The sequence below is a fragment of the Triticum aestivum genome, chromosome 3B (assembly GCF_018294505.1).
Source record: "Triticum aestivum cultivar Chinese Spring chromosome 3B, IWGSC CS RefSeq v2.1, whole genome shotgun sequence".
Classification (NCBI taxonomy): Eukaryota; Viridiplantae; Streptophyta; class Magnoliopsida; order Poales; family Poaceae; genus Triticum; species Triticum aestivum.
This window is the reverse complement of record NC_057801.1, coordinates 764958805-765030893: the sequence shown is the minus strand read 5'-3', so window position 1 is coordinate 765030893 and position 72089 is coordinate 764958805. Positions and strand designations below refer to the sequence as shown.

At 45.5% G+C, this 72089-nt stretch overlaps 2 protein-coding genes across 4 annotated transcripts; both read right to left on the bottom strand.

Moving 5' to 3' along the window:
* Window positions 1–35747: 35747 nt before the first annotated feature.
* LOC123072283 (putative glutaredoxin-C2) lies at window positions 35748–36846 on the bottom strand. Its single transcript, XM_044495849.1, has one exon. The coding sequence runs from the start codon at window positions 36819–36821 to the stop codon at window positions 36507–36509; it is 315 nt and encodes a 104-aa protein (XP_044351784.1). The 5' UTR covers window positions 36822–36846; the 3' UTR covers window positions 35748–36506.
* A 22-nt stretch (window positions 36847–36868) lies between these two features.
* On the bottom strand, window positions 36869–41079 carry LOC123072282 (uncharacterized). 3 transcript variants are annotated; one of them, XR_006434978.1, is made up of 2 exons: window positions 39721–41079; window positions 36869–37961 (listed from the first exon to the last, which is right to left on the bottom strand). XR_006434978.1 is itself a non-coding variant. In XM_044495848.1 (1 exon), the coding sequence occupies exon 1, from the start codon at window positions 41006–41008 to the stop codon at window positions 39779–39781; it is 1230 nt and encodes a 409-aa protein (XP_044351783.1). In that variant the 5' UTR covers window positions 41009–41079; the 3' UTR covers window positions 39570–39778. The 3 variants fall into 3 exon arrangements, 1 of the variants encoding a protein (XP_044351783.1); XR_006434979.1 differs by having other exon boundaries at window positions 36869–37843; XM_044495848.1 differs by lacking the exon at window positions 36869–37961 and having other exon boundaries at window positions 39570–41079.
* Window positions 41080–72089: the final 31010 nt, after the last annotated feature.

The window sequence follows — 72089 nt, the reverse complement described above, 5'->3', positions numbered from 1 at the left end:
CCCCAAACTTTAAGAAACGACAACTTTGGTTTCTTGCCAAACCACAGTTCATAAGGCGTCGTCTCAACGGATTTTGATGGTGCCCTGTTTAACGTGAATGCAACTGTCTCTAATGCATAATACCAAAATGATAGTGGTAATCGGTAAGAGACATCATAGATCACACCGTATCTAATAAACTGCGGTTACGACATTCAGACACACCATTACGCTGTGGTGTTCCAGGTGGCGTGAGCTGTGAAACTATTCCACATTGTTTTAAATGAAGGCCAAACTCGTAACTCAAATACTCACCTCCATGATCAGATCATAGAAACTTTATTTTCTTGTTACAATGATTCTCTAGTTCACTTTGAAATTCTTTGAACTTTTCCAATGTTTCAGACTTGTGTTTCATTAAGTAGATATACCCATATCTGCTCAAATCAACTATGAAGGTTAGAAAATAATGATACCTGCCATGAGCCTCAACACTCATCGGACCTCATACATCGGTATGTATTATTTCCAATAAGTCATTAGCTTGTTCCATTGTTCCGTAGAACGGAGTTTTAGTCATCTTGCCCATAAGGCACGGTTCGCAAGTATCAAATGATTCATAATCAAGTGATTCCAAAAAGCCCATCATCATGGATTTTCTTCATGCGCTTTACACCAATATGACCTAAACGGCAGTGCCAAAAATATGTTGCACTATCATTATCAACTTTGCATCTTTTGGCATCAATATTAATTATGAATATGTGTATCACTGATACGTCTCCAATGTATCTATAATTTATGAAGCATTCATGCTATTTTATTATCTGTTTTGAATGATTGTGGGCTTTATTATACACTTTTATATTACTTTTGGGACTAACTTATTAACCGGAGGCCCAGCCCATATTGCTACTTTATTGCCTGTTTCAGTATTTCGAAGAAAAGGAATATCAGACGAAGTCCAAACAGAATGAAATCTTCGGGAGCGTTATTTTTGGGAAGAATATCACCCAGGAGACTTGGAGTTCACGTCAGAAGACCCTCGAGGAGGCCACGAGATAGGATGGTGTCCCCCCCCCTATTGGGCGCGCCCCCTGTCTCCTGGGACCCTCGAGCACCTCCCGACCGACTTCTTTCGCCTATATAGTCCCATGTACCCTAAAAACATCCACGGAGAAGATAGATCGGGAGTTCCGCCGCTGCAAGCCTCTGTAGCCACCAAAAACCTCTCGGGAGCCCTTCCCGGCACCCTGCCAGAGGGGGGATCCTTCATCGGTGGCTGTCTTCATCATCCCGGTGCTATCCATGACGAGGAGGGAGTAGTTCACCCTAGGGGCTGAGGGTATGTACCAGTAGCTATGTGTTTGATATCTCTCTCTCGTGTTCTCTCTCGTGTTCCCTCTATGGCACGATCTTGATGTATCCCGAGCTTTGCTATTGTAGTTGGATCTTATGGTGTTTCTCCCCCTCTACTCTCTTGTGATGAATTGAGTTTTCCCCTTTGAAGTTATCTTATCGGATTGAGTATTTTATGAGAATACTTGATGTATATCTTGTCGTGCTTATCTGTGGTGACAATGGGATATCATGTGCCTCTTGATGTATGTTTTGGTGACCAACTTGCGGGTTCCACCCATGAACCTATGCATAGGGGTTGGAACACGTTCTTGACTCTCCGGTAGAAACTTTGGGGCACTCTTTGAAGTACTTTGTGTTGGTTGAATAGATGAATCTGAGATTGTGTGATGCATGTCGTATAATCATGCCCACGGATACTTGAAGTGACAATGGAGTATCTAGGTGACATTAGGGTTTTGGTTGATTTGTGTCTTAAGGTGTTATTCTAGTACGAACTCTTGAATAGATTGATCCGAAAGAATAACTTTGAGGTGGTTTTGTACCCTACCATAATCTCTTTGTTCATTCTCTGCTATTAGTGTCTTTGGAGTGACTCTTTGTTGCATGTTGAGGGATTGTTATATGATCCATCTATGTTATTATTGTTGACAGAACTTGCACTAGTGAAAGTATGAACCCTAGGCCTTGTTTCCTATCATTGCAATACCGTTTACGCTCACTTTTATCGCTTGCTACCTTGCTGTTTTTATAATTTCAGATTATAAAAACCTTTATCTACTATCTATTTTGCACTTGTATCACCATCTCTTCGCCGAACTAGTGCACCTATACAATTTACCATTGTATTGGGTGTGTTGGGGACACAAGAGACTCTTTGTTATTTGGTTGCAGGGTTGTTTGAGAGAGACCATCTTCATCCTATGCCTCCTATGGATTGATAAACCTTAGGTCATCCACTTGAGGGAAATTTGCTACTGTCCTACAAACTTGTGCACTTGCAGGCCCAACAATGTCTACAAGAAGCAGGTTGTGTAGTAGACATCAATCACTACGATCAAGATTCAATAAACCATCAACATTGGGCGTATGACCATAGAAGGTTTTATTCATGTAAACAGAATAACAATTATTCTCTGTCTTAGATGAATAATTGTATCACAATAAACATGATCAATTTATGCTCAACGCAAACAGAATAACAATTATTCTCTGTCTTATTCATATTTATGCTCAACGCAAACACCAAATAACATTTATTTAGGTTCAACACTAATCTCGAAAGTATAGGGAGTGTTCGATGATGATCATATCAATCTTGGAACCACTTCCAACACACATCATCACTTCACCCTCAACTAGTCTCTGTTTATTCTATAACTCCTGTTTCGAGTTACTAATCTTAGCAACCGAACAAGTACCAAATACCCAGGGGCTACTATGAACACTAGTAAGGTACACATCAATAAGCTATATATCATATATACCTTTGTTCACTTTGCCATCCCTCTTATTCGCCAAATATTTGGGGTACTTCCGCTTCCAGTGACCATTTCCTTTACAGTAGAAACACTTAGTTGCAGGCTTAGCTCCAGCTTTGGGCTTCTTCACGGGAGTGACAAATTGCTTGTCATTCTTATTGAAGTTCCCCTTCTTCCCTTTGCCCTTTTCTTGAAACTAGTGGTCTTATCAATCATCAACACTTGATGCTCTTTCTTGATTTCTACCTTCATCAATTTCAGCATCACAAAGAGCTCGGGAATTGTTTTCCTCATCCCTTGCATACTATAGTTCATCATGAAGTTCCTGTACCTTGGTGATGCTAACTAGAGAACTCTGTCAGTCACTATCTTATCTGGAAGATTAACTCCCACTTGATTCAAGCAATTGTAGTACCCAGACATTCTGAGCACATGCTCACTAGCTGAGCAATTCTCTTCCATATTTTAGGTGAAGTATTTGTCAGAGGTCTCATACCTCTTGACACGGGCATGAGTCTGAAATACCAATTTCAGCTCTTGGAACATCTCATATGCTCCGTGCCGTTCAAAACATTTTTGAGGTCCCAGTTCTAAGCCGTAAAGCATGGTGCACTAAACTATCAAGTAGTCATCATATTGAGCTAGCCAAACGTTCATAGCGTCTGCATCTACTCCTGCAATAGGCCTGTCACCTAGCGGTGCATCAAGGACATAATTCTTCTGTGCAGCAATGAGGATAAACCTCATATCACGGACCCAATCCACATCATTGCTACTATCATCTTTCAACTTAGTTTTCTCTAGGAACACATATAAAAACATAGGGAAGCAACAACGCGAGCTATTGATCTATAACATAATTTGCAAAATACTATGAGGACTAAGTTCATGATAAATTAAAGTTCAATTAATCATATTACTTAGGAACTCCCACTTAGATAGACATCCCTCTAGTCATCTAAATGATCACGTGATCCAAATCAACTAAACCATGTCCGATCATCATGTGAGATGGAGTAGTTTTCAATGGTGAACATCACTATGTTGATCATATCTACTATATGATTCACGCTCGACCTTTCGGTCTCCAGTGTTCCGAGGCCATATCTGCATATGCTAGGCTCGTCAAGTTTAACCCGAGTATTCTGCATGTGCAAAACTGGCTTGCACCCGTTGTATGTGAACGTAGAGCTTATCACACTCGATCATCACGTGGTGTCTCGGCACGACGAACTGTAGCAACTGTGCATACTCAGGGAGAACACTTATACCTTGAAATTTAGTAAGGGATAATCTTATAATGCTACCGTCGTACTAAGCAAAATAAGATGCATAAAAGATAAACATCACATGCAATCATAATATGTGACATGATATGGCCATCATCATCTTGTGCTCATGATCTCCATCACCGAAGCATCGTCATGATCTCCATTGTCACCGGCGCGACACCTTGATCTCCATCGTAGCATCGTTGTCGTCTCGCCAACTATTGTTACTACGACTATCGCTACTGCTTAGTGATAAAGTGTCAGGACCCCGACTCACTGCCACATCGATCTAGCATGTAACACCTCATATCACTTTGTGGCCTCACGCACGGTATCCCCATGGGTGTCGCCTTACCTTTGCCCGGGACCGTTTGCGCCTTTTGGCACACGTATATGATAGTGTCGCTAGCATCCATATGATAAAGGAGCCCGGGCTGACATGGCTAGTCGTAAACCCAAAGTGGCACAAACTTATAGGGACAGGCATCCATGACCCATCATCGAACGTGTCGGTCATCAGCGAGTGAATCCAGGTTGTAGCACTAGGCTAGCAGGACTCCGGTGAACCGGGCTGTAGCGGGCTAACAGGACTCTGGTATTCACCGCGTGACATTTCCTCGAAGGGACAGACACAGGAACAAAGAAGGACACATGCTGGCCAGCCTAAGTGTTCCGGAGCGGTAGCAAGCTACCATGGCTCAGTGGAAGCACTAGGAGACATTTCCCGGTAAGAGAGGCTACTAAGGATAAACAACTAGATAGTCAGATCCCACACATACCAAGCATTTCAATAACATACACACAATATGCTCGATATGTGCAAATACAAGATGGCATCACAACATGACTCTACAACTCAAGTATTTATTCAATAGGCTCCAAGGAGCGAGATATTACAAACATGGGTCTCATGACCCAACATTCAAAGCATACAAGTCAAAGCACAAGCGGAAGCTTAACATGTCTGAGTACAGACATCTACAAATGAAAAAGGCTGAGAAGCCTGACTATCTACCAGATCCTGCCGAGGGCACAAGATCGTAGCTGAGGTAACAAGCTAAACGTCGAAGTCCACGCGGAACTACTAGTGAGACGGAAGTCTCTGCAAAAACGTAAAATAGGCAAACATGAGTACAAATGTACCCAGCAAGACTTACATCAGAACTAACTACATATGCATCATTATCAACAAAGGGGATGGTGGGTTTTAACTGCAGCAAGCCAGCTTTGACTCGGTGGCTATCCTAAACTACGACTGCAAGTAACTCTTTTGAGGTGGCGCACACGAGTCCACATATTCACCATATCAATACACCACTATAGATCCGCTCCCGTGTCCTGAACGCTATCCGTAGCACTCACGCTTATCTTGCGTATTTTAGAGTATCCACTTCCAGTTATCCATGAACTGTACAGGCAACCCAGAAGTCCTTTACCGCGGACACGGCTATTTGAATAGATCATATTAACCCTGCAGGGGTGTACTTCTTCACACACGCTCTCACCACTTACCGCCGTTTACACGACATGTACTCGGCAACCTTCAAGCGGAAGCCCAGCGAGGGTGTCGGCCACGACCTGACTAACCACACAAGTCTCTCATCCAGGTTTATCGCCTATTCGGGTTCCATCCGCAAGGAGATCCGGCCGAGGTGTCGCTCATGGCCCCAAACGATGTGTGCAGGGTTCCCAAGCCCACCATCCGGGTGCCACTTGGTACACCGGGCCACTGTGCCTAGTCTGTCCCAAGCCCACCTGTACCGGGTGCCACTTGGTAGACTACTAACACTACCTACAAACACCAGAAACTAGTTGCAACTCCTGGACAGAGATCAAGTTGATTAATAAGCCGAGAGGGGCCGAGTTACCGGAACCCAATGTGTGGTAGAAACTGTTCATGGATCACAAACACAGAACTCAGTTCATGAGGATGGTTTCAATGAGACAACCCACCATGTACTCCTACATGGCCTCTCACCGCTACCTTTACCAAATCGTGTTCACACACTTAGCTCACACACAGTAGGACATGTTTACACACCTCCAATTCATCCCCAATGAATCAGACCTTACTCAACTCTAAGCAGTAGCAGGCATGACAAACAAGCATGAATGAGTAGGCACATTAGGGCTCAAACAACTCCTACTCATGCTAGTGGGTTTCATCTATTAACTGTGGCAATGATAGGTCATGCAGAGGATAAAGGGGTTCAGCTACTGCAACATGTAACAGTTGAATCGTTGTTGTCCTAATGCAGTAAAAGAGAGCAGGAGCGAGAGAGTGGGATTGTATCGGAATGAACAAGGGGGTTTTGCTTGCCTGGCACTTCTGAAGATAGTAATAGTTCTTCATCGGTGTCATCGAACTCATCATCTGAACAACGTCTACTGAGGGGGGACAAACACCGGCAACAGAGAAAGAACACAATCAATGCAATGCAACAATATGATGCATGAGTGCGACATGGCAATATGTTGTGGTTTGAGCTAATGCAACTAGCAACCAGATTAAATGAAGTTGGTTTGAATCAAAGATTCAAATTCAAACTCCATATGTGGATATTTAAATGCCATTTATATGATTTGTGCTAAACAGCAGCTATGAGTTGCTGTAACATGCATGAAAATTGTACAGATGGATAGATTGGATTTTTCTGATCATTTTTCATATATAACTTATTTCATTTGGAGTTACGGTTGAATTTATATGAATTTTAGAAGTTTTGGCTATTTTATGGAATTTCCTGAATTATTTTTAATCCAGAAAATAGTTAACTGCATCAGCACTACGTCACTGTAACGTCAGCATTGGCCAAAGTCAAATCTGACTGGTGGGCTCCACCTGTCATTGACTCAGGGGGTTAACAGGGGTTATTTAACTGGGTGATTAGCACCTAATCTAATCCTGCCACGCCAGCGTTACCGGACTATGCGCCGGCGACCACATCTCGCGGCAGAGGCTCGCCGGAGTGGCGCTAGGGGCAGCGGCTGGGTGCACTGAGGGCACCAAGAGGGAGCCCATGCTCCTGCGCATCTAGCGGAGGCGGTAGCAGGTCGCGAGGCGGGGTGTAGCGGCAGCAGCGGCGAGTTGGGCGGCGGCCGGAGTTCGGCCCCGAGCGGCGCGGGGTGCTGCAGGGTACGGTGAGGCCAGCTAAGGGGATCTGCGGCCTCCTGGTACATCTAGGAGCTTGCTAGGCTCGTCGGCTTGAGCGGAGCGGCACGGCAGCGCCATGCCCGGCGTCCATGGCGGACGGCGGTGCTTTGTACGGTGGCTAGCATGGCTACGGCGGGGGGGGGAGACTATGGGGGAAGAGAGGAAAGCTAGTATAGCTCACAGTGGTCCCATAGGCGGTCTCAGTCAGCTTGGGGAGGCACGGACGGCGACGGATTTGACGGCGGCGATCTGTGGCACCAACAAGGAAGACGACGTCGAGGGCAGCTCTGTAGGGCATCCCGGCTTGTGTGGGTCGTCGGAGAGGTCGATGGCGATTCGGCGGAGCTTCTGGACACTGGCAGAGGACGAGGAGGGCTCGGTGGCTGCACGAATGGTGGACGGCGGCGACAGGCTCCTCTCGGTGAGCACAAAAACGAGAGGGGGAGGGGCTAGAGCAAGGGAGAAGTGAGAGGGTGCTCGGGCGTCTCCAGGCACGGGGTCAGGAAGGAGGACGAGCCTCCAGCGTGAAGCAGGAGGTGGCCCTCGCCTCCTGTGCGTGCGCCATGCACAATGCACACTGGCGAGAGGAAGGGGATGACTGGCATGTTGCCTGGTGGGCTGGGCCGCCAGCAACAGTGCCAGGCCACAGGTGAGACTTCAGGTAAGCTAGGTAGGTGGCCCAGGTGAGTCCTTCCTCTCTCTTTCTAATTCTGTTACAGTTTTCTATTTATTCTGTAATCTTTAGGGCTTTATTAAAAATACTTAAACATACCCAAAAATCATGAAACTACACAATACCACTGGTTGGAATATAACCAATAGCAAACATTTTAGTTTGTGATTATTTGAGCATTTAAAATATTTAATAGCATTTAAATGCCCAAATACAAATAGAGTATGATTTAATCCAGAGCCCAAATATGTCATGGAAAAATGTGCATCACCTCTGGTTACTGTTTGCAGCATTTTCCAAGAATGATGAACATTTTTGAAAGCCATTTGGAATTACTGGAAATATTTTGGTTGAACCTAGTGAATTCCTTAATGCTAGGGTTTAGGCAATCCCCATTTCAAGTTTCTGAGAATTTTAAACATGATGCACACATGAAGGGCTAGCCTAGAGCATACCAGAACTAGGGATGTGACAGCTCACCCCTACTAAACAAGAATCTCGTCCCGAGATTCAAGTCGTGAGGTAAGAAGTCAGAGGGGTCACAAGCTAACACGATCTTCATGATCCAATAGCCCTTCTTGAAGATGTTGATTTATTGCTCCAATTGATTTTGACGCCTTTGCTTTCGAGATTCATCCAGCATGAAGGCGACAGGGAGAAACTCTACAGAAATTGATCTCCTCGAAGATCAAGCACTCAGGATCAACTCATGGAGTGAGACATTAGATCAACTCTTGAGCTAGGACTCAAACACATACATCGAGAGAGGGGGATAGTAACAGATGACGAGGGTTCAATTTGGTAAGCACAATGCTTAAGTAAGATGGTGCAAGGTTTCAGAGTAGCGAGGAATAATTGCCATGATTCCATAACAGGGCACCTTAGAGAAGGTGACTCGTAGAATTATTCCCTCAAGTGGCAAAAAGGAATTACTTTTGATACATAGATCATTGGAACTCTTTTCACCAGCCTAAGGCAATTTACGACCGATCGTTTGACGGAGTTCGAAGAAATGGCATACTCAGATCAGAAGGGAAACTATGGTTATAGAACAACTCGGCAAACGGGAGGCACATCCCAATTGATACCGAGGATATAACCTAGTGACTGAGTGTGCTCTCAGGAACTTGAGCACTTCCATATTCATCAAGGTTTTACCAATATCCGTGGAAAGGATCCTCGCAACACAACATACCACCATGATGAATAGTGATGGACGATGCGGATGCAAATGAAAATAACACCTTCTCAGATTTCACCTTAGTGAGGCCAAGGAAACAGAATCTGGATGATTGACCGAGAGACATTTAGCACTCTGCTTCTAATGTTCTCCTTGATGTGCTAGTGTATCCCATTCATATGGTCTGATATCTAGCACATCAACTAAAGGTCGAACTTCGGAAACATAAAAATCCATAAGGAACAACTAGGGAGTAAATCCAACGAAATCCTTATGGGTAGGTGGCCAACTTCTTCAATCAAGATACTACAATAATAGGTCTTCCGGCTGGGTGTGTTGGCCAAGACATCCACTTTATCGGTTATCGAGGGACCAATATTATAGTTCTTGGGAAATGTTCCAACCATCATATCTGCCTGAGATTCAGATCTGGTTGGTGTCAGGATATTCCAGACTCATCGAGTCTAGAAATAAAAATGAAAGTTTGCAACACAAATTGACGAGATGATGTTGCAAGATTCTCGGGAAATGAACTACGATATTAAGATCCAAAACATGAGCTGGTTCTGCTACAAACATGTGAACACGTTGTCCCAGACAAGCATGACCACATAGCAGTCTTACAATAAAACACTACCGCATTCAGGTGGGGAACCATCATTGCGGAGAGCGAAGTCCTGCGCATGTACCTTTGGGTCCTTAAGGATTAGCACTTAAAAACTTCTTTTCCTTGAACAAATCAATCAGTGGCTTGGTGTGCTAGGGACACATATAGAATGAAGGTTGCAAGTCTCCAAACCATAGAGTACTTCACACGTATGTATGACCGATTTGGGATGATTCCAGAGGAAGCAACATTGACTTTCTCGAATCCACGGCGGCAACTTGCACCATTTGCACATGAATTAGAGGAAATCACTTCTTACAACCGAACATATGCTTCCTGAGCGGTTCATGAAGATAATGCTTACACAAGTTTCCAATGCTAACTTAGACGTTCAACATGAATCATGGAGGAGAAAAAATTCCGCTGATGGGCTCAATAGCAACTCATCAGAATTTCCATATCACTGGACTTCCACCATCATGTGAACACGGTGATAGCATTGGTCAGACCAAAAAATGTAATGGTGTATGCTCGAGGAATCAACAACGAGTAAGACAACATTACGAACATCATTGGTTCTGATTTGATTTGAGAATAGCCCACACTCAAATCAAAGTTTTGACAAGATAATAGGCCCAACAACTGATCACAGGGACCAATCGATGAAGACATCATCTTTCTTCAACATACATACAAGATATCCCTTAATATGAACTAAGTCGGAGAAGCCTTTATCTTCCAGCTCTCCAAGTTGTTGTTTAGCTTAACCAACTAGCTCGGGGGTATCCAACACGGATTCTTGGAGAAGGGGTGGTTTACAAGAAACCAACCTGATCACGAGCTCAACATAGCAGTCAGGTGACAACCTGGTAATACTTCCGAGAAGATATACAGAAAATCACGATCCACCGATATGTCACTAGGCTCGAGAATAATCTTGCTTTTCAGGGCAAGATGATATGGTCAAATAAGCAAGGGATTGGAACAATCCTAACTCATTGCTCGAAGAGTGTACCGGAAATAAGGACTAGGTAGCACAATCTATCTTAGAATGAGGATTCAAGAACCAACATGCTAAGAATGAAATTACTGTCCTTTAACTACCAAGCAACGGGGTTGCTAGCAGTATTGATTTCACACATCACGATTCAGTTGTCGGTATTCCGGTTACAATAACACGGGAACCGAGGAATTAACAATGATGGCAAGAAGCATTACTGCGTCAAGAATTCATAAGAGGTGGTGCAATTCTCATGACACTCTTGACATAAAGATGGTAACACTCCAAGGTGGAACAGAACAAAAGCTGGATTGGCGTTTTGATCTGCGGGATACAACTGCTTTGACCAAATCCTAGAAATGGATAAGGTACTGGAATTTGTTTCTCCTAGTCATTCCGAAATGGAACGGCTTGTCGGACCACAGAAATCATAGGCATCGATAACATGAATGCATAACCATCCTGACTATCAATTGATAGACGAGAGCAAGGAAACAACTAAAGAGGGACAACTCAAGGAACATATAACTTTCTGAGTTGTGGATGCATAGGTTAGTATGTCGAACCAAGTTCTACAGGTTTCTTCCGGATAACCCATGCAAAAAGGTAGAACTGACAGAGTAACAACATAGGATCGAGAACTCGTCAAGAGCACTCTGGTTGTGATCTTTTGGTTCAAAGAACTTCTGCCATAAACGGTTCATAGTATTTGGAAGAAGGAAATACCACGAACCTCGAGGACTATTGCAAAGGTTACTAATGTCATAAAGGAACTAGAAAACACTATCAACATGAGGTAAGTAGGGTGAATCTCGGGTTCATAAACCCAGGAATAGAATTCCTACTAACCAAATGGCATCACGGGATGCTTTCGAGAATAACGGCCAGAATCATCACACTGGGACACAAAACATGGTTCGATTACTAGGTGGCACTCTAAGACATCTAGGGTCATAATAATAATTCCAACATATATGTCAAGGCAATAGAATACCTCAACTCACAATTAGTGTGATTAACCTAGCCTACAGGAACATCGAAACCAGAGGGAAAGGATTTTGCAAATGCATCAGATTGTTTGGAAACCTGGGATGACTCAGACAGCATAACGGCTATAAATGCTCAAAAAAGATTTGAGACATCCTGTAAAATGGTGGCATAACCACTCGATCACCTCAATAACAAGATTATGAGGCCAGCTATGAATACACGGAAGTAGTAGGAACTGAAATGAGGCTTAAATCCAACAATCTATAAGTCCATAGATTAGTAACACGTGATCCTGATAGAAAGAAGAGATAGCCTAGTTTCTTAACCCCGTAGGAAGGATAAGATGACTCGGATCAGAAGGGCATGAGGTAAAGGAGTAAAAAGATCCTTACATTCCAACCCACAATCGATTCCCCTACATAACTAAAGCATTTCTAGACACAACTTCGACCAGTTTGGCTTGGTAATCCTACAGGCAGTCAGGCTCTGATACCAAAGCTGTCAGGACCCCGACTCAATGCCACATCGATCTAGAATGTAACACCTCATATCACTTTGCGGCCTCACGCACGGTATCCCCACGGGTGTCGCCTTACCTTTTCCAGGGACCGTTTGCACCTTTTGGCACACGTATATGATAGTGTCGCTAGCATCCATATGATAAGGAGCCCGGGCTGACATGGCTAGTCGTAAACCCAAATTGGCACAAACTTACAGGGACAAACATCCATGACCCATCATCGAACGTGTCGGTCATCAACGAGTGAATCCAGGTTTTAGCACTGGGCTAGCAGGACTCCGGTGAACCGGGCTGTAGCGGGCTAACAGGACTCCGGTATTCATCGCGTGACATTTCCCCAAAGGGACAGACACAGGAACGAAGGACACATGCTGGCCAGCCTAAGTGTTCCGGAGCGGTAGCAAGCTACCATGGCTTAGTGGAAGCACTAGGAGACATTTCCCAGTAAGAGAGGCTACTAAGGATAAACAACTAGATAGTCAGATCCCACACATACCAAGCATTTCAATAACATACACACAATATGCTCGATATGTGCAAATACAAGATGGCATCACAACATGACTTTACAACTCAAGTATTTATTCAATAGGCTCCAAGGAGCGAGATATTACAAACATGGGTCTCATGACCCAACATTCAAAGCATACAAGTCAAAGCACAAGCGGAAGCTTAACATGTCTAAGTACAGACATCTACAAATGAAAAAGGCTGAGAAGCCTGACTATCTACCAGATCCTGCCGAGGGCACAAGATCGTGGCTGAGGTAACAAGCTAAACGTCGAAGTCCACGCGGAACTACTAGTGAGACGGAAGTCTCTGCAAAAACATAAAATAGGCAAACATGAGTACAAATGTACCCAGCAAGACTTACATCAGAACTAAGTACATATGCATCATTATCAACAAAGGGGATGGTGGGGTTTAACTGCAGCAAGCCAGCTTTGACTCGGTGGCTATCCTAAACTACGACTGCAAGTAACTCTTTTGAGGCGGCGCACACGAGTCCACATATTCACCATATCAATACACCACTATGGATCCGCTCCCGTCTCCCTACGAGAACGCCATCCGTAGCACTCACGCTTATCTTGCGTATTTTAGAGTATCCACTTCCAGTTATCTATGAACTGTACAGGCAACCCAGAAGTCCTTTACCGCGGACACGGCTATTCGAATAGATCATATTAACCCTGCAGGGGTGTACTTCTTCACACACGCTCTAACCACTTACCGCCGTTTACATGACATGTACTCGGCAACCTTCAAGCAGAAGCCCAGCGAGGGTGTCGGCCACGACCTGACTAACCACACAAGTCTCTCATCCAGGTTTATCGCCTATTCGGGTTCCATCTGCAAGGAGATCCGGTCGGGGTGTCGTTCACGGCCCCAAACGATGTGTGCAGGGTTCCCAAGCCCACCATCGGGGTGCCACTTGGTACACCGAGCCACTGTGCCTAGTCTGTCCCAAGCCCACCTATACCGGGTGCCACTTGGTAGACTACTAACACTACCTACAAACACCAGAAACTACTTGCAACTCCTGGACAGAGATCAAGTTGATTAATAAGCCAAGAGGGGCCGAGTTACCGGAACCCAATGTGTGGTAGCAACTGTTCATGGATCACAAACGCAGAACTCAGTTCCTGAGGACGGTTTCAATGAGACAACCCACCATGTACTCCTACATGGCCTCTCACCGCTACCTTTACCAAATCGTGTTCACACACTTAGCTCACACACAGTAGGACATGTTTACACACCTCCAATTCATCCCCGATGAATCAGACCTAACTCAACTCTAAGCAATAGCAGGCATGACAAACAAGCATGAATGAGTAGGCACATCAGGGCTCAAACAACTCCTACTCATGCTAGTGGGTTTCATCTATTTACTGTGGCAATGACAGGTCATGCAGAGGATAAAGGGGTTCAGCTACCGCAGCATGTAACAGTTGAATCGTTGTTGTCCTAATGCAGTAAAAGAGAGCAGGAGCGAGAGAGTGGGATTGTATCGGAATGAACAAGGGGGTTTTGCTTGCCTGGCACTTCTGAAGATAGTAATACTTCTTCATCCGTGTCATCGAACTCATCATCTGAATAACGTCTACTAAGGGGGGACAAACACCGGCAACAGAGAAAGAACACAATCGATGCAATGCAACAATATGATGCATGAGTGTGACATGGCAATATGCTGTGGTTTGAGCTAATGCAACTAGCAAACAGATTAAATGAAGTTGGTTTGAATCAAAGATTCAAATTCAAACTCCATATGTGGATATTTAAATGCCATTTATATGATTTGTGCTAAACAGCAGCTATGAGTCGCTCTAACATGCATGAAAATTGTACAGATGGATAGATTGGATTTTTCTGATCATTTTTCATATATAACTTATTTCATTTGGAGTTACGGTTGAATTTATATGAATTTTAGAAGTTTTGGCTATTTTATGGAATTTCCTGAATTATTTTTAATCCAGAAAATAGTTAACTGCGTCAGCACTACGTCACTGTAACGTCAGCATTGGCCAAAGTCAAATCTGACTGGTGGGCTCCACCTGTCATTGACTCACGGGGTTAACAAGGGTTATTTAACTGGGTGATTAGCACCTAATCTAATCCTGCCACGTCAGCGTTACCGGACTATGCGCCGGCGACCACATCTCGCGGCGGAGGCTCGCCGGAGTGGCGCTAGGGGCAGCGGCTGGGTGCGCTGAGGGCACCAGGAGGGAGCCCGTGCTCCCGCGCATCCAGCGGAGGCGGTAGCAGGTCGCCAGGCGGGCTGTAGCGGCAGTAGCGACCAGTTGGGCGGCGGCCTGAGTTCGGCCCCGAGCGGCGCGGGGTGCTACAGGGTACGGTGAGGCCAGCTAAGGGGATCTGTGGCCTCCTGGTACATCTAGGAGCTTGCTAGGCTCGTCGGCTTGAGCGGAGCGGCACGGCAGCGCCATGCCCGGCGTCCATGGCGGACGGCGGTGCTTTGTACGGTGGCTAGCATGGCTACGGCGGGGGGGGGGGGAGACTATGGGGGAAGAGAGGAAAGCTAGTATAGCTCACAGCGGTCCCATAGGCGGTCTCAGTCAGCTTGGGGAGGCACGGACGGCGACGGATTTGACGGCGGCGATCTGTGGCACCGACAAGGAAGACGACGTCGAGGGCAGCTCTGTAGGGCATCCCGGCTTGTGTGGGTCGTCGGAGAGGTCGATGGCGATTCGGCGGAGCTTCTGGACACTGGCAGAGGACGAGGAGGGCTCGGTGGCTGCACGAATGGTGGACGGCGGCGACAGGCTCCTCTCGGTGAGCACAAAAACGAGAGGGGGAGGGGCTAGAGCAAGGGAGAAGTGAGAGGGTGCTCGGGCGTCTCCAGGCACGGGGTCAGGAAGGAGGACGAGCCTCCAGCATGAAGCAGGAGGTAGCCCTCGCCTCCTGTGCGTGCGCCATGCACAATGCACACTGGCGAGAGGAAGGGGATGACTGGCATGTTGCCTGGTGGGCTGGGCCGCCAGCAACAGTGCCAGGCCACAGGTGAGACTTCAGGTAAGCCAGGTAGGTGGCCCAGGTGAGTCCTTCTGTTACAGTTTTCTATTTATTCTGTAATCTTTAGGGCTTTATTAAAAATACTTAAACATACCCAAAAATCATGAAACTACACAATGCCACTGGTTGGAATATAACCAACAGCAAACATTTCAGTTCATGATTATTTGAGCATTTAAAATATTTAATAGCATTTAAATGCCCAAATGCAAATAGAGTATGATTTAATCCAGAGCCCAAATATGTCATGGAAAAATGTGCATCACCTCTGGTTACTGTTTGCAGCATTTTCCAAGAATGATGAACATTTTTGAAAGCCATTTGGAATTACTAGAAATATTTTGGTTGAACGTAGTGAATTCCTTAATGCTAGGGTTTAGGCAATCCCCATTTCAAGTTTCTGAGAATTTTAAACATGATGCACACATGAAGGGCTAGCCTAGAGCATACCAGAACTATGGATGTGACATAAAGTAAAACAATTACATGGCGATTGCATTGCATACAATAAAGTGACAACCAGCCAGTTGCCGATAACTCTGTTACAAAACATGATCATCTCATACAACAAATTATATCACATCATGTCTTGACCATATCACATCACAGCAAGCCCTGCAAAAATAAGTTAGACGTCCTCTACTTTGTTGTTGCAAATTTTACATGGCTGCTACGGGATTCTAGCAAGAACCGTTCTTACCTACGCATCAAAACCACAACGATTTTTCATCAAGTGTGCTGTTTTAACCTTCAACAAGGACCAGTCGTAGTCAAACTCGATTCAACTAAAGTTGGAGAAATAACACCTACCAGCCACCTTTGTGCAAAAGCACGTCGGTAGAACCAGTCTCATGAACGCGGTCATGTAATGTCGGTCTGGGCCGCTTCATCCAACAATACCGCCGAATCAAAGTATGACGTTGGTCGTAAGTAGTATGACTATTATCACCCACAACTCTTTGTGTTCTACTCGTGCATATAACATCTACGCATAGACGTGGCTCTGATACCACTATTGGGGAACGCGGTAATTTCAAAAAAAATCCTATGATCACGCAAGATCTATATAGGTGATGCATAGCAATGAGAGGGGGGAGTGTGTCCACGAACCCTCGTAGACCAAAAGCGGAAGCGTTAGTTAACGCGGTTGATGTAGTCGAACGTCTTCGCGATCCAACCAATCCAAGTACCGAACGTACCTCCGCGTTCAGCACATGTTCAGCTCGATGACGTCCCTCATACTCTTGATCCAGTTGAGGCCGAGCGAGAGTTTTGTCAGCACGATGGCGTGGCAACGGTGATTATGAAGTTACCGGCACAGGGCTTCGCCTAAGCACTATGATGATATGACCGAGGTGTGTAACTGTGGAGAGCGGCACCGCACACAACTCAAATATCAACTTGTGTGTCCTAGGGTGCCCCCTTGTCCCCGTATATAAAGGAGGGAGAGGGATAGGCAGCCGGCCCTAAGGGGGCATGCCAAGGTGTGGAGTCCTACTAGGACTCCCTAGTCCTAGTAGGATTCCACCTCTCACACGGAGTAGGAAAGGGGGAAGGGAGAAGGAGAAGGAAAGGGGGGGGGGGCAGCCCCCCTCTCCTAGTCCTAATCGGCCTCCTGCCCAAGGGGGGGGGTGCACCATCTCCTTGTGGGCTGGTGTGCTTCCCTCTTATGGCACATAAGGCCCATAACTTCTCCCGGGGGGTTCCGGTAACCTCCCGGTACTCTGGAAAATACCCAAACTTCTCCGGAACCATTCCGATGTCCGAATATAGCTTCCAATATATCAATCTTTATGTCTCAACCATTTCAAGACTCCTTGTCATGTCTGTGTTCTCATCCGGGACTCTGAACAAACTTCGGTTCATCAAATCACATAACTCATAGTACAAATCGTCATCGAACGTTAAGCGTGCGGACCCTACGGGTTCGAGAACTATGTAGACATGACCGAGACACATCTCCGGTCAATAACCAATAGCGGAACCTGGAAGCTCATATTTTCTCCCACATATTCTTCGAAGATCTTTATCGGTCAAACCGCATAACAACATACGTTGTTCCCTTTGTCATCGCTATGTTACTTGCCCTGAGATTCGATCGTCGGTATCATCATACCTAGTTCAATCTCGTTACCAGAAAATCTCTTTACTCATTCCGTAATACTTCATCCCGCAACTAACTCGTTAGTTACAATGCTTGCAAACCTTATAGTGATGAGCATTACCGAGAGGGCCCAGAGATACTCTCTGAAACACGGAGTGACAAATCCTAATCTTAATCCATGCCAACCCAACAAACACCTTGAGAGACACCTGTAGAGCACCTTTATAATCATCCTTTTACGCTGTGACGTTTGGTAGCACACAAAGTGTTCCTTCGGTATTCGGGAGTTGCATAATGTCATAGTCTGAGGAACATGTATATGTCATGAAGAAAGCAGTAGCAATGAAACTGTAACGATCATAATGCTAAGCTAACGGATGGGTCATGTCCATCACATCATTCTCCTAATGATGTGATCCCGTTCATCAAATGACAACACATGTCTATGGTTAGGAAACATAACCATCTTTGATTAACGAGCTAGTCAAGTAGAGGCATACTAGGGACACTATGTTTTGTCTATGTATTCAAACATGTACTAAGTTTTCGGTTAATGCAATTCTAGCATGAATAATAAACATTTATCATGAAATAAGGAAATAAATAATAACTTTATTATTGCCTCTAGGGCATATTTCTTCAAGACCATAACAGGAAAAGTTTGACATTGTCTAAAAAAGGAAATTTGCCAGGCGACGTACAGTGAATTTGCCATGACAAAAAATTTAAATGACTTTGCCTTGTAAAAATGTGTTGTAGTATGGAAAGTGTTGCTTTTGGTATCATGGAAACATCTATAATTTGCCATGGTAAAAAATTAACATCTTTGTCTTTAAAAAATGTGCTATGGCATGGCAAGAATTGTATTTATGATATGGAAAAGCCTATATACGTGACATGGCAAAAAGCTAGAAACACTTTGGCATGGCAAATTTTACCATAGATTTGTCAAGGATGCAGGAACTTAGGAGTACAAAAAACATGCAAGTAATATGACAAATTTTAGTGATATTTATCTATGTGTCATGCGAAAAACATAAAAAATGTCTTTTGGAAAAAACATTGTACACCAAATGATTTGTAAAGGAAACCTTAATGTTTTAAGGTTGATGGTCATTGTAGAGATCAAATCTCTGCTTGCTTCTGTGAAGGGTCTATCTATTTACTTTTATGTTATTTCACTTTTATTGTTGAGTCATCACGTTCTCAATTAAAGCACCAATCCTGAGAGTACTATTGTCATTCTTATGCATTGTGTATAGTGAATAATGTGTGCATCATGACTGGATATCTTCTCCCATGAATTATAACGTTTAGTCGCTGCTTGAATTTGGAGGTGCTCTGCATTAAGTTGTGTGGCCTCAAAAAGAGCTAGCAAGATATCATGTTGTCATATTATATCATGGTTGTTTTGATAAATTGTTGGCATTTGAGATATGTTATTATTGTTCGCTAGTTGATTATGCCATTTATATGGGTGAATATAATTTCTAAGAGTTGTCATTTGCATGGTTAGTTATGATCTTTGCTGAAAACTTTGGTACTATTTAAGATTATGTACAGATACAAGAAAAAAAGAGTTCATAAATGTTTCTCTTTATCACTTTCAGTTTGTCAATTGAATTGCTTGAGGACAAGCAATGAGTTAAGCTTGAAGGAGTTGATACGTCTCCGTCATATCTACTTTTACAAACACTTTTGCTCTTGTTTTGGACTATAATTTGCATGATTTGAATGAAACTAATCTGGACTGACGATGTTTTTAGCAGAACTATCATGGTGTTGTTTTTGTGCAGAAATAAAAGTTTTCGAAACTGGATGAAACTTTTTGAAGATTTTTTATGGAATAAATAAAAAATACTAGAGTGAAGATCCATAGGAGGGAACCACCAGTGGCCCACAAGCCACATGGGCGCGGCCACCCCCCGGGCGCGCCCATGTAGCTTGTGGGGCCCATGTGGCTCCGCTGGCCCTAATCTCAAGCCTACAAATTCAGTTTTCCTGAGAGAAAAATAAGATAGGAAGGCCCATCGCGTTTTACGATATGGAGCCGCCGCCACCTCATGTTCTTCATCGGGAGGCCAGATCGGGAGTCCGTTCTGGGCTCCGGAGAGGGGGGGTTCATCGCCATCATCATCACCAACCCTTCTTCATCACCAATTTCATGATGCCCATCGGGGGTGAGTAATTTCTCCATAGGCTTTGCTGGACGGTGATGGGTTGGATGAGATTTATCATGTAATCAAGTTAGTTTTGTTAGGGCTTGATCCCTAGTATCCACAATGTTTTGAGATTGATGTTGCTATGACTTTGCTATGCTTAATGCTTGTCACAAGGGCCCGAGTGCCATGATTTTAGATCTGAACCCTTTGTGTTTTCATGAATATATTTGAGTTCTTGATCCTACCTTGCAAGTTATATGCACCTATTACGAGTTATGATCCGCATACCCCAAAGTGACAATAATTGGGATTATTTCTGGTGATTACCGTAGTTTGAGGATGATGACCCACAAGTATAGGGGATCTATCGTAGTCCTTTCGATAAGTAAAGAGTGTCGAACCCAACGAGGAGCAGAAGGAAATGACAAGCGGTTTTCAGTAAGGTATTCTCTGCAAGCACTGAAATTGTAGGTAACAGATAGTTTTGTGATAAGATAATTTGTAACGGGTGACAAGCAATGAAAGTAAATAAAGTGCAGCAAGGTGGCCCAATCCTTTTTGTAGCAAAGGACAAGCCTAGACAAGTTCTTATAATGAGAAAAGCTCTCCTGAGGACACATGGGAATTATCGTCAAGCTAGTTTTCATCACGCTCATATGATTCGCGTTCGTTACTTTTATAATATGATATGTGGGTGGACCAGTGCTTGGGTACTGCCCTTTCTTGGACAAGCATCCCACTTATGATTAACCCCTATTGCAAGCATCCGCAACTACAAAAGAAGTATTAAGGTAAACCTAACCATAACATGAAACATATGGATCCAAATCAGCCCCTTACGAAGCAACTTATAAACTAGGGTTTAAGCTTCTATCACTCTAGCAACCCATCATCTACTTATTACTTCCCAATGCCTTCCTCTAGGCCCAAATAATGGTGAAGTGTCATGTAGTCGATGTTCACATAACACCACTAGAGGAGAGACAACATACATCTCATCAAAATATCGAACGAATACCAAATTCACATGACTACTAATAGCAAGACTTCACCCATGTCCTCGGGAACAAACGTAACTACTCACAAATCATATTCATGTTCATGATCAGAGGAGTATTAATATGCATTAAGGATCTAAACAAATGATCTTCCACCGGATAAACCAACTAGCATCAACTACAAGGAGTAATCAACACTACTAGCAACCCACAGGTACCAATCTGAGGTTTGGGTACAAAGATTGGATACAAGAGATGAACTAGGGTTTGAGAGGAGATGGTGCTGGTGAAGATGTTGATGGAGATTGACCCCCTCCCGATGAGAGGATCGTTCATGATGACGATGGTGATGATTTCCCCCTCTTAGAGGGAAGTTTCCCCGGCAGAACAGCTCCGTCGGAGCCCTAGATTGGTTCCGCCAAGGTTCCACCTCGTGGAGGCGAAGTTTCGTCCTGTAAGCTTGCTTATGATTTTTTCCAGGGCAAAAGACTTCATATAGCAGAAGATGGCCACCGGAGGGCTGCCAGGGGGCCCACGAGGTAGGGGGCGCGCCCTGTAAGGGTGGGCGCGCTCCCCACCCTCGTGGACGGTGGGTGGCCCCCCTCAGGTATTTCTTCCGCTGGCTAGTTAGAATTAATTCCAAAAATGACTTTCGTGGATTTTCAGGACTTTTGGAGCTGTGCAGAATAGGTTTCTAATATTTCCTCCTTTTCCAGCCCAGAATCCCAGCTGTCAACATTCTCCCTCTTCATGTTAAACCTTGTAAAATAAGAGAGAATAGCATAAGTATTGTGACATAACGTGTAATAACAACCCATAATGTGACAAATATCGATATAAAAGCATGATGCAAAATGCACGTATCAACTCCCCCAAGCTTAGACCTCGCTTGTCCTCAAGTGGAAGCCGATATCGAAAAATATGTCCACATGTTTAGAGATAGAGGTGTCGATAAAAATAAAATACAGACATGAGGGCATCATGATCATTCTTATAACAGTAACATATATATATTTTGTCATATGATTTCTTATGCTCAAGTAACAATCTATTCACAATGTCAAGTATGATTCAGAAACTTCATTGAGAACTAACAAACTATAATCTCAGTCATTGAAGCAATTGCAATTTATCATAACCTCGGAAAGAGTCAAGAATAGAGCTTTCCAGCAAGTCCACATACTCAACTATCATTTAGTCTTCCACAATTGCTAACACTCACCCAATATTTATGATTATGGAGTTTTAGTCGCACACAGAGAAAGATAGGGGCTTATAGTATTGCCTCCCAACATTTTACCTCAAGGGAAATGCCAACAATAATAGTTCATGCTAACTTACATCCAATTGGATATATATATATAAGGATCTTTCCAACATGAGGTGCTTGCCAAAGGATAAAATGTAAAAGGGAAAGGTGAAGATCACCTTGACTCTTGCATAATGTAAAAGACATAAAGTAAAAGATAGGCCCTTCGCAGAGGGAAGCAGAGGTTGTCATGTGCTTTTTGGTTGGATGCACGAAATCTTAATGCAAAAGAACGTCACTTTATATTGCCACTTGTGATATGGACCTTTATTATGCAGTCCGTCACTTTTATTACTTCCATATCACACGATCATATAAAGCTTATTTTCTCCGCACTAATAAGTCATACATATTTAGAGAGCAATTTTTATTGCATACAACATGACAACTTACTTGAAGGATCTTACTCAATCCATAGGTAGGTATGGTGGACTCTCATGGCAAAACTGAGTTTAAGGGTTTTTGGAAACACAAGTAGTATCTCTACTTGGTGCAAGGAATTTGGCTAGCATGAGGGGGAAAGACAAGCTCAACATGTTTGAATGATCCATGATAACATACTTTAACTGAGATGTGAGAAAACATAACCCATTAGGTTGTCTTCCTTGTCCAACATCAACTCTTTAGCATGTCATACTTTAATGAGTACTCACAATCATAAAAGATGCCCAAGATAGTATATTTATATGTGAAAACCTCTCTTTCTTTATTACTTCCTATTAATTGCAATGATGACCAAAACTATGTTTGCCAACTCTCAACAACTTTTAAGCCTCATAATCTTTATGTGTGAAGTCATTACTACCCATAAGATCAATATGAACTCTTTTATTTCTTTTTATTCTTTCTACTTTCTCAAGATCATAGCAAGATAGCAAAGCCCTTGACTCAACACTAATCTTTATTATATATAGCTCACGGACTCGATTACATAGAGGGATCACAAAGCAAAACTCAAAACTAATTCATACCAAAACTTTATTCTACTAGATCAAGATATTACCAAAAGGATCGAACTAAGTAAAACGATAAAGATAGGAGTGTGATGGTGATACGATACCGGGGCAACTCCCCCAAGCTTGACAGTTGCCAAGGGGAGTGCCCATACCCATGTGTTTATGTCCTCGGAGGTGGTGAAGAAGGAGTTGTTGATGATGTAGGCTTGTCGTCCGTCTTCCAAGGCATAGGCTCACCATCATAGAAGGATGATCGAGTCTCCGGGATCCTCAAATCTGCAGCCAAACTCATCCTCTTGAATCTATATTCATACTCACAGTTTTGGTTTTGCAGGTCATAGATCTGGGCTTGGAGGTGCTCGATTTTCTCATGAAGCTTGAAGATGGTCTCCCCATTGTTCTTGGCATCCAGCTTGTGCTTGTTGGTAAACTTCGCGATCATCATCTGGTTGGCATTAAGTCTGTGCTCCACCATTCCTTCGCACTTGAAAACTTGTTATTCCATCGCTTCGAGCTTTGTCTCCATGCTTCTAGTACTCCTTGGTCCCTCCACATCGCGGATGTGCAGCACCCCCTCACGCATCTCAATGGTTTGAGGGTGATGTAGCACCTCTGCGAGGTAGGGGTTGATGACCCTCTCGAAAAACTTGTCCTTGGGAGCGCTTGGAGACGTCATGGTGCTCTAGATCTGTCAGAAAAACAGCTGGAAACAAAGACAGAGGATATTTGCGTGATGCGGTGGTCAAAACCTTCGGGAGATTATATAATGATTTTTTACCGACCAAAAGAAGTATCGTGCAAGAAAACAGAGTCCGGAGAGCACACGAGGTGCCCACGAGGCAGGGGCGCGCCCAGTAAGGTAGGGCGCGCCCTCCACCCTCGTGGACGCCTCGTGTCTTTCCCAGACTACTTCTTATTTTCCTATTTTCTTAAATATTCCAAAACGGAGAAAAATTTCTACTAGAACAGTTTTGGAGTCGGTTTACTTACCGTACCACATACCTATTCCTTTTCGAAGTCTGAAACATTCTGGAAAGTGTCTCTTATGTATTCCTACAGGGTTATGGTTTCAATAATATTAGTTTCAACATTTATTGGGTTACCTGAGATATAATGTTTGATTCTTTGACCGTCCACCACCTTCAGATTTGTGCCTTCGATGTTGTTGATTTTTATGGCACCGAAACGATATACCTCCTCGATAAGGTAAGGACCTTCCCATTTAGAGAGAAGTTTTCCTGCAAAAAATCTTAAACGGGAGTTGAATAGCAACACATAATCACCTACATTAAACTCACGCTTTTGTATCCCTTTGTCATGCCATCTTTTAACTTTTTCTTTAAACAGCTTGGCATTATCATAAGCCTGGGTTCTCCATTCATCAAGTGAGCTAATATCAAATAACCTCTTCTCACCAGCAAGTTTGAAATCATAATTGAGCTCTTTAATAGCCCAATATGCCTTATGTTCTAGTTCGAGAGGTAAGTGACATGCTTTTCCATAAACCATTTTATATGGAGACATACCCATAGGATTCTTATATGCAGTTCTATAGGCCCATAATGCATCATCAAGTTTCTTGGACCAATTCTTTCTAGATCTATTAACAGTCTTTTGCAAAGTTAATTTGAGCTCTCTATTACTCGATTCTACTTGACCACTAGATTGTGGGTGATAAGGAGATGCAATTCTATGATTAACGTCATACTTAGCAAGCATTTTACGAAAAGCACCATGAATAAAATGTGAACCACCATCAGTCATTAAGTATCTAGGGACTCCAAACCTCGGAAAAATAACTTCTTTAAGCATCTTAATAGAGGTGTTATGATCACACTACTAGTTGGAATAGCTTCTACCCACTTAGTAACGTAATCAACAACAACTAAAATATGTGTATATCCATTAGAGGCAGGAAACGGTCCCATATAATCAAAGCCCCAAACATCAAATGGTTCAATAACAAGAGAATAATTCATAGGCATTTCTTGACGTCTACTAATATTACCAATTCTTTGACATTCATCACAAGACAAGACAAACTTACGGCATCTTTGAAGAGAGTAGGCCAATAAAAACCGGATTGCAATACCTTATGTGCAGTTCTATCTCCAGCGTGGTGTCCTCCATATGCCTTGGAGTGACACTTGCGTAGGATCTGTTCCTGTTCATGCTCAGGTACACAACGTCTAATAACACCATCTACTCCTTCTTTATAAAGGTGTGGGTCATCCCAGAAGTAATGTCTTAAATCATAAAAGAACTTTTTCTTTTGCTGGTATGTGAAACTAGGTGGTATAAATTTAGCAACAATGTAATTAGCATAATCAGCATACCATGGAGCAGTACGATAAGCATTTATGACCGCTAATTGTTCATCAGGAAAGCTATCATCAATAGGTAGTGGATCATCAAGAACATTCTCTAACCTAGATAAGTTGTCTGCAACGGGGTTCTCAACTCCCTTTCTATCAATAATATGCAAGTCAAATTCTTGGAGCAAGAGAACCCATCTAATAAGTCTAGGTTTAGCATCTTTCTTTTCCATAAGATATTTAATAGCAGCATGATTAGTGTGAATAGTTACTTTAGAATCAACAATACAAGGTCTGAACTTATCACAAGCACATACAACTGCTAAGAATTCTTTTTCAGTAGTAGAATAGTTTCTCTGTGAAGTGCTTAAGAGTTTTACTAGCATATTGAACAACATTTAACTTCTTATCGACTCTTTATCCTAGAACAGCACCTACAACATAATCGCTAGCATCACACATAATTTCAAAGGGTAAATTCCAATCAGGTGGTTGAACAATAGGTGCAGAAATCAAAGCTTTCTTAAGTATTTCAAATGCTTCTACACAATCATCATCAAAGACAAAGGGAATATCTTTTTGCAATATATTTGTCAGAGGCCTAGAGATTTTACAAAAGTCCTTAATGAACCTCCTATAAAAACCGGCATGACCAAGGAAACTTCTTATACCTTTAATGTCCTTGGGACACGACATCTTTTCAATAGCATCAACTTTAGCTTTATCAACTTCAATACCTCTTTCAGAAATTTTATGCCCCAAGACAATGCCTTCATTAACCATAAAGTGGCACTTTTCCCAATTCAAGACGAGACTAGTGTCTTCGCATCTCTGCAAAACTCGATCAAGGTTGCTCAAGCAATCATCAAAGGAGGACCCATAGACGGAGAAATCATCCATGAATACCTCACAAATCTTTTCACAGAAGCCAGAGAATATATCCATCATGCATCTTTGAAAGGTAGCAGGTGCATTACATAAACCAAAAGGCATGTGTCTATAAGCAAAAGTACCAAAAGGGCAAGTAAAAGTAGTCTTTGCTTGATTGTCTGCTGACACAAGTATTTGAGAGAAACCAGAATAACCATCTAAAAAGCAGAAATGTGTATGTTTGGATAGTCTTTCTAGCATTTGATCAATATTAAAAGGTAAAGGGTAATGATCCTTTTTAGTAGCTTTATTTAATTTGCGGAAATCAGTTACCATCCTATAACATGTAATAATTCTTTGCGGGACCAATTCATCTTTATCATTAGGAACGACAGTAATACCTCCCTTCTTAGGTACACAATGGACATGACTTACCCACTGACTATCAGCAATGGGATAAATTATACCTGCCTCAAGGAGCTTTAGTATTTCCTTCCTTACCACTTCTTTCATCTTAGGATTTAACCATCGTTGATGATCTCTAACTTGTTTGGCATCTTATTCCAATTTTATTTTGTGTTGGCATAGAGTGGGACTAATGCCCTTAAGATCATCAAGAGTATATCCAATAGCAGCACGATGCTTCTTCAGAGTTTTCAATAATCTTCCTCTTCCTGCTATGAAAGGTTAGCACTAATAATAACAGGATATATCTTCTTTTCATCAAGATAAGCATATTTAAGAGTATCAGGTAATGGTTTAAGCTCAAACACGGGATCACCCTTGGGTGGAGGAGGATCCCCTAGGATTTCAATAGGTAAGTTGTGTTTTAAAATAGGACCCTGTTTACAGAATACTTCATCTATTTCCCTTCTTTCATTCATAAACATATCATTTTCATGGTCTAGCAAATATTTTTCTAACGGATTAGTAGGAGGCACGGCAATAGAAGCAAGACCAATAATTTCATCCTTACTAGGCAATTCTTTATCATGGGGTTGTCTACGAAACTTAGCAAAATTAAACTCATGTGTCATATCCCCCAAGCCAATTGTAACAACATCCTTTTTGCAATCAATCCTAGCATTGACAGTATTCAAGAAGGGTCCACCAAATATAATGGGACAAAAGCTATCTTGTGGGGAACCAAGAACAAGAAAATCAGCAGGGTATTTAACTTTCCCACACAAGACTTCGACATCTCTAACAATCCCCATTGGTGAAATAGTATCTCTATTTGCAAGCTTAATTGTAACATCAATATCTTCTATTTCAGCGGGTGCGATATCATGCATAATTTCTTCATATAAGGAAAAAGTTATTGCACTAGCACTAGCACCCATATCACATAAGACATGATAACAATGATCTCCTATTTTAACAGAAATAACAGGCATGCTTACAACAGGTCTATGTATCTTAGAATCAGGTCTAGCAATGTTAGCAGCCTGTTCACAGAAATAAATAACATGCCCATCAATATTATCGGCCAAGAGATCTTTAACCATAGCAATACTAGGTTCAACTTTAATTTGATCAGGAGGTGTATATGTTCTAGTATTACTCTTACGAACCACAGTTGAAGCTTTAGCATGATCCTTTATCCTAACAGGGAATGGTGGTTTCTCAACATAAGTAGTAGGAACAATGGGATCATTATAAGTGATAGTCTTTTCTTCAACTGTAACAGGTGCAACTACTTTTACTTCAGTGGGAGGATTATATTTAAACCACTTCTCCTTAGGGAGATCAACGTGAGTAGCAAATGATTCACAGAAGGAAGCTACTATCTCAGAGTCAAGTCCATATTTAGTGCTAAATCCACGAAAAGTATCGGTATCCATAAAAGATTTAACACAATCAAACTTAGGTGTCATACCTGACTCCTTACCATCGTCCGAATCCCAATCTTCGGAGTTGCGTTTAATTCTTTCCAATAAATCCCACTTTAATTCAATAGTCTTCATCATATAAGACCCAACACAAGAAGTATCGAGCATGGTGCGATCATTGAGAGAAAGCCGAGCATACATTTTTTGAATAATCACTTCTCTTGAGAACTCATGATTGGGGCATGAATATAACATTGACTTAAGACTCCCCCAAGCTTGAGTGATGCTTTCTCCTTCGCAAGGCCAAAAATTATATATATAATTAAGATCACGATGAACAAGATGCATAGGATAGAACTTCTGGTGAAATTCCAATTTCAATCGTTTATAGTCCCAAGATCCCGTATCATCACATAGCCTATACCATGTCAATGTGTCTTCCTTCAAAGATAGAGGGACGACCTTGTTCTTAACAACATCATCGGTCATACCTGCAAGCTTAAATAATCCACAAACTTCATCCACATAGATAAGGTGTAAATCAGGATGCAATGTTCCATCTCCTGCAAAGGGATTAGCTAGCAGTTTCTCTACCATACCCGAAGGAATATCAAAGTAAACATTTTCAGTAGGTTCAGTAGGTTGAGGAGCAACTCTTTGCTCTACTGGTCGGGGTGAAGATACCCCGAACAAGCCCCTCAAAGGATTAGTTTCCATAGTAACAAGTGACAGTAAATTTCAGCACACTATATAAATGTTTCCTTACCAAGTTCCACTCACCAAAGGCGCTTCACTCCCTAAAAATGGCACTAGAAAAGAGTCTTGATGACCCACAGGTATAGGGGATCTATCGTAGTCCTTTCGATAAGCAAGAGTGTCGAACCCAACGAGGAGCAGAAGGAAATGACAAGCGGTTTTCAGTAAGGTATTCTCTGCAAGCACTGAAATTGTAGGTAACAAATAGTTTTGTGATAAGATAATTTGTAATGGGTGACAAGCAATGAAAGTAAATAAAGTGCAGCAAGGTGGCCCAATCCTTTTTGTAGCAAAGGACAAGCCTGGAAAAGTTCTTATAATGAGAAAAGCGCTCCTGAGGACACATGGGAATTATCGTCAAGCTAGTTTTTATATGATTCGCGTTAGTTACTTTGATAATTTGATATGTGGGTGGGCCGGTGCTTGGGTACTGCCCTTTCTTGGACAAGCATCCCACTTATGATTAACTCCTATCGCAAGCATCCGCAACTACAAAAGAAGTATTAAGGTAAACCTAACCATAGCATGAAACATATGGATCCAAATCAGCCCCTTACGAAGCAACTTATAAACTAGGTTAAGCTTATGTCACTCTAGCAACCCATCATCTACTTATTACTTACCAATGCCTTCCTCTAGGCCCAAATAATGGTGAAGTGTCATGTAGTCGGCATTCACATTACACCACTAGAGGAGAGACAACATACATCTCATCAAAATATCAAACGAATACCAAATTCACATGACTACTAATAGCAAGACTTCACCCATGTCCTCAGGAACAAATGTAACTACTCACAAAGCATATTCATGTTCATGATCAGAGGAGTATTAATATGCATTAAGGATCTGAACAAATGATCTTCCACCAGATAAACCAACTAGCATCAACTACAATGAGTAATCAACACTACTAGCAACCCACAGGTACCAATCTGAGGTTTGGGTACAAAGATTGGATACAAGAGATGAACCAGGGTTTGAGAGGAGATGGTGCTAGTGAAGATGTTGATGGAGATTGACCCCCTCCCGATGAGAGGATCGTTGGTGATGATGATGGTGATGATTTCCCCCTCCCGGAGGGAAGTTTCCCCGACATAACAGCTTCGCCGGAGCCCTAGATTGCTTCCGCCAAGGTTCCGCCTCGTGGCGGCGGAATTTGATCCCGTAAGCTTGCTTATGATTTTTTGCAGGGTAAAAGACTGCATGTAACAGAAGATGACCACCGGAGGGCTGCTAGGGGGGCCACGAGGCAGGGGGGCATGCGCGCCCCCCACCCTCGTGGACGGTGGGTGCCACCCCCCCCCCAGGTATTTCTTTTGCTGAATAATTATCATTAATTCCAAAAATGACTTCCGTGGAGTTTCAGGACTTTTGGAGCTATGCAGAATAGGTTTCCAATGTTTACTCTTTTTCCAGCCCAGAATCCCAGCTGCCGGCATTCTCCCTCTTCATGTTAAACCTTGTAAAATAAGAGAGAATAGCCATAAGTATTGTGACATAACCGTGTAATAACAACCCATAATGCAATAAATATCGATATAAAAGCATGATGCAAAATGGACGTATCAGAGGAGTTCATGTATTCACTAAGTGCTAATGCTTTGTTCCAGTTCTTTATAAAAAGGAGGCCTTAATATCCCTTAGTTTCTTTATGGACCCTGCTGCCACGGGAGGGTAGGACAAAAGATGTCATGCAAGTTCTTGTTATAAGCATGTATGACTATATACAGAATACATGCCTACATTACATTGATAAATTGGAGCTAGTTCTCTGTCGCTCTAGGTTGTGACTGTTACATGATGAATGTCATCCAGCATAATTATCCATCACTAATGCAATACCTATGCTTTTCATATATTGATCTTTGCTAAGTTATTACTGATGTTACAATCACTATAAAACTGCTATTGTTACTGTTACCGTTACTATTGCTGCTACCACTTCTATCAAATTATCATACTACTGTGCTACTGAGCACTCTGCTGCAGATATTTAGTTCTCCGGGTGTGGTTGAATTGACAACTCAACTGCTAATACTTGTAAATATTCGTTGGCTCCCCTTGTGTCGAATCAATAAATTTGGGTTGAATAATCTACCCTCGAAAACTGTTACGATCCTCTATACTTGTGGGTTATCACATCCATCGATCGCATCGCGCTCTGTTGGCGCGCCGCAGTACGAGTGAGTGAATGAATAAATAGGAGGATAGGATAACGCGAATTTGTGCTGCTACTGACCCCTACCACCACACACTCGAATCACCAAGGATGTATTTGATTACTTGCATATCCCCCAAGCAGGCCCAGTGGGTGCCAAAATGCGTTTGGTAGCATACTTGGGGGCCTAGCTTGCACGCGCATGGACCTTAAAGCATCCCACAGCCTGGCTCGCTAGGATGCTCGCATGGACCTTCCAGCGAACCAGGATGAGTTGGACGCAAAAAGTCAAACGCCGTGCACGACGATGTAGGGGGATCAGGCGCGGAGATGGCGGCAAGCCGAAATCTACCGCGCAGGATGTTAGGAAATCTAGGCTCACCCCCATTGCTCGCTCACCTCTTGCTCTAGGACTATCCTCTCCTCAGTTCTCCACCGACGGCGGTGACTTAGATCCGCGCAAGCGTCGACGATGTTGGCGCCAGTATCACTAACCGCTAGCAGGAGCTGCTTCTCCCCTTCTTCTCCGGCTCTGTCTCATCGTCCTCGTCTCAGCCATGGCCTCCGTCCTCCTCGTCAGCTCCAAACCTGGTAAGCATACAACCCCCCCCCCCCTCCTATATTCATTCACTAGGCATGATGTTGCTTAGATTTTGCCATTGCTTACCAATACATCGATGTCTAGATGAACGAACAAAGTTGGTGATTTAGTAAGCAACACTCATAGCAGTGATACGGGCCTAGATGGTGTTTGTTTACCAAAGAGCAGTTCGTCGTAGTGAAAATCTTGTCATTAGGTATGGTCCATTGTTCATCCAAGATACAAAGAGGATCGCCAATCTGAACCACATCCACAACAACAACGATGTTGATGCTAACATGCTTTGAATGCGTCGAGCACCATTTGCCATGCTTGTGAAGACCTTTAGGAACATGGTGTTACTAAAAGATAACATCCACACCTCTGTGGAAGAGCAAGTTGCCATGTGTCCTTCATGCCATCGGTCATAATCAGAAGTTCGGGGTTATTCACAACACATTCAGGAGCTCCAATGAGACCATTTCTCGATATTTCAAACAAGTGTTGTATGCCATTGGGGGGCTCCAGAGGGGAGATGATTACGGCACCAGCCGGGCAAACTCGGCACAAGATTCCCACGAGCCCAAGATGGTATCCGTATTTGAAGGTGAGCATTACTCGTATTTCATGACATAACATGCTTGTAATGTTGTCATATAGCCATAGGAATACGTTTGCATGCCATCACATGATTGTATTGGCACCATAGATTGTACTCACATCACTGCTAGAGTGCCACATGCTACAACATATAGGGGGTAGAAAGCAATACACTAGCTAGAATGTTCTTGCTGCTGTTGACTTCGATCTGAAGTTCACATATGTGTTGGTTGGCTGGGACGGATCGCCCCATGATGCTAAATTCTTGCTGACAGCATGGCAAGGCATGATAGCATCAATAACCTTGATGGCAAGTTCAACCTAGGATATGCTGGCTATGCATGTTGGCCTGGTATTCTTCCACCCTTCAGGAAAACCAGGTACCATATGAATGAGTTCTCTTCTAGGAACTACCCTAGGATTGCGCAAGAATTGTTCGATCTCAGACACTCCAGCCTTAGAGTCACGGTTGAGAGGGCATTTGAAGCTCTGGAGAATCGATTTAAGATCTTGGATCAGAAGCCATTCCACCCTTACCCCACTCAAGTTAAGCTTGTTCTTGTTTGTTGCATTCTGCATAACTAGATCCTGCAACGGGGTTATGAAGAGTTCGGGTCGGAGGAGGAAGATGTGACTGCCGATGATGATGACTCCCTTCATGGTGTGGAGGCACATGACAGTGAAGCTTGGAAGACCAAAAGGATGGAATGGGCTGAGGCAATATGGGCAAACAGATGAACCACAAGGATCTGAAGAACAACATCAACAACAGGAGAGGAAGCAGTAGCAGATGAAGATGAAGTATCAGCAACAGCATGACAGGAAGAAGCAACAACAACACATGATGGACACCCCCTAATTAAGTCATCGATGAACTATCCCCTATTAAGCCACATGGCTATTAACTTGTGGTGCTATTTGTTAGGAGCTAGGACGAACTACTATTTCATTGCAAAATTGTTTAATTCGTATTGCATTTGTAGCGTGATGTTCTAATAATGTAGTGTGTAGTTCACCACATATACAGTGTGAAGTGAGGAGAGGTGAGAACATCACATGTCGTGCTCAACCAAACGCCATGTTTTGCACGTTCACGGCCTTAAACCCGAACTGCATGGCAACCAAACGCCAGGCATTGAAGTGCTCGGTGGTGCAATGTAGTATACCAAACGATGTGCAGAACATGGTTTTTACACTGCACTAGCTTAGTGTGTCCCTACTCGGCCACATATGCAAATTGACAAAAATTACGCATCCCAAGCATACCTGCACACATCTAGTAGTATATCTAACTACACTCTCTCCAAGTGAATTATATTATATTTCTGTCTCAAGTCATAAATCGAGCGTGAAAGGTCCCAAGAATCGGAAGTAGATCGTCTGGCGTAAACCCAACACCATCCATCACCAGACCTGCGCCGCGAACTACAACCCACAGACGACAGTGCAGCCCAGTTCAACGTAAGGGTAGGAGGGACTGCAACACATTGGCCGACAAGTTTGGTGAGAGAACAGGAGCAAGTTGAGTTATGTATTAATGTTCAATACAAGATTTTTTTTAATCCATGAAATGATGGATTACTAGTGTAATTCTCAGGACACTTCTTCGGTGCAACCCCCTAAACACATCAACGGAGCTCTCATTAATCAACTTTTTTTAACACGGTACAATCAAAGTAGCTCACATACATGAGCATTTATTCATCCCTATGAACATACGCACACACATCATATCCCTATGAGCACCTTTAAGAGACTGAGCTGATATACCATATTGAGGTTTTACAAAGTCACCGCTGGCGCCTCGCAGTCGAGGGGAACATCTCCGCCCACTGAACAAACATCACCGGAAGCCTGAAATAAATTCAGGAATAATGCGAGCACCAATGTCAAGTGTAGGACTTGAAATCTGATGGGCTGGGGATACCACTATCCTCCTAACCATCCAACCACGGGCTGGTACACGATAATCACCTTTTTTTTTAATTTGATATTCTAGAGTCATCACAAGACTGAACACAGGAAGAACTAATGTACGAGTAGGAAAGGCGTGAGAACGAGACCACAACGAAAAAGGTCGCCTTCCCTTGGCAGAAGAAACGATCACCATCGGGACGAGCTACCCTGCTCTTCGATTTTGTGCGTCTGTCTTCCTCTTGTTGTCTTCCTCGTGAAGGGCTCACACAACTAGATCAATCTTTCATCATCACATTAATTTGAAATTGTTCAAGGTTTCCCTTTTGTCATGAAAGAAATTGATAGTTGAAATTTGAAGTACAAACGGCGACAGACCAACAGAAAAGGCAGCCGTGAGGGAATCGGGTCGTCTCCAGGATCGATTCCCTCGGCAGTATTTCTTTTTACGCCAGATGATAGATGATGGATGGACGGTGCTGGCCGATCTACGTCCCTCGGCAGCAGTTCTTTTTACGTCAGAAGACGGTCTGGATACGAATCCCAAGAATCACCTGACCTTGTGTTGCTCTTTTTAGAAAAAAAAAAATAAACTACGACCGCCTAGGCTGCCTATATTGATTTGTTTCAGCGGTGACATGGCAAACGGGCCATAGCAGCAGCTCAATTTCTCCTTTCTGGCTCTGCCCTGCTTCCTGCGTTCTTGACTCTGCTCTGCTCTCGACGGTTTTGGGTTTCATCGCAAGCAGGCTGTGAGGGACAGGATATAGTAGCAACTAGTGGAATCGATCTATTACAACTCTCTGAAGTGGTAGCTGGTACAGATCGGATTACAAGAAAGGGGCTAGTGTTCTTGCGAGATGAACTAGGTCAGGTAGCCGCCGCCGCCGGGTTCGGGGATCCACTGGATGCCTTCGCTTGTGAGTGAGATGCGCTTAAGTAGTGGTGGTAGTCCTGGGCTGGGCCGTCTTCCATTCAGGGCCGAGGTACTTGCTGTTGGGCTTGCGGGCGCGGCTGGACCGCGCCTGTCCGTGCTGGGCCACGTCTGCTGGTGGGGCTTCTCCGTCAGGGGCGTTGACACAGGCACCAAAGTTTGATGATGGAAACTGACAAGTTTGCGTCTTGGAGGATACTGAGCTCAACGTCAAATTGTTTTCATGTAAAATTTGGTTTCTTCCCATGCATGATATATACTCCCTCCGTTCCTAAATGTAAGTCTTTTTAGAGATTCCACTACAAACTACATACGGATATGTATAGACATATTTTAGAGTGTAGTTCACTCATTTTGCTCCGTATGTAGTCCATAGTGGAATCTCTAAAAAGACTTATATTTAGGAACGGTGGGAGTACCCATCACTTTCAGGATTTTGCCTTGGCACCAAAGGAACTATCCTGGCAAGAGATACTACATATGAATACGCCATGCCATCAGCAGTGTCTTTCAAATGCAGTGTGCCACATCAGCATAGTGTCTTACAAATGCAGTGTGCCACATCAGCAGAGTGTCTTTCAAATGCAGTGTGCCACATCAGCAGTGTCTTCCAAATGCAGTGTGCCACATCAGCAGTATCTTTCAAATGCAGTGTGCCACATCAGCACTCAGCATGCCGAGCCAATTGGGCCAGTGCATCTACCTCAACAAACTGAGCTCACTGGATCAGGTATCTACATAAACATACTAACCTCTCGGAATCACTCCGGTTATCTACGGAGTATTCTATGGCTCCGAGAAAAATGTGTGTGATATGATACTATGGACCTGTTCGGATCCTCTCTGCTCCAGAACTGCGGTTCCCGGAGCAGAGGGAGTGGCAGCACAATTTCAGGGAGTGGCTCAAACCGAGCTCCTCGTTTCCTCTACAGTGCGGAGCGGAGTTTTGAGATTGGAGAGGTTCCGAACAGGCTCTATATATACCGTGGATTCTCTCACGGCCTTAGCACAACAGCTAGCTAAATTAATCAACACAAGATAAGCATAAGCTCCTTTTATATTGCTCAGGATGCTCATCTCTTGCCAAACATCCTTTCCTTCTGTCATATGACAACAAGAGGTACAACTGAAAGATCATGACCCTTAATATGTTTGATGACCTTTCCAAAATTATGTAGCTGCACTGCACGCACTATATGATCTCTTATGATCACGCATAACTGCACGCACGCACAGCCACTGCTGTCCCTGACTCTTCAGTTCAGAGCCAAAGGGCGCCGGCCTGGCGGAGGAGCGGCACCAGCTGGCCACTGAGGTGCAGCGTCATGACCTTGTCTGTGGGACCGACGAGCCTGCCACCGATGAAGACCGCTGGCACGGGCGGGCTCCGTCTGACCATGCTGGCGAGCGCCCTCTCGACGTCCTTCCCGCGGGGGTCCTTGTCCAGCTCGTGCACCACCCAGCTCACGCCCAGCTCCGTGAAGAGCGTCTTCACTGCGTGGCACATGCAGCAGTTGCTCGCCCCGAAGATCACCACCGCCCGCTGTGACACCAGCTTCGTCACAGTTTCTGCCATTGCAGATCAAGCGAATTGGTGGCTAGCCTGTATGCTGCTGTTCTTCGGGTTTTGTGATCGATATATTCTGGTCAGCTCACTTAACTTGAGCTTGATGTAGGCTGTGGTTTCTTGGAGTTGGATGATGGTGATGATCCAACGGTGCTTATTTATAGATGACTGCGGCGGGTGAAGAGGGAGTGGTCGGCGCAGTGTTGCAGGCTTGATTGAGGTGCAAGGGAATCTCTATGAGATGTGGCTAATCGGGAAGAATATATGTTCTCTGTCTAAAGGTTCTATTCAACCACCTTTTCTAATCTTTGCTTTTGAGAATTCGGAGAGGCCAAAATCATACAGTTAGCTATGACCACGAGGGTGGCTGATCCTTGATATTTATTTTTAAATAGTGTCTCGAATAAGTAAAGATGAAGAAGAATCAAGATTCGGGACAGGCTGAACTTTTGTTGTTAGTATCATACATAGAAAAATGGCGTGAAGAATCAAGATTCGAGATAGGCTTAAATTTTGTGGTACCAACTGAATCAATTCTTCAGCTGATGATTTAACAGGTTCCTGATTAAGCTAGGTTTAGATACACTCTAATTGCCTCTTTTGCCATTTGTGCGTGAGAAGGAATACCAGTGGACATGATGCATCACATCTAAAACCCCTTTATCTAATGGATACCACAAAATTAAGTAGAAAACACACCTAAAAATCTCCCCTACAACTACAAGTAGTGAACTAGTGATGATGGACGGACTGGACAAAAATATTTTGGAAAAAATAAATAACTTCTAATGTGGAAGATGGATATCACAACTAACTTTCAACATGCTCACCTTGTTGTATCATTTGAGCCATACCTGTCCAGAACACAAATGAAGCTTCCCTACCACAAGTTGTACTTTCAGTCATTCTGTTCCAATTGCTGCTCCTCATTTTTACTTACCTGTCTTCCCAAGGAATTTTTACACTACTGATCGCCATGATAAAATCTTCATTATCAACAAGTCTTCATATTGGAAAATATCTTATAAACACTGCAGTCAAGCTTAGAAGATTCAGTGCAGTTCTGGTTGATATCTCACAATACGCTTCTGTGAAACTTCAAGTTCATTTAATGAAATGACAGATGTTATTAAGATGAATCTTGCACGACTGCAGATAGAGTTGCACACATTGTTAGACAGTCATGAAAAAATCAATGCATGCAAAAACACGTTTCAAACTAAGGAGTGGAATTAAACATAGTGAAACAACATACATTAGTCAAAGGAGATGCAATCAAACCAATCTGGATAATTTTTCCCTCATCAATTTCCATTACCTCATCAGCAACATACCTTCCTATTACAGAAGTCATACCCAGTGAAGATATTACAAAGATCAAACGCAGGGGGGAACTTTCCACCTGATCATGCCCTACATTCCGTGCCGGGAAAACAGGCAGCCAGATCATCATAAAGGGAGAGATATCGGTTTGACTGTTTCGAATTCCTTGACTTGACTGTACTTTTATCCTTTCTAGACCAGATTTTAGTTAAGCAACCAGCCAACCACTGAAGATTATACAGACCAAACGAGAAAATCTTGAGTTCACCATTTTTTTTTAGAGAAAAGGCGTTAGCCCGACTTTATAGATAAAGCCACAAGTTCACCATTTACCTTTCCTTTCATAGAAATTACATTCAAAGGTATAAAAATGGCACTGTTCCTATGGTGATTTTGTCATTGTATCAAAGGAGACATGGCAAGAAAACTTAGTTCTAGCTACCACCTTTTGGGAGGGGCCAAAATCATACAGTTAGCTATGGCCAGGGGAGTGGCTGATCTTCAATAATTCTTTAATAGCGTCTCGAATAAGTAAAGATGAAGAAGAATCAAGATCCGAGACAGGCTGAACTTTTGTTGTTAGTATGGTATATAGAAAAATGGTGTGAAGAATCAAGATTCGAGATAGGCTGAATTTTGGTGGTATCAACTGAATCAATGCTTCAGCTGTTTCATCAGATTCCAGATAAGGTAGGTTTAGATACACTATAATTCCTTGTCTTTTGCCATTTGTGCGTGAGAAGGAATACCAATTGTGTGGAGTTGTGGACATCATGCAGCACATTTTCCTTTTCTGGATGCCATTGCGAATTTGGGATAAAACTCCATCTAATGAATTCTAGCACCTCCTGTAATCTTTGCTTTTGGGAGGGGGCAAAACCATACAGTTAGCTACGGTCAGGAACCTGGCTAATCTTTGATATTCTTGTAATGATGTCTCGAATGAGTAAAAATGAAGAAGAATCAGGATTCGAGATAGGCTGAACTTTAGTTATTAGTACCATACATAGAAAAATGGGTGGTGGTATGAATCAAATCAATGCTTCAGTTGATGATTCATCAGGTTCCTGACAAGCTAGGATTGGATGCACTCTAATTTACTATTTCTGCCATTTGTGCGTGTAACGAGGAATACCATTGTCATGGAGTTCGTGGACATCACACGTCACATTTTTTTCTGCATGACATTGGGATAAAACTTCTATGGCATCTATCAGCAGTGAACTAGTGATGAAGGGTGGATTATAGTTTTGTGGACATACAAAATGGAAAACAGAAGTCAGTTTTAATGTAAATACAAAATGACTGACCCCCCTGTGTTATTTCTCTTCCAGTTGCTGCTTGTCATTTTTATTTGGCCACCATTCAAAGTTCTTCTACACAACCGAGCATTACCTCATATATGGAATATATCTTATACAAACTACTGTCAGCTTAGAAGATCAGTGCAGTCTTGCTGGATATATTGCAGTATACCTCTGAAAACTTCAGGTTTTTTACAGAAATGAACATAGGTTCTTAAGACCCAACTTACATGACAGCAATATCTACTGTTCTAGGTAGAGAAATAACTCAAAGTACATACCTCTCTATTACAGAAGCCATACTCAGTTTAGATAGTACAACGATCAAACACAGGGGGGTCATTCCTCATGTCCCACGTTCTGCGCTGGGAAGATAGGCGGCCAGATCATCATAACAGGGGATACACGTACGTGGCCAGCAGCCGCACGTTTATATCCACATTCATCTGCCCCCCTCCGGTAGACCTTCTCAACCACCCTGCTCCTCAGATGAACATAAAACAGAGTGCCACTTGCTGGATGATCCAAGAAGACAAAGTCGGCATTGTCCCCGACTGCAACAACATCAAGACAAACATCATGAGGAGGAACCCAACTGTCCTCTGCACGAGGTGTGCATGCATGACCCTCATGGACACAAAATGTGTCCAGCAGCAGCCAGCCTGCATCATTATCATCGCCCGACATCCGATGGAGCCACACACTGAGCTGAAACCCGTCTGCACTGACAAGATAGATCCCTGCATCCTCGGCGCATGAGAGCATATAGTTCCTCCGCACTCCAGCTGGTAGCTCAAGGGTGAAAAGACTCCTGGTGGCCAAATCTAGACCCACGGTGTACCCAGAGTTGGTCACCATGAAGACTTTGCCATGGACGGGTGGTAGCATTTCAAGGAAGACTGTGCCATTTGGGGGCTCTATCTCTGATTCCATGTCAGGGACGCACCATCGGCCAGATCTCAGGATGCACACCTCCGCATACACTTTTTGCCGGTCCTTCCACAGATTCACCAAGGTGATGCCGTCGCGGCCCCCATCCTCGGGTAGGAACAGCTCAGTGAATTGAGTGCGCCTCTCCCAGTAGTTACGGTGGGCGTGGGACAGCAGGGTTAGTGGGAGGACGGTTGAAGACTCCCCGGCGAGAACCGGCACCACGAGGGGGTGATCAAATCTGCCGGCGTGGAATACCTCGATGATGAGGCGGCCGCTCCGGCAGTGCTTGATTCGCGGGCATCTGCGGGCGAAGGCGGCGTCGCAGGAGGAGGTCGCGCGGCGTATGGGCGCGGCGAGCTCCGGGGGCTGCCGCGGGAGGGGCACAAAGCGATACCTGCCCGGGTAGCCGACGCAGACGCCGAGGAGGCGGGGCGGGTTGCGCTCGCGGAAGCGGCGGAGGAAGGCCGGGGCGGAGGCGAGGAGGAGCCACCGCTTGCAGACGAGGGCGGCGTTGACGAGGCTGGTGGGGAAGGCGACGCAGAGGAGTATTTCGCGGAGGAGGTTGTCGTCGTCAAGGACCGATGCCGCCGATGCGGCCGCGGCCGCGGCCGCCGGCGTCCGTCGATCTCCGTCCATGAGTTTGGCCGGACAAATTTGGGGAATTTTTCTGGGGGAGGGGGGTTTCGATGGGTTTCTTCGGTGGGAGCGAGCAGAATACGACGGGGGAATAGCAAAATACCACTAGTCAAAACTTTTTATAAAAAAAATATTGGCACGAGAACTGCCAAATCATATTTTATTAGAAGAAGAGTGGGACGAGAATATACCTGGCCATAGCTCAGGCCGGGCTGGGCTTTGGGCCGGGCCTAGCCAAGCCTGACGCAAAAAACCCAAGCCCGGGCCCGGCCATCAGGCCTGTTTTCTAGGCCCAAGCCCAGCCCGAACACATAAAAGCCCGTCGGGCTTCGAGCCGGCCCGGCCCGACCTTTAGAAAAACGCAAAAATGACAGGCCCGGGCCCAGCCCTGCCCGGCTTTTGGGCTCAAAATCTAGACCCGAGCCCGGGCCGTGGGCAGTGCCTGGCCGAGCCGGGTCGGGCTTTTTCGGGTCGGGTCGGGCCGGGCTTCCCATGGCTAGGTATAGATGAAAACAAGGCCTCGAGCGATTTCCTCCCTATAATGCAACAGCAACGGATCCATTTTACTTTTAGGTAATTTAGTTAGAGCATCTACACCCAGACCTCTTGTACCGGCCTAAAACTCCCGGACTAACATGTAAGGAAAAATCTGACTCAACCGAACCTCTTAAATCATGGACAAATGCCCGGCTGACCGGCATCCCTCATATCTAATTCAAATGTAGGGTGGATATGGTGCGACCTGGGAACGCCCGGGCGCGCCGCCTGACAGGCCTGGCCCACCACCGGTCCCACAGCTGTCCCACAAAAACCCCAATCCGGACGCCTCACTCTGAACCATAGCTCACTCTCTCTCGCTCCATCCTCTCCTCTCCCTCTTCGATTCCGATCCCATCCACTCCGATGTCCAGCTCCGGCAACGACTTCGGCTCCAACCTCGACTACGAGGAGGAGATGGCCCTCAGCATTGCATTGGAGCAGCCCAAGGTGGACGTCGGCGCGCGGCTCCAGATCAGAAGCGTCGCCGTAGCTCCCGCACCACCAATGCATGGACGCCGGAGCTAGACCCTCCCAGCCCGCGCACAGCTCCGCCAGGACAACGCAGTCCGCACCCTCCTGCGTCGTCTCCTTCCCCTGTCGGCCGCTCCTCCACGCGGGCAGCGGCGGGTGCTAGTGCCCGTGCTGCCAGCCCGCACACGCACTCCGGAATATGGGGCACGCGCCGCGAGAGGCAGCGAGCACGGAAGAGACACGCGGTGGAGGAGTCCGCACGTCGCCGCCACGGGATGCAGGTGGAGCCCGACGAGGACGAGCGGCTCCTTGCATAGGTCTACCGCCAGTCCCTCATGATGAGGTGACGGACGCTCGCCACCTCCGACGGAAGAACGCCAAAGCGCTCCGACTTGCTATTGAGCAGTCGGAGCGGGAGACGAAGGAGGCAGCGGTGGAGCAGGCTCGGATCGACAAGTTAAAGCGGGAGCAGGACAGGGTGGTCCATTGGATGTAGGGGCTCATCGTCCTCTCCGATGACGACGACGATGATGGCGGCGACTGCATAGCCACACCTCCTCCTCGAACGACCAAGACCCTCTGATGTCTACTACACAACTTATTCTTGTAGACCCGTGTTGGGCCTCCAAGCACAGAGTTCTGTAGGACACAACAAATTTTCCTCAAGTGGATGACCTAAGGTTTATCAATCCATGGGACGCACAGGATGAAGATGGTCTCTCTTAAACAACCCTGCAACCAAATAACAAATAGTCTCTTGTGTCCCAACACACCAAGTAAAATGGTAAATTGTATAACTGCACTAGTTCGGCGAAGAGATGGCGATACAAGTGTAGTATGGATAGCAGATATAGGTTTTTGTAATCTGAAATAATAAAAAAAACAAGGTAACAAGTAACAAAAGTGAGCAAAAAGGTATCGCAATGCTTGAAAATAAGGCCTGGGGTTCATACTTTCACTAGTGCAATCTCTCAACAGTGCTAACATAATTGAATGATATAACAATCCCTCAGCGTGCGACAAAGAGTCACTCCAAAGGTCATATCTAGCGAAGAACATAAGATGAAATTGTTTGTAGGGTACAAAACCACCTCAAAGTTATCCCTTCCGATTAATCTATTAAGCTATTTGAAGGAAATATGCTCTAGAGGCAATAATAAAGTTGTTATTTATATTTGCTTATATCATGATAAATGTTTATTATTCATGCTAGAATTGTATTAACCGGAAACTTAGTACATGTGTGAATACATAGACAAAACAAAGTGTCCCTAGTATATATGCCTCTACTTGACTAGCTCGTTAATCAAACATGTCTATGTTTCCTAACAATAGACATGTGTTGTCATTTGATGAATGGGGTCACATCATTAGAGAATGATGTGATGGACAAGACCCATCCGTTAGCTTAGCATAATGATCGTTAAGTTTTATTGCTATTGATTTCTTCATGACTTATACATGTTCCTCTGACTATGAGATTATGCAACTCCCGAATACCGGAGGAACACCTTGTGTGCTATCAAACGTCACAACATAACTGGGTGATTATAAAGATGCTCTACAGGTGTCTCCAAAGGTCTTTGTTGGGTTCGCATAGATCGAGAATAGGATTTGTCAGTCCGTGTATCGGAGAGGTATCTCTGGGCCCTCTCGGTAATGCTCATCACTATAAGCCTTGCAAGCAATGTGACTAATGAGTTAGTTGCGGGATGAAGCATTACGGAACGAGTAGAGCGACTTGCCGATAACGAGATTGAACTAGGTATGATGATACCGACGATCGAATCTCGGGCAAGTAATATACCGATGACAAAGGGAACAACGTATGTTGCTGTGCGGTTTGACCGATAAAGATCTTCGTAGAACATGCAGGAGCCAATATGAGCATCCAGGTTCCGCTATTGGTTATTGATCGGAGATGTGTCTCGATCATGTCTACATAGTTCTCGAACCCATGGGGTCCACACGCTTAACGTTCGATGACGATATGTATTATATGAGTTATGTGTTTTGGTGACCGAAGGTTGTTCGGAGTCCCAGATGAGATCACGGACATGACGAGGAGTTTCAAAATGGTCGAGAGGTAAAGACTGATATATTGGAAGGTTACATTCGGACATCGGAATGGTTTCGAGAAGTTTCGGATAAGTTTCGAAGTACCGGGAGGTTACCGAACCCCCCGGGGGACTATTGGGCCTTCATGGGACTTAGTGGAAGAGAGGAGGCAGTGGCTAGGTGGAGGCGCGCGCCCCCAGCCCAAACCGAATTGGACTAGGGGTGGGGGCGCCCCCCCCTTTCCTTCTCCTCCTCCACCTCTTTCCCCTTCTCCCCTTCTCCGGAAAGGAAAGGGGAATCCTACTAGGACTAGGGAGTCCTGGTAGGACTCTCCACACTTGGCGCGCCCCCTAGGCCGGTCGCCTCCTCCCCTCCTCCTTTATATACGGGGGAACGGGAGCACCCCAAAGCACATCAATTGTTCTCTTTGCCGTGTGCGGTGCCCCCCTCCACTGTTTACTCCTCCGGTCATAGCGTCGGCGAAGCCCTGCGCAGATCACATCATCAACACCGTCACCACGCTGTCGTGGTTTTGATGTGTAGGTAAGAATGGTTCTTGCTAGAAGCTAGTAGCAGCCACGTAAAACTTGCAACAACAAAGTAGAGGATGTCTGACTTGTTTTTGCAGGGCATGTTGTGATGTGATATGGTCAAGACATGATGTGATATAAATTGTTGTATGAGATGATCATGTTTTGTAACAGAGTTATCGGCAACTGGAAGGAGCCATATGGTTGTCGCTTTATTGTATGAAATGCAATCACCATGTAATTGCTTTACTTTATCACTAAGCGGTAGCGATAGTCGTAGTAGCAATAGTTGGCGAGACGACAACGATGCTACGATGGAGATTAAGGTGTCAAGCCGGTGATGATGGAGATCATGACGATGCTTTGGAGATGGAGATCAAAGGCACAAGATGATGATGGCCATATCATGTCACATATTTTGATTGCATGTGATGTTCATCTTTTATGCACTTATTTTGCTTAGTACGGCGATAGCATTATCCCTCACTAAATTTCAAGGTATAAGTGTTCTCCCTAAGTATGCACTGTTGCTACAGTTCGTCGTGCCGAGACACCACGTGATGATCGGGTGTGATAAGCTCTACGTTCACATACAATGGGTGCAAGCCAGTTTTGCACGTGCAGAATACTCGGGTTAAACTTGACGAGCCTAGCATGTACAGATATGGCCTCGGAACACTAAGACCGAAAGGTCAAACATGAATCTTATAGTAGATATGATCAACATAGAGATGTTCACCATTGAAAACTACTTCATCTCACGTGATGATCGGACATGGTTTAGTTGATATGGATCACGTGATCATTTAGATGACTAGAGGGATGTCTATCTAAGTGGGAGTTCTTTAGTAATATGATTAACTGAACTTTAATTTATCATGCACTTAGTCCTGATAGTTTTTTGCATATCTATGTTGTTGTAGATCAATGGCCCGTGCTACCGTTACCTTGAATTTTAATGCGTTCCTAGAGAAAGCTAAGTTGAAATATGATGGTAGCAATTACACAGACTGGGTCCGTAACTTGAGGATTATCCTCATTGCTGCATAGAAGAATTATGTCCTTGAAGCACCGCTAGGTGCAAGGCCTGCTGCAAGAGCAGATGTTGATGTTATGAACGTCTGGCAAGCTCGACCTGATGACTACTCGATAGTTCAGTGTCCCATGCTTTATGGCTTAGAATCGGGACTTCAAAGACATTTTGAACGTCATGGAGCATATGAGATGTTCCAAGAATTGAAGTTAATATTTCAAGCAAATGCCCGAGTTGAGAGATATGAAGTCTCCAACAAGTTCTATAGCTACAAGATGGAGGAGAATAGTTCTGTCAGTGAACACATACTTAGAATGTCTGGGTACCATAAGCACTTGACTCAGCTGGGAGTTAATCTTCCTGATGATAGTGTCATTGACAGAGTTCTTCAATCACTGCCACCAAGCTATAAAGGCTTCGTGATGAACTATAATATGCAAGGGATGGAAAAGGCAATTCCCGAGCTCTTCGCAATGCTAAAGGCTGCGGAGGTAGAAATCAAGAAGGAGCATCAAGTGTTGATGGTTAACAAGACCACTAGTTTCAGGAAAAAGGGCAAAGGGAAGAAGGGGAACTTCAAGAAGAATAGCAAGAAAGTTGCTACTCTCGGGAAGAAGCCCAAGTCTGGACCTAAGCCTGAAACTAAGTGCTTCTACTGCAAAGGGACTGGTCACTGGAAGCGAAACTGCCCCAAGTATTTGGCAGATAAGAAGGATGGCAAAGTGAAAGATATATTTGATATACATGTTATTGATGTGTGCCTTACTAATGCTCGTAGTAGCGCCTATGTATTTGATACTGGTTCTGTTGCTCATATTTGCAACTCGAAACAAGTGCTAAAGATTAAACGAAGATTGGCTAAGGATGAGGTGACAATGCGCTTCAGAAATGGTTCCAAGGTCGATGTGATCGCCATTGGCACGCTACCTCTACATCTACCTTCAGGATTAGTTTTAGAGCTGAATAATTGCTATTTGATGCTAGTGTTGAGCATGAACATTTTATCTGCATCTTAATTTGATGCGAGACGGTTATTCATTTAAATCAGAGAATAATGGTTGTTCTATTTATATGAGTAATATCTTTTATGGTCATGCACCCTTGTTGAGTGGTCTATTCTTGTTGGATCTCGATCATAGTGATACACATATTCATAATATTGAAGCCAAAAGATGCAAACTTAATAATGATAGTGCAACTTATTTGTGCACTGCTGTTTAGGTCATATTGGTGTAAAGCGTATGAAGAAACTCCATGCTGATGGGCTTTTGGAATCACTTGATTATGAATCACTTGGTGCTTGCAAACCATGTCTCATGGGAAAGATGACTAAGACTGTCTTCTCGGGAATAATGGAGCGAGCCACTGACTTATTGGAAATAATACATACCGTTGTACGCGGTCCGATGAGTGTTGAGGCTTGCGGCGGGTATCATTATTTTCTGACCTTCATAGATGATTTGAGCAGATATGGGTATATCTACTTAATGAAACATAAGTCTGAAACATTTGAAAAGTTCAAAAATTTCAGAGTGAAATGGAAAATCATCGTAACAAGAAAATAAAGTTTCTACGATCTGATCACGGAGGAGAATATTTGAGTTACGAGTTTGGTCTTCATTAGAAACAATGTGGGATAGTTTCGCAACTCACGCCACCTGGAACACCACAGCGTAATGGTGTGTCCGAATGTCGTAACCGTACTTTATTAGATATGGTGCGATCTATGATGTCTCTTACTGATTTACCGATATTGTTTTGGGGCTATGCTTTAGAGACGGTTGCATTCATGTTAAATAGGGCATGATCTAAATCCATTGAGATGACACCATATGAATTGTGGTTTGGCAAGAAACCCAAGCTGTCATTTCATTAAGTTTGGGACTGTGATGCTTATGTGAAAAAGCTTCAACCTGATAAGCTCGAACCCAAATCGGAGAAATGCGTCTTCATAGGATACCCAAAGGAAACTGTTGGGTACACCTTCTATCACAGATCCAAAGGCAAGATATTCGTTGCTAAGAATGGATCCTTTCTAGAGAAGGAGTTTCTCTCGAAAGAAGTGAATGGGAGGAAAGTATAACTTGATGAGGTAATTGTACCTTCTCCTGAATTGGAAAGTAGTTTACCACAGAAATCAGTTCCAATGATTCCTACACCAATTAGTGAGTAAGCTAACGATGATGATCATGAAACTTCAGATCAAATTACTACCAAACCTCGTAGGCCAACCAGAGTACGGTCCGCACCAGAGTGGTACGGTAATCCTATTCTGGAAGTCATGTTACTAGACCATGATGAACCTACGAACTATGAGGAAGCGATGATGAGCCCATATTCCGCAAAATGGCTTGAGGTTATGAAATATGAGATGGGATCCATGTATGAGAACAATGTGTGGACTTTGGTGGACTTGCCCGATGATCGGCAAGCCATAGAAAATAAATGGATCTTCAAGAAGAAGACTGATGCTGACAGTAATGTTACTGTCTACAAAGCTCGACTTGTTGCGAAAGGTTTTCAACAAGTTCAAGGAGTTGACTATGATGAGACCTTCTCACCTGTAGCGATACTTAAGTCTATCCGAATCATGTTAGCAATTGTTGCGTTTTATGATTATGAAATTTGGCAAATGGATGTAAAAACTACATTCCTTAATGGATTTCTTAAAGAAGAGTTGTATATGATGCAACCAGAAGGTTTTGTCGATCCAAAAGGTGCTAAGAACATGTGCAAGCTCCAGCGATCCATTTATGGACTGGTGCAAGCCTCTCGGAGTTGGAATATACCCATTGATAATGTGATCAAAGCATATGGTTTTGTACAGACTTTTGGAGAAGCCTGTATTTACAAGAAAGTGAGTGGGAGCTCTGTAGAATTTCTAATATTATATGTGGATGACATATTGTTGATGGGAAATAATGCAGAATTTCTAGATAGCATAAAAGGATACTTGAATAAGAATTTTCGAATGAAAGACCTCGGTGGAGCTGCTTACATATTGGGCATCAAGATCTATAGAGATAGATCAAGATGCTTGATACGTCTCTGTCGTATCTATAATTTTTTATTGTTCCATGCCAATATTATTCAACTTTCATATACTTTTGGCAACTTTGTATACTATTTTTTGGGACTAACATATTGATCCAGTGCCCAGTGCCAGTTCCTGTTTGTTGCATGTTTTATGTTTCACAGGAAACTCATATCAAACGGAATCCAAACGGGATAAAAACGGATGAAGAATATTTTTGGAATATTTGGGATTTTCCGGAGGAAGAATCAACGCGAAACGGTGCCCGAGGTGGCCAGGAGATAGGGGGCGCGCCCACCCCCCTAGGCGCGCCTGGCACTCTCGTGGGCCACCCGTAAGGTGGTTGATGCTCTTCTTTTGCCGCAAGAAAGCTAATTTTATGAGAAAAATCTGGGTGAAAGATTCACCCCAATAGGAGTTATGGATCTCCGGATATAAAAGAAACGTTGAAGGGGAAGGATCCCAGAACACAGAAACAGAGAGATAGATCCAATCTCGGAGGGGCTCTCGCCCTCCCAAGCCATGGGAGCCAAGTACCAGAGGGGAAACCCTTTTCCCATCTAGGGAGAAGGTCAAGGAAGAAGAAGAAGAAGGGGGTCTCTCTCCCCCTTGCTTCCGGTGGCGCCGGAGCGCTGCCGGGGGCCATCATCATCACCACGATCTTCATCAACACCTCCATCATCTTCACCAACATCTCCATCACCTTCCCCCATCTATATCCAGCGGTCCACTCTCCCGCAACCCGCTGTACCCTCTACTTGAACATGGTGCTTTATGCTTCATATTATTATACAATGATGTGTTGCCATCCTATGATGTCTGAGTAGATTTTCGTTGTCTTATCGGTGATTGATGAATTGCTATGATTGGTTTGAGTTGCATGTTTTATTATTGGTGTTGTCCTATTGTGCCCTCCATGTCGCGCAAGCGTGAGGGGTTCCCGCTATAGGGTTGCAATATGTTTATGATTTGCTTATGGTGGGTGGCGTGAGTGACAGAAGCACATACCCGAGTAAGTAGGTTGTTTGCGTATGGGATAAAGGGGACTTGATGCTTTAATGCTATGGTTGGGGTTTACCTTAATGAATCTTTAGTAGTTGAGGATGCTTGCTAGAGTTCCAATCGTAAGTGCATATGATCCAAGTAGAGAAAGTATGTTAGCTTATGCCTCTCCCTCAAATAGAATTGCAATAGTGATTACCGGTCTAGTAACATAGTCAATTTCTTAGGGACAATTCCACAACTCCTACCACCACTTTTCCACACTCGCTATATTTACTTTATTGCTTCTTTATCTAAACAGCCCCTAGTTTATATTTACGTGTTCTTTATTATCTTGCAAACCTATCCTATCACACCTACAAAGTACTTCTAGTTTCATACTTGTTCTAGGTAAAGCGAACACTAAGCGTGCGTAGAGTCGTATCAGTGGCCGATAGGACTTGAGAGAGTATTTGTTCTACCTTTAGCTCCTCGTTGGGTTCGACACTCTTACTTATCGAAAGAGGCTACAACTATCCCGTATGCTTGCGGGTTATCAATGCTTAATTGGACTTTCACAAAGCACATACCTTGATAAAGTTTTGAAGAAGTTCAAAATGGATCAATCAAAGAAAGGTTTCTTGTCTGTGTTACAAGGTGTGAAGTTGAGTCAGACTCAATGCTCGACCACTACAGAAGATAGAGAGAAAATTAAAGTCATTCCCTATGCCTCAGCCATAGGTTCTATCATGTATGCAATGCTGTGTACCAGACCTGTTGTGTGCCCTGCTATTAGTTTAGCAGGGAGGTACCGAAATAATCCAGGAGTGGATCACTGGGCAGCGGTCAAGAACATCCTAAAATACCTGAAAAGGACTTAGGATATATTTCTCATTTATGGAGGTGACAAAAATCTTGTCATAAATGGTTAGGTCGATGCAAGCTTTGACACTGATACAGATGACTCTAAGTCACAAACCGGATACGTATTTATATTGAATGGTGGAGTTGTCAGTTGGTGTAGTTCCAAGCAGAGCGTCGTGGCGGGATCTACATGCGAAGCGGTGTGCATAGCTGCTATGGAAGCAGCAAATGAAGGAGTTCATAGCTGATCTAGGTGTAATACCTAGTGCATCAGGTCTAATGAAAATCAATACTGGAGCAATTACCTTGGCAAAGGAATCCAAATTTCACAAGAGAACCAAACTCATCAAGAGACGCTTCAATTCCATCCGTGATCAAGTAAAGGAGGGAGACATAGAGATTTGCAAGATACACACGGATCTGAATGTTGCAGACCCGTTGACTAAGCCTCTTCCACAAGAAAAACATGATCAACACCAAGACTCCATGGATGTTAGAATCATTACTATGTAATCTAGATTATTGACTCTAGTGCAAGTGGGACACTTAAGGAAATATGCCCTAGAGGCAATAATAAAGTTGTTATTTATATTTCCTTATATCATGATAAATGTTTATTATTCATGCTACAATTTTATTAACCGAAAACTTAGTACATGTGTGAATACATAGACAAAACAAAGTGTCCCTAGTATGCCTCTACTTGACTAGCTCGTTAATCAAAGATGATTATGTTTCCTAACCATAGACATGTGTTGTCATTTGATGGACGGGATCACATCATTAGAGAATGATGTTATGGACAAGACCCATCCGTTAGCTTAGCATAATGATTGTTAAGTTTTATTGCTATTGCTTTCTTCATGACTTACATGTTCCTCTGACTATGAGATTATGCAACTCCCAAATACCAAAGGAACACCTTGTGTGCTAGCAAACGTCACAACGTAACTAGGTGATTATAAAGATGCTCTACAGGTGTCTCCAAAGGTGTTTGTTAGGTTGGCATAGATCGAGAATATGATTTGTCACTCTGTGTATCGGAGATGTATCTCTGGGCCCTCTCGATAATGCTCATCACTATAAGCCTTGCATGCAATGTGACTAATGAGTTAGTTGCGGGATGAAGCATTACAGAACGAGTAAAGGGACTTGCCGGTAATGATATTGAACTAGGTATGATGGTACCGACAATCGAATCTCGGGCAAGTAACATACCAATGACAAAGGGAACAACGTATGTTGTTGTGCGGGTTGACCGATAAAGATCTTCATAGAACATGCAGGAGCCAATGTGAGCATCCAGGCTTTGCTATTGGTTATTTATTGGAGATGGTTCTCGATCATGTCTACATAGTTCTCGAACCCATAGGGTCCGCACGCGTAACGTTCGATGACGATATGTATTATATGAGTTATGTGTTTTGGTGACCGAAGGTTGTTCGGAGTCCCGGATGAGATCACAGATATGACGAGGATTTTCAAAATGGTCGAGAGGTAAAGACCGATATATTGGAAGGTTACATTCGGACACCGGAATGGTTTCGGGAAGTATCGGATAAGTTTCGCGGGAGGTTACTGGAACCCCCCCGGGGGACTATTGGGCCTTCATGGGCCTTAGTGGAAGAGAGGAGGAGGCGCCCCCCAGCCCAAACAGAATTGGACTAGGGGTGGGGGGGTGCGAGTGTTGGAAATATGCCCTAGATGCAATAATAAAAGTATTATTATATTTCATTGTTCATGATAATTGTCTTGTATTCATGCTATAACTGTATTATCCGGAAATCGTAATACACGTGTGAATACTTAGACCACACTAAGTCCCTGGTAAGCCTCTAGTTGACCAGCTCGTTGTGATCAACAGATAGTCATGGTTTCCTGACTATGGACATTGGATGTAGTTGATAACGGGATCACATCATTAGGAGAATGATGTGATGGACAAGACCCAATCCTAAGCATAGCATAAAAGATCGTGTAGTTCGTTTTGCTAGAGCTTTGCAAGTGTCAAGTATCTCTTCCTTCGACCATGAGATCGTGTAACTCCCGGATACCGTAAGAATGCCTTGGGTGTACCAAACGTCACAACGTAACTGGGTGACTATAAAGGTACATTACAGGTATCTCCGAAAGTAGCTGTTGGGTTGACACGGATCGAGACTGGGATTTGTCACTCCGTATGACGGAGAGGTATCTCTGGGCCCACTCGGTAATGCATCATCATAATGAGCTCAATGTGACCAAGGTGTTGGACACGGGATCATGCATTACGGCACGAGTAAAGTGACTTGCCGGAAACGAGACTGAACAAGGTATTGGGATACCGACGATCAAGTCTCGGGCAAGTAACGTACCGATTGACAAAGGGAATTGCATACAGGGTTTTGATCGAATCCTCGACATAGTGGTTCATCCGATGACAACATCGAGGAGCATGTGGGAGCCATCATGGGTATCCAGATCCCGCTAATGGTTATTGACTAAGAGAGTCTCGGTCATGTCTACATGTCTCCCGAACCCGTAGGGTCTACACACTTAAGGTTCAGTCACGCTAGGGTTGTAGGGATATGTATATGCAGTAACCCGAATGTTGTTCGGAGTCCCGGATGAGATCCCGGACGTCACGAGGAGTTCCGGAATGGTCCGGAGGTAAAGATTTATATATGGGAAGTCCTGTTTCGGGCATCGGGACAAGTTTCGGGGTTATCGGTATTGTACCGGGACCACCGGAGGGGTCCCGGGGGCCCACCGGGTGGGGCCACCCATCCCCGGGGGCCACATGGGCTGTAGGGGGTGCGCCTTGGCCTACATGGGCCAAGGGCACCAGCCCCACAAGGCCCATGCGCCTAGGGTTTCCAAGGGGGAGGAGTCCTACTAGTGGAAGGCACCTCCTAGGTGCCTTGGGGGGGAGGGAAACCCCCCTAGGCCGCCGCACCCCCTAGGAGATTGGATCTCCTAGGGCCAGCCACCCCCCCTTGGCACCCCTATATATAGTGGGGGGAGAGGAGGGACTTCACACCTTGAGCCCTGGCCTTTGGTTGCCTCCTTCTCCCTCCCCAACACCTCCTCCAACTCCATAGTGCTTAGCGAAGCTCTGCCGGAGTACTGCAGCTCCACCAACACCACGCCGTCGTGCTGCTGCTGGTGCCATCTCCCTCAACCTCTCCTCCCTTCCTTGCTGGATCAAGAAGGAGGAGACGTGGCTGTTCCGTACGTGTGTTGAACGCGGAGGTGCCGTCCGTTCGGTGCTAAGGTCATCGGTGATTTGAATCACGTCGAGTACGACTACATCATCACCTTGCAAGCTTCCGCACGCGATCTACAAGTGGTATGTAGATGCAAACTCTCTCCCTAGACTCGTTGCTTAGATGAACTCATAGATGGATCTTGGTGAAACCGTAGGAAAAATTTTAATTTTCTGCAACGTTCCCCAACAGTGGCATCATGAGCTAGGTCTATACGTAGTTCTCTTTGCACGAGTAGAACACAACTTTGTTGTGGGCGTGGATTTTGTCATCTTACTTGCCTCTACTAGTCCTTTCTTGCTCAACGGTATTGTGGGATGAAGCGGCCCGGACCAACCTTACACGTAATCTTACGTGAGACCGGTTCCACCGACTGACATGCACAAGTTGCATAAGGTGGCTGGCGGGTGTCTGTCTCTCCCACCTTAGTTGGAGCGGAATCGATGAACAGGGCCCTTATGAAGGGTAAATAGAAGTTGACAAAATCACGTTGTGGTGATTCGTAGGTAAGAAAACGTTCTTGCTAGAACCCAATTGCAGCCACGTAAAAGATGCAACAACAATTAGAGGACGTCTAACTTGTTTTTGCAGCAATTGATCATGTGATGTGATACGGCCAGAAGTTGTGATGAATGATGAATTGTGATGTATGAGATCATGTTCTTTGTAATAGGATTCACGACTTGCATGTCGATGAGTATGACAACCGGCAGGAGCCGTAGGAGTTGTCATTATTCTTTTGTATGACCTGCGTGTCATTGAATAACGTCATGTAAACTACTTTACTTTATTGCTAAACGTTAGTCATAGAAGTAGAAGTAGTCGTTGGCGTGACAACTTCATGAAGACACGATGATGGAGATCATGATGATGGAGATCATGGTGTCAAGCCGGTGACAAGATGATCATGGAGCCCCGAAGGTGAAGATCAATGGAGCTATATGATATTGGCCATATCATGTCACAACTATATAATTGCATGTGATGTTTATTATGTATTATGCATCTTGTTTACTTAGAACGACGGTAGTAAATAAGATGATCCCTTATAAAATTTCAAGAAGTGTTCTCCCCTAACTGTGCACCGTTGCTACAGTTCGTCGTTTCTAAGCACCACGTGATGATCGGGTGTGATGGATTCTTACGTTCACATACAACGGGTGTAAGACAGTTTTACACAGCGAAAACACTTAGGGTTAACTTGACGAGCCTAGCATGTGCAGACATGGCCTCGGAACACAGAGACCGAAAGGTCGAACACGAGTCGTATGGAAGATACGATCAACATGAAAATGTTCACCGACGATGACTAGTCCGTCTCACGTGATGATCGGACACGGGCTACTCGACTCGGATCGTGTAACACTTAGATGACTAAAGGGATGTCTAATCTAAGTGGGAGTTCATAATTTGATTAAGAACTTTATTATCATGAACATAGTCTAAAACCTTTGCAAATATGTCTTGTAGATCAATGGCCAACGCTAATGTCAACATGAACTTCAACGCGTTCCTAGAGAAAACCAAGCTGAAAGATGATGGCAGCAACTATACGGACTGGGTCCGGAACCTGAGGATCATCCTCATAGCTGCCAGGAAACAATATGTCCTAGAAGGACCGCTAGGTGACGCTCCCGTCCCAGAGAACCAAGACATTATGAATGCTTGGCAAACTCGCGCTGATGATTACTCCCTCGTTCAGTGCGGCATGCTTTACAGCTTAGAACCGGGGCTCCAAAAGCGTTTTGAGCATCACGGAGCATATGAGATGTTTGAAGAGCTGAAACTAGTTTTTCAAGCTCATGCCCGGGTCGAGAGATATGATGTCTCCGACAAGTTCTACAGTTGTAAGATGGAGGAGAACAGTTCTGTCAGTGAGCACATCCTGAAGATGTCTGGGTTGCACAACCGTATGACCCAGCTGAACATTAACCTCCCAGATGAGGCGGTCATTGACAGAATCCTCCAGTCGCTCCCACCAAGCTACAAGAGCTTTGTGATGAACTACAACATGCAAGGAATGGAAAAGACCATTCCTGAATTGTTCTCGATGCTGAAGTCAGCAGAGGCTGAAATCAAGAAAGAACATCAAGTGTTGATGGTCAATAAGACCACTAAGTTCAAGAAGGGCAAGGGTAAGAAGAACTTCAAGAAAGACGGCAAAGATGTTGCCGCGCCTGGTAAGCCAGTTACCGGGAAGAAGTCAAAGAAAGGACCCAAGCCTGAGACTGAGTGCTTTTATTGCAAGGGGAAGGGTCACTGGAAGCGGAACTGCCCCAAATACTTAGCGGATAAGAAGGCCGGCAACACCAAAGGTATATTTGATATACATGTGATTGATGTGTACCTTACCAGTAATCGTAGTAACTCCTGGGTATTTGATACCGGTGCCGTTGCTCATATTTGTAACTCACAGCAGGAGCTGCGGAATAAACGGAGACTGGCAAAGGACGAGGTGATGATGCGCGTCGGGAATGGTTCCAAAGTCGATGTGATCGCCGTCGGCATGCTGCCTCTACATTTACCTACGGGATTAGTTTTGAACCTCAATAATTGTTATTTAGTGCCAAGTTTGAGCATGAACATTGTATCTGGATCTCGTTTAATACGAGATGGCTACTCATTTAAGTCTGAGAATAATGGTTGTTCGATTTATATGAGAGATATGTTTTATGGTCATGCTCCGATGGTCAATGGTTTATTCTTAATGAATCTCGAGCATAATATTACAGATGTTCATAGTGTAGATGCCAAAAGATTTAAAGTTGATAACGATAGTCCCACATACTTGTGGCACTGCCGCCTTGGTCACATTGGTGCCAAGCGCATGAAGAAGCTCCATGCTGATGGACTTTTAGAGTCTCTTGATTATGAATCGTTTGACACGTGCGAACCATGCCTCTTAGGTAAAATGACCAAGACTCCGTTCTCCGGAACAATGGAGCGAGCAACCAACTTGTTGGAAATCATACATACCGATGTGTGCGGTCCAATGAGCGTTGAGGCTCGCGGAGGATATCGTTATGTTCTCACTCTCACAGATGACTTGAGTAGATATGGGCATGTCTACTTAATGAAACACAAGTCTGAGACCTTTGAAAAGTTCAAGGAATTTCAGAATGAGGTGGAGAATCAACGTGACCGAAAGATAAAATTCTTACGATCAGATCGTGGAGGAGAATACTTAAGTCACGAATTTGGTACACACTTAAAGAAATGTGGAATCGTTTCACAGCTCACGCCGCCTGGAACACCTCAGCGAAACGGTGTGTCCGAACGTCGTAATCGCACTCTATTGGATATGGTGCGGTCTATGATGTCTCTTACCGATTTACCGCTATCATTTTGGGGATACGCTCTAGAGACAGCTACATTCACTTTAAATAGGGCACCGTCTAAATCCGTTGAGACGACACCGTATGAATTATGGTTTGGAAAGAAACCTAAGCTGTCGTTTCTAAAAGTTTGGGGATGCGAAGCTTATGTCAAGAAACTTCAACCTGAAAAGCTCGAACCCAAGTCGGAAAAATGCGTATTCATAGGATACCCTAAGGAAACTATAGGGTATACCTTCTACTTAAGATCCGAAGGCAAGATCTTTGTTGCCAAGAACGGATGCTTTCTGGAAAAAGAGTTTCTCTCGAAAGAAGTAAGTGGGAGGAAAGTAGAACTCGATGAAGTACTACCTCTTGAGCAGGATAGTGACGCAGCACAGGAAACCATTCCTATGATGCCCACACCAACTGAAGAGGAAAACCATGATAATGATCAAGGTACTTCGGATCAAGTTACTACTGAACTTCGTAGGTCCACAAGGACACGTTCAGCACCAGAGTGGTACGGCAACCCTGTCCTGGAAATCATGTTGTTAGACAACAATGAACCTTCGAACTATGAAGAAGCAATGACGGGCCCGGATTCCAACAAATGGCTTGAAGCCATGAAATCCGAGATAGAATCCATGTATGAAAACAAAGTATGGACTTTGACAGACTTGCCCGATGATCGGCGAGCGATAGAAAACAAATGGATCTTTAAGAAGAAGACGGACGCGGATGGTAATGTTACCATCTATAAAGCTCGACTTGTCGCTAAGGGTTATCGACAGGTTCAAGGGATTGACTACGACGAGTCATTCTCTCCCGTAGCGAAGCTAAAGTCCGTCCGAATCATGTTAGCAATTGCCGCATACTATGATTATGAGATATGGCAGATGGACGTCAAAACAGCATTCCTTAACGGGCATCTTAAGGAAGAACTGTATATGATGCAGCCGGAAGGTTTTGTCGATCCTCAGAACGCTAACAAAGTATGCAAGCTCCAGCGATCCATTTATGGACTGGTGCAAGCATCTCGGAGTTGGAACATTCGCTTTGATGAGATGATCAAAGCGTTTGGGTTTATGCAGACTTATGGAGAAGCCTGCGTTTACAAGAAAGTGAGTGGGAGCTCTGTAGCATTTCTCATATTATATGTAGATGACATACTCCTGATGGGAAATAATATAGAATTTCTGGACAGCATTAAGGCCTACTTGAATAAGTGTTTTTCAATGAAGGACCTTGGAGAAGCTGCTTATATATTAGGCATCAAGATCTATAGAGATAGATCGAGACGCCTCATAGGTATTTCACAAAGTACATACCTTGATAAGATTTTGAAGAGATTCAGAATGGATCAGTCCAAGAAGGGGTTCTTGCCTATGTTACAAGGTATGAGACTGAGCTCAGCTCAGTCACCGACCACGGCAAAAGATAAAGAAGAGATGAGTGTCATCCCCTATGCTTCAGCCATAGGATCTATTATGTATGCCATGCTGTGTACCAGACCCGATGTAAACCTTGCCGTAAGTTTGGTAGCAAGATACCAAAGTAATCCCGGCAAGGAACACTGGACAGCGGTCAAGAATATCCTGAAGTACCTGAAAAGGACAAAGGACATGTTTCTCGTTTATGGAGGAGACGAAGAGCTCGTCGTAAAGGGTTACGTCGACGCTAGCTTCGACTCAGATCCGGATGACTCTAAGTCACAAACCGGATACGTGTATATGTTGAATGGTGGAGCAGTAAGCTGGTGCAGCTGCAAGCAGAGCGTCGTGGCGGGATCTACGTGTGAAGCGGAGTACATGGCAGCCTCGGAGGCAGCACATGAAGCGATCTGGGTGAAGGAGTTCATCACCGACCTAGGAGTCATACCCAATGCGTCGGGGCCGATCAAACTCTTCTGTGACAACACTTGAGCTATTGCCCTCGCAAAGGAGCCCAGGTTTCACAAGAAGACCAGGCACATCAAGCGTCGTTTCAACTCCATCCGTGAAAATGTTCAAGATGGAGACATAGAGATTTGCAAAGTACACACGGATCTGAATGTCGCAGATCCGCTGACTAAACCTCTCTCGCGTGCAAAACATGATCAACACCAGAACTCTATGGGTGTTCGATTCATCACAATGTAACTAGATTAGTGACTCTAGTGCAAGTGGGAGACTGTTGGAAATATGCCCTAGATGCAATAATAAAAGTATTATTATATTTCATTGTTCATGATAATTGTCTTGTATTCATGCTATAACTGTATTATCCGGAAATCGTAATACACGTGTGAATACTTAGACCACACTAAGTCCCTGGTAAGCCTCTAGTTGACCAGCTCGTTGTGATCAACAGATAGTCATGGTTTCCTGACTATGGACATTGGATGTAGTTGATAACGGGATCACATCATTAGGAGAATGATGTGATGGACAAGACCCAATCCTAAGCATAGCATAAAAGATCGTGTAGTTCGTTTTGCTAGAGCTTTGCAAGTGTCAAGTATCTCTTCCTTCGACCATGAGATCGTGTAACTCCCGGATACCGTAAGAATGCCTTGGGTGTACCAAACGTCACAACGTAACTGGGTGACTATAAAGGTACATTACAGGTATCTCCGAAAGTAGCTGTTGGGTTGACACGGATCGAGACTGGGATTTGTCACTCCGTATGACGGAGAGGTATCTCTAGGCCCACTCGGTAATGCATCATCATAATGAGCTCAATGTGACCAAGGTGTTGGACACGGGATCATGCATTACGGTACGAGTAAAGTGACTTGCCGGTAACGAGACTGAACAAGGTATTGGGATACCGACGATCGAGTCTCGGGCAAGTAACGTACCGATTGACAAAGGGAATTGCATACAGGGTTTTGATCGAATCCTCGACATAGTGGTTCATCCGATGACAACATCGAGGAGCATGTGGGAGCCATCATGGGTATCCAGATCCCGCTGATGGTTATTTACTAAGAGAGTCTCGGTCATGTCTACATGTCTCCCGAACCCGTAGGGTCTACACACTTAAGGTTCAGTCACGCTAGGGTTGTAGGGATATGTATATGCAGTAACCCGAATGTTGTTCGGAGTCCCGAATGAGATCCCGGACGTCACGAGGAGTTCCGGAATGGTCCGGAGGTAAAGATTTATATATGGGAAGTCCTGTTTCGGGCATCGGGACAAGTTTCGGGGTTATCGGTATTGTACCGGGACCACCGGAGGGGTCCCGGGGGCCCACCGGGTGGGGCCACCCATCCCCGGGGGCCACATGGGCTGTAGGGGGTGCGCCTTGGCCTACATGGGCCAAGGGCACCAGCCCCACAAGGCCCATGCGCCTAGGGTTTCCAAGGGGGAGGAGTCCTACTAGTGGAAGGCACCTCCTAGGTGCCTTGGGGGGAAGGGAAACCCCCCTAGGCCGCCGCACCCCCTAGGAGATTGGATCTCCTAGGGCCGGCCACCCCCCTTGGCACCCCTATATATAGTGGGGGGAGAGGAGGGACTTCACACCTTGAGCCCTGGCCTTTGGTTGCCTCCTTCTCCCTCCCCAACACCTCCTCCAACTCCATAGTGCTTAGCGAAGCTCTGCCGGAGTACTGCAGCTCCACCAACACCACGCCGTCGTGCTGCTGCTGGTGCCATCTCCCTCAACCTCTCCTCCCTTCCTTGCTGGATCAAGAAGGAGGAGACGTGGCTGTTCCGTACGTGTGTTGAACGCGGAGGTGCCGTCCGTTCGGTGCTAAGGTCATCGGTGATTTGAATCACGTCGAGTACGACTACATCATCACCTTGCAAGCTTCCGCACGCGATCTACAAGTGGTATGTAGATGCAAACTCTCTCCCTAGACTCGTTGCTTAGATGAACTCATAGATGGATCTTGGTGAAACCGTAGGAAAAATTTTAATTTTCTGCAACGTTCCCCAACAGCGAGCCCCCCCTTTCCTTCTTCTCCTCCACCTCTTTCCCTTCTCCCCTTCTCCGGAAAGGAAAGAGGAATCCTACTAGGACTAGGGAGTCCTAGTAGGACTCCCCACACTTGGCGCGCCCCCTAGGCCGGCCGCCTCCTCCCCTCCTCCTTTATATACGGGGGCAGGGTGCACCCAAAAGCACATCAATTGTTCTCTTTGCCATGTGCAATGCCCCCTCCACAGTTTACTCCTCCGGTCATAGCGTCGTAGTACTAAGGCGAAGCCCTGCGCGGATCACATCATCAACACCGTCACCATGCCGTCGTGCTGACGAAACTCTCCCTCGACCCTCTACTGGATCAAGAGTTCGAGGGATGTCATCGAGCTGAACGTGTGTTGAATACGGAGGTGCCGTACGTTCGGTACTTGGATCGGTTGGATTGTGAAGACGGTCGACTACATCAACTGTGTTAACTAATGCTTCCATTTTCATTCTACGAGGGTACATGGACACACTCTCCCCCTCTCCTTGCTATGCATCTCCTAGATAGATCTTGCATGATCATAGGATTTTTTTGAAATTTCATGCTACCTTTCCCATCACTATTCATATAAGTGTCACAAACAGCCCGAGAGTTCGTACTAGAATCACTACAAAAAAATACACTTCCGTGATGATACGTGTTTGTCACAGTAGGTCACATTTTCTATCATGCATGTATATCCATGAAGATTTTATGACAGAATCAAGATAGTCATACATGTGCTGTTGTAGAAGTGTTCCATGACATTACCAAAATTCTCATCACGGAAGTGTCCACTTCCATGACCATAAATCGCGCGTCATAGAAGTGGTTTCGTCAAGGGTGACCGACACGTGGCATCCACCGTAGCGGCTCGTCATTAAGCTATTAGGTCTAATTTTGGATCCGATAACCCGTTAATAGCCCCGACAAATGGGGATTTTCCATGTGTAAAATCATCATTGGCTGGAGGAAACACGTGTCGGCTCACCATTGGGACAGATGTCATCCACTCATTGGACCGAAGGCGCCTATAATACGTCGACACATGGCATGGCCCAACTGAGGCCCATTCCTGTGAAAAGGCCGGCCCGTTTGACTTGGTCAAAAGGTAGTGGGCCGGCCCACGGAAAGCCTATTAATGACATGTTCGCATAAAACCCATTTATAGCCCGCTAACCCACGGCACATTATGACCTATCCGAATTAGGCCCAGTAGCATCATCTGGGCCATCCAATATGATTCCAGCCCGTTTTAACTTCCGGCCCATGTATGGCCCATGAAGTCTTTCGGCCCATATGAGGCCCTTTGTAACTCTTGGCCCATTAATGGCTCGTGGTGAAACTGGCCTGTAATGAACAATGTATCACTTTATACCCATTATCGACCCATTATTCCATTGGGCCGTTTCCATCCCATGTTATCTTTCGGCCTTCTCAGGGCCCATTTATTCTTGGGATCATTTCCAGCATTTGGTTACTTACGGTCCTTACTGTAATTTTCTGCTTGTGGGCCAAATTTAGCCCGTGGTTACAGTCGGCCCGTTTGTGGCCCGTTAATACGTATGGCCATTTTCATAGCGTCATCAAATACGGCCAATTAACGACGGCCCATTATGGTTGGTGAGGGAGTCCTGGATAAGGGGGTATCCGGACAGCCGGACTATATACTTTAGCCGGACTGTTGGACTATGAAGATACAAGATTGAAGACTTCGTCCCGTGTCCGGATGGGATTCTCCTTGGCGTGGAAGGCAAGCTTGGCGATTTGGATGTAGATCTCCTTCTCTGTAAACCGACTCCGTGTAACCCTAGTCCTCTCCGGTGTCTATATAAACTGGAGAGTTTAGTCCGTAGGACACAACAACAATCATACCATAGGCTAGCTTCTAGGGTTTAGTCTCTCTGATCTCGTGGTAGATCAACTCTTGTAATACTCATATCATCAAGATCAATCAAGCAGGAAGTAGGGTATTACCTTCATCGAGAGGGCCCGAACCTGGGTAAACATCGTGTCCCCAGTCTCCTGTTACCATTAGCCTTAGACGCATAGTTCGGGACCCCCTACCCGAGATCCGCCCGTTTTGACACCGACATTGGTGCTTTCATTGAGAGTTCCTTTGTGTCGTCGTTGTAAGGCTCGATGGCTCCTCCAACCTTCAACAACGATGTCCTGGGTGAGACTTTCCTCCCCGAACAGATCTTCGTGTTCGGCGGCTTCGCACTACGGGCCAACTCGCTTGGCCATCTGGAGTAGATCGACAGCTACGCCCCTGGCCATCAGGTCAGGTTTGGAAACCTAAAATACAATCCGTGGAGACTTGATCTTCGATGGATTCGGTCCCATGTCAGGAGCGCTGATCGATCACGACGTGCATGACCTAGATCTGGAGTCGGACAGTATTCAGAACATCGCACCTGCTATGGCTCCGGACTTCATTCCAAAGCAGGTCATGCCTTCCGAGGACGGGTGGATGGACCCCGCCCTGGAGGCCGCATACTCATCGGCATTGGAGCTGAACACAGACTCTGCTCCTAAGGAGATTTGTGTCTCCGGACCCCCGGACTTATCTCCGGCCGTGTGTTCCGGACCGCGCGCATCCGTGCCCATCAAATCTAATTGGGCTCCGGTTATGGAGTTCACGGCCGTGGATATCTTTCAGCACTCACCTCTCGCAGACGTGCTAGATTCATTAAGGTCCCTCTCTCTGGCAGGAGATTCCTGGCCGAACTATGTTCAGCTCGAGTGGGAAGCTGGCGACGAAGAAATTCGTTACCCACCCACCACCCACTTAATAGCCATGGTTGATGACTTGACCGACGTGCTTAACTTCGATTCCGAAGACATCGACGGTATAGACGATGATGCGGGAGAAGAACAGGAACCACCGCCCACAGGGCGCTGGACTGCCACCTCTTCATATGATATATATATGGTGGATACTCCCAAAGAGAACAATGGCGATGAGGCAACATGAGATAACCCCTCAGGGAAGAAATCAAAGAATGGGCATCACCGGCGCCGCTCCAAGCCCTGCCGCAGTAACACCGGCACTGGAGAAAATCCAGATGGTGCCGAAGAGGAATATGATCCTGATCAACCCACCTTCGAGCAAGCCGAACAGGAACACGGGCAGACCAGCCCAGACGAACAGGCGACGGACAGATACTTGGAGGACGATAACTATATGCCTCCCTCCGAAGACGAGGTGAGCCTCGGTGATGATGAATTCGGCGTACCAGAGGATCCCATAGAGCAGGAGCGCTTCAAGCGCCAGCTTATAGCCATTGCAAGAAGCCTGAAAAAGAAGCAGCAGCAGCTCCAAGCTGATCAAGATCTGCTCGCAGACAGATCGACTGAAGTCCTGGCGGCCGAGGAATACGAACTCGAGCCCCCATCAGGGGATACCCAAAGCACAAATCGCTAGAAGAGGAGGCCGAAGAGCCTGAACTTCCAGCACAAGATGAGGCTGACCGGCCACCCTGTGACCGGGATAAAACGACATATAAGGCCGGATACTAGCCCGCACCCCCACGCCGGTTCACTACGGTCCGGGGCAATATGCAAGACCTGCGAGACATATTGGAAAACAATGCAGGACAACCAAGATTGATCTACGGATCACAGGGGCGCGCCACTGATCATTATGCCGGATACAATACTGATAAATCCGGCCGGGCCGAACACAACCGACCAGACCTAAAAGGACTGCACCACGACATAGCCCGACACACAGGCGCCACACACCCCCTCTGCTTCACTGATGAAGTAATGGAACATGAATTCCCAGAAGGGTTTAAACCCATCAACATCGAGTCATACGATGGCACAACAGACCCCGTGGTGTGGATCGAAGATTTTCTTCTCCACATTCACATGGCCCGCGGTGATGACCTACACGCCATCAAGTATCTACCACTCAAGCTTAAAGGGCCAGCCAGACATTGGCTGAATAGCCTGCCAGCAAACTCCATTGGCAGTTGGGAAAATCTTGAGGACGCATTCCTCGATAACTTCCAGGGCACCTACGTGCGACCACCGGATGCTGATGACTTAAGTCACATTACCCAACAGCCCGGAGAGTCAGCCAGGAAATTCTGGACTCAGTTCCTAACTAAAAAGAACCAAATTGTCGACTGTCCGGATGCCGAGGCCCTGGCGGCCTTTAAGCATAATATCCACGACGAGTGGCTTGCCCGACACCTCGGCCAAGAAAAACCGAAGTCCATGGCGGCCCTCACGACACTAATGACCCGCTTTTGTGCAGGTGAGGATAGTTGGCTAGCTCGCAGTAACACCGCGCCAGGAAACTCTGGCACTTCAGATATCCGTGACAGTAACAGAAAGCCATGGCGCAACAAACACAAACATCAAAACAATGACGACAATACTGAGGATACGACAGTCAATGTCGGATTCAGCAACTCCAAATCCGGTCAGCGGAAGAAGCCGTTCAAAAGAAACAATTCGGGATCGTCCAGCCTGGACCGCATACTCGACTGCTCGTGCCAGATTCACGGCAGCCCCAATAAGCCAGCCAATCACACTAACAAAGATTGCTGGGTGTTCAAACAGGCCAGTAAGATAAATGCCGAGAACAAGGACAAGGGGCTGCACAGCGATGATGACGAGGAGCCCTGGCGTCCGAACATTGGGGGACAGAAGAAATCCCCCCCCCCCCTAGGTGAAAATGGTGAACATGATCTATGCCACTCACATCCCCAAACGGGAGCGAAAGCGTGCACTTAGGGACATCTATGCGATGGAGCCCGTCGCCCCAAAGTTCAACCCATGGTCATCCTGCCCGATCACCTTTGATCATAGGGACCATCCAACCAACATCCATCACGGCGGCTCCACCGCATTGGTCCTTGATCCAATCATCGACGGATTCCACCTCACGCGAGTCCTCATGGACGATGGCAGCAGCCTGAACCTGCTCTATCAGGACACAGTGTGCAAAATGGGCATCGATCCGTCATGGATCAAACCCACCAAAACCACCTTCAAGGGTGTAATTCCAGGGGTAGAGGCCCGTTGTACGGGCTCAATAAAACTGGAAGTGGTCTTCGGATCTCTGGATAACTTCTGAAGCGAAGAGCTAATCTTCGATATCGTCCCTTTCCGTAGTGGCTATCATGCACTACTTGGACGAACCGCGTTTGCTCGATTCAATGCGATACCACACTATGCATACCTCAAGCTCAAGATGCCAGGACCTCGCGGGGTTATAACGGTCAATGGAAACACAGACCGCTCCCTCCATATGAAGGAGCACACTGCGACCCTCGCGGCAGAAGTACAAAACAACCTCCTTCGACAAACTGCCAATTCGGCAATGACAACCCCGAACACCGTCAAGCGAGTCCGGAGGACCCCACAACAGGACCGTCAGGCACGCCAGGAGCTCGATTAGCAATTCGTCCTCCACCCCAGCTCCATTCAAGCGGCGTTCGTGCCTCGCATACACAATTACGCACTCAAAATACCATGGGCATAGGTGGAGGCGAGACAACAATGCGGCCTGCAGTATGGTTCAGCCGCCATGAGGCCCGCATACCATTTGTCATTCTTTCTTTCAGGACCCTACTTTCGGGCAGCACCTTCAGAGAGATCGGATAACCGGACTCATTACAGGAGGGAACACCAAGGAGGCAAGAGGCTTCACAAACAAGGGAGTACCCAGGTGGTCTCTATTAGTGATCGTTATACCTGTTTTACATACCTGCATGCAGCCTGCCCTTGGATAGGTCATGTCAAATGATCCTATTTATTTTCGCTTAATGCATTAATTGTAAACATATGCCTTGATGTATTATACAAATAACAATGGGAAATAATATAACAGCGTTAGCTTCTTACTAATATCTTCATATTTTCCCCCTGAATATTTATTTAATATTGCATTCGTACATCTTGGTATGCTCAGTTTGCCAGGGGCTTCTTATCGAGCCCCATAATATGGCAGGAAAAGTCCAAACATTTTCGACAGTGCGGCACCCCGAACTTATAGCATTATATGCATCAGCTCTGAATCATGTCTTGGGTCAATAGTTGGGTTAGCTCGGCTCCCTTGTTTTGGTACCTTACGTTCCGTTATATCGGCTAAGGTAGCACAGGGAGAACTACTGCGATTGTGTGCCGGTTCTTCCGGACGAACACCTCAGACGAACACCTCAGTAGAGAAAGTCGAAAACTGACCGTCATGATGCGGCGAGAGTTGGTCGCTGTTCGCGAGGTACTAAATCCTTAAAGATTTTTTCCGCTTCATGCGAGGAATCGGCCTTGCCCGATTTAGGCGTGTATAGCACCCCAGTTCGACCTTCTGAATACTAGGGGCTTCACCGAAATTTAAAATTATAGACTTCTATGGCCAAGTGAGAGTTATAAAGCCGAATAGTCCGATTGCCTTGTTTGTTGCGCTAAACACCTCCTTAAAGGACCAAGAATTTGGATAAAGAGTGTTTGGGTTTCCACGAACACCCCAGTACTAGTTACAAGGGGGCGGAAGCCGACGACTGGCCTACTTCCAGATTTTGATAAACGGCCGCAGAGAAGGTAATATTTTAAATAAAACAAAGTGTTATATAGCACAAACAAACCCGTTCTCATATTACAAGGATGACATGAGTTCATTCACTCAAAAATTATGTTCTCAGGACATTCATTTGCCACAAGCCGAGCACCTTTCATAACGCCATCATAATATTTTTCGGGGTAGCGATGCTCCTTACCCTCCGGGGGTCCATCCTTCACGAGCTTCTCAGCATCTAGTCTGGCCCAATGCACCTTCGCGCGGGCAAAGGCCTGTCGGGCACCTTCAATACAGACGGACTGCTTGATAACTTCTAGCCGTGGATAGGCATTCACCATCCGCTTTATCAGGCCAAAATAGCTGCTGGGTAGGGGCTCGCCAGGCCACATCCGGACTATGAGGTCCTTCATGGCCCGTTCAGCCGCATTGTGGAGTTCGACCAGTTGCTTCAGTTGGTCACTTAGAGGCATCGGGTGTTCGGTTCCAATGTATTGGGACCAGAACAGCTTCTCCGTTGAGCTCCCCTCTTCGGCACGATAGAACTCCGTGGCATCCGAAATGCTGCGTGGTAGATCTGCGAAAGCCCCTGGAGAGCTCTGAATTCATGTAAGTAACAGAAATGACTCCTCCACATGCTTGCTTTGCATAAAAAATGCCTTACCCTCCGCTATCTTCTTGGCCACCTGGATCTCCCGGAGGGCCTTTTGGGCTTTGGCTTGGCGTCTGTCGCACTTTGGAGGGCCTTCGCAAGCTCCGACTCTTGCGTCTTGAAGTCATGCTCCAAGGACTCGAATTTCTTGCCGAGTTCGTGGAGCTCTTGCTGTACCTCTCCCACCCGAGCATCTTGCTTCTCGCGCTCGGTGCGCTCGGTAGCCGCCTTGGCTTCGGCTGGGGACATCGCCTTCTTCAGGGCCGCCACTTCGGTCGCGATCCCTATCAAAAACCATGATGCTTTTTGTTAGCATCATCACCCTTTTCTCCTCTATACGACACATGGATGGGGTTTAACTTACCTTTGTTCTCCTCGAGCTGCTTCTTCACGAGGCCGAGCTCTTCTTCGGCCTGCCCCAGTTCGCGCTTGAGTCCGGCAACCTCAGCCGTGCGCGCAGTGGCAGTCAGCAGCAATGCCTGTTTGTTCACATAGACAAGTACTGTTAGCTTCCTGTGGTTTTCTTTAGTTGACCCTCCGTTTGGCTTTTTCTACCGAACACCAACCAGAGTATCAGGGGCTACTATCAATTGTGGGTGATATTTCCTCACACTTTTTCGTTACTTACCTCAAACCCTGTTAGTAGGCTAGTGTAGGCTTCGGTCAATCCGCTCTTGGCGGACCGAACCTTTTCAATCACCGCACTCATAAGAGTACGGTGCTCATCATCAATGGAAGCGCCTCGAAGCACTTCCAACAAATTATCTGATGCCTCCGGCTGGGCGGAGGTCATCGGCACAGCCGGCTCGCTCTCCTTCGCGAGGGCTGCCTTCTAGAATCCGGAGCCTTTGGAGGCTCTGGCGTAGTAACTGGCTGAGAGCCAGGCTTGTTGAGGCTCCCGTCAGCATAATCCATGGGGGTCTTACCGCCCATGCGCCTGGCATCTGGGATCTCGCCTTCAGGTGTCTCCGGAACCATCGCCTCCTGCTCTGGTATCCTTCGGGACAACACCTCGGTGTCATCCGTAGGTCGCGGGGAGGTGGCCGTCAGAAGTGAATTCATCTCTAACTCGTCCAGGGATTCCTCCGAAGAGGCCACCCCGAGATTGGACCAAGCCGGACTGCATATACATGTTCGACTTTATTGCAAGCCATAAGGTCAAAGTCGCACAAAAAAATATTATAGAACGCGGATACTTACGACCTCGCCCGGGGCTTGCCCCTGGGCAGCCACTCCTCGTCGCTATAAGAAGCGGTTGAGGAGTGATCTGGAAGGGACGCCTTTCCCTTCTTCGGTGTCCCGGCCTCCCACGACGGGGCGGCCTTCCTTTTCTTCTCCTCCCTAGTACGGGGAGGGGGCATTTCTTCATGTTTCCCCCCATCTTAGGGGGGGGGATCTTCCTCGTCATCTTCGGATGACGATTCTATCACGGCCTTGCGCCGGAGACCTTTTCTGGTCCCCGCGGCCGCCTTCTTGGACCCTTCGGCCCTCTCAGTTGAGGCGGTATTCCTCTTTCTCTCCTCCCCTTCGTGGGAGGAGTGCGCCTCGTCATCTTCTGGTGAGGCGTCTGGTGCGGCCTCGCGCCAGAGACCCTTCCGGGTCCCGGCGGCCTTCTTTTTGGCCTTTTTCTCTGGCACCTTGTAAGGCGCCGAAACCAGCATCTCCGCTAGGAGTGCGTCTACTGGGTCCTCAGGCAATGGAGTCGGACAGTCAATCCGCTCCGCCGTATCCACCCAATCATGTTGGGTCAGCATGGTGACTTAAAAATCCTCCCCCGAATGTACTAAGAAGGGAACGTCTTGTAATAGTCAGAGGACTTACCGGACTGGCAAGGCGCTTTGCGCTAAGCCCACGGTCCTCGAAAAGGGGAGGAGGAACTTCGCCGGTCTTGAACATCACCTTCCAGATTTCTTTGTGCGTTGTGTCAAAGAGCTCCAGCAGCATCTGGTGTTCGGCCGGGTCAAACTCCCATATATCAAATGCCCATCTCTAACACGGGAGAATCCGGCGAATGAGCATGACCTGGACCATGTTGACGAGCTTGATCTTCTTGTCCCTCATACTTCTGATGCAGGTCTCGAGTCCGGTCAGCTCCGTGGGTTTGCCCCAGGCCAGGCCCTTCTTCTCCCAAGAAGTGAGCTGCATGGGGATTCCGGATCTGAATTTGGGGGCCGCCACCCAGTTGGTGTCGCACGGCTTGGTGATGTAGAACCACCCTGATTGCCACCCTTTTATGGTCTCCATGAAGGAGCCATCAAGCCATGTGACGTTGGGCATCTTGCCCACCATGGCGCCTCCGCACTCCGCCTGTTGGCCGCTCAAGATCTTCGGCTTCACGCAGAAGATTTTTAGCTATAGGCCGAAGTGAGGCTTGATGCGGAGGAAGGCCTCGCATACGAGGATGAACGCCGAGATGTTGAGGACGAAATTCGGGGCTAGGTCATGAAAATCTAGCCCGTAGTAATACATGAGCCCGCGGACAAATGGGTGGAGTGGAAATCCTAGTCCGCGGACGAAATGAGGGAGAAATACTACTCCCTCCCGAGACTTTGGGGTGGGGGTAATCTATCCTTCCGCCGAAAGCCTGTGCGCGATGCTCTCGGCCAGGTATCCGGCCTCCCGAAGCTTGGTAATGTCCTCCTCTGTGAGAGAGGAGGCCATCCACTTGCCTCCCACTCTGGACATGCTGCAGTCCTACGAAGAAGGTGAGAACTTGGGCGCTAGATCTCGAGGGTGCGAGAACAGATGAGCAAAGGAGGAAGAAGGCGTGGGTGAAAACGGGGGATCCTTGTCCTTTTATAAAGGCAATGCAGAATGTGCGCCTCCCCACTTGCCTCTCTAAATCATTTATTTTCCAAGCGCCTCGATTGATGGTGCTGGTTGGGTTACCCATACCCTTATTGATGGAGATCCCGCGATAAGGGGACACGATCTCTGCTTTGACAAGACGTGCCAAAGAAACTGCCTCGCGATGTGTGCGGGAGCTGGATGTAAAAATCGGTTCGAGTAATGACCGGACCACGGCGTGCTGTCATGCTTCGAAGGGCTCTCAGTAGATTAGATTCGTGGATTATTGTTCTCTCTACGGCGGTATGTGAAGAGCCGGGCACGGCCCTTGTGTTCGGAATTTATGTTGGAGTATTCGGAGATGGAACCCGCCTCGCAATGCTGAAGACAATCTACGCGTCGGACTCATCATCATTGAAGCCTGGTTCAGGGGCTACTGAGGGAGTCCTGGATAAGGGGGTATCCGGACAGCCGGACTATATACTTGAGCCGGACTGTTGGAATATGAAGATACAAGATTGAAGACTTCGTCCCGTGTCCGGATGGGACTCTCCTTGGCGTGGAAGGCAAGCTTGGCGATTCGGATGTAGATCTCGTTCTCTGTAAACCGACTCCATGTAACCCTAGCCCCCTCCGGTGTCTATATAAACCGGAGGGTTTAGTCCGTAGGACACAACAACAATCATACCATAGGCTAGCTTCTAGGGTTTAGCCTCTCTGATCTCGTGGTAGATCAACTCTTGTAATACTCATATCATCAAGATCAATCAAGCAGGAAGTAGGGTATTACCTCCATCGAGAGGGCCCAAACCTGGGTAAACATCGTGTCCCCAGTCTCCTGTTACCATTAGCCTTAGACGCATAGTTCGGGACCCCCGACCCGAGATCCGCCGGTTTTGACACCGACAGTCGGCCCATGAACAGACGATTCCAACTCTAGCCCGTTTACGGCCATAATGCAGTCTGTTATTGGACCATGTTTGGCCAATCGATTATACGGCCCGTAGAAGGCCCGTTGATGATATGACCCGTAGAAGGCCCATTGTGTCTACGACCCATAGAAGGCCCATTGTTTCTATGCCCCGTAGAAGGCCCATTGTTTCTACGGCCCA

Bases quoted from the DNA above. Each gene is read 5' to 3' on its own strand.
- LOC123072283 (XM_044495849.1), bottom strand. From the start codon at position 36,821: ATGGCAGAAACTGTGACGAAGCTGGTGTCACAGCGGGCGGTGGTGATC.
- LOC123072282 (XM_044495848.1), bottom strand. From the start codon at position 41,008: ATGGACGGAGATCGACGGACGCCGGCGGCCGCGGCCGCGGCCGCATCG.